Raw genomic sequence first — 72,089 nt, forward strand, 5'->3', positions numbered from 1 at the left:
ATCTCGGGTCCTTCATTGGCAATGTTGATTCAAGCATCCAATAACCTTTGGACTTCAAAAATTGAATTTCTGAGCTTACACAGCTAAGGACCAGACCCCAGGGGTGGACGGTGATTCATCCTCCAAGGTCAATGTCCTCTGGTGGTGGGGAGGTCTCTGCATGGCCAGTGCCCAACCCCCACTAGGGCAGTGGGGTCTTCCCATGGGCAGCCTCAGTCACCTCAACAAGACACCAGTCCTGGAGCAGAGGGAAGGATACAGCATAGCTGCCACAGAAAGTCAGGTTTTAAGTTCCTCGCAAGGCAGCAGCAAATTATGTTTTTGAGCAGGACTTATGGCCTTTCCTAATACTGCTGGAGAGGAAGGGGGAAAGTTCTTCCCCACATTAGCCTGAAAATCTAATTGAGGCAAATTTTGTTGCCTAGACAATGGCATATTAAATTGTTCAGCAAAAGCAAGAATTTCTAAAAAATCGTCCCTGATCTATAGAACTAAGGAACGTAATAAATCTCCCAGGATTTGTAGCAACGCTTAGGATAGATCATGCTCAGAAATTGCATTAGCATGTAGATGAGATGGGCAGAGGGCTGCAGGCTCCTGAAGCAAGAGGACAGGGAACCAGAGAAGTCTGGCCTCGTGCGGTAATGAGTGTCTCCAGAGCACATCCAAGAGAAGAAAAGGGCTGAAGGGAGAGCGTCCTGATGGCCTACCTGATGCAGGCACAGAGCTGGTAACCTGGAATGTGTATCATCTCTTTGAATCGTCACCATGTGCCCATAGAGTGCTTCGTTTGCCGTCTTGCTGGCTTTTTAAATCCCCATTACGTTAAGTTGCTTAGGGAGACAAGCAAGAGAGAAGCTTAAATAAAAAGCAGGTGTTACTAGATAAATCCTGCTGGATCCAACAGAGAGAAAAGAGAAAGCTAACCCAAGGCTAGAGAAAGAGCAGAAGCTGACAGCACCAGGGCTGTGGACTCGGCAGTGGGTTTGCTGACTGCCTCTTTGCTGTTCTGACTCAGCAACTGAAGATCTCGGGCCTTCAGTTCAAGAACAGAGAGTGTGGAGGTTGGAGCAAGATTGGGCTTCCTCCTGGATCTGTCGGGGACAGCCAAGGGGGCGGGGACAGCCAAGGGGGCGGGGACATGCAGTGCAGACAAAACTGATGGGACTTATCCATGATCCCAGAGGTGCAATGATGGCAAAGTTCCCCCAGGACCCAACAGAGGGTGCATCCCTGCTCTCTTAGTTTTCCTGGGCATCTCTCCCAGGGCCCCGAGTGTTCATCAGGCCCTCGATTAGGGGCAGCGGAGAATGTAGCTTCTGAAATTTAACAAAGCATGATTATTTGACCCCCCATGGTCTCGGAGCACCAGCAGCAAGTGTCTCTGTTCTGTTGTTATCACTTGGTTTTCAGGTGGTCAGTCCAGCTTGTCTGGAGCTTCTCTTTTTTCTGGAGGCATGAACTGTAGATGATCTCCAACTGTTGAAATATTCTGATATTTTGCTGGTCTGCCCCCAAGTGCTTTGCCATGCGCCACATGGTCTGGCCCCAAGTCAACGAAAAGAGGTAGTTTGTCCCTGCCATTCCCAAAACCCATTTCTGTAGCAAAAAGAATGAGAGAGGCCAACTTGTGCAGATTCAAAACTACACCAAATCCTTTGTGTGCATAATCTCACTTAATGCTCACGGCAACTGGGTGATAAGGGGCTATTTCTCAATTTCTCTTCTCATTTGATAAACGAGAAAATTCAAGTGTAGAGAAATGTCACAGCTAGCCCAAAAGTCATGCCTAGCAAATGACAAAGCAGGATTGGGACCCAGACAACCCGAGTCCAGATCTAAGTGCTTCATCTCTATGGTACTCCTTCTGAAAAGAAAGAAAGGAAAACAAAAAAAGTTGTGGTTATGGGGGCGCCTGGGTGGCTCAGTGGTTAAAGCCTCTGCCTTCAGCTCAGGTCATGATCCCAGGGTCCTGGGATCGAGCCTCACATCGGGCTCTCTGCTTCGCAGGGAGCCTGCCTCCTCCTCCTTTCCCTCTCTGCCTGCCTCTCTGCCTACTTGTGGTCTGTCTGTCAAATAAATAAAAATCTTTAAAAAAAAAAAAGTTGTGGTTATGGTTATGGTTATTCCACTAATTTATGGCTGTATAAGTAGCCAGACAGAGGGACTTACACTTACAACATCATTTACTTTCTCACGAATCTGCAGTTTGGGCTCAGCAGGGATGGCTTGTCTTTGCTCTGCATGGAATCAACTGGGACAGCTAGACTGAGGCAGGAAGATCTAATTCCCAAGTGGTTCAGTCATACTGCACGTAAGGTGGTGCTGGTTGTTGGTTTTTCTCCATATAGGCTTTTCTGTGGGCAGCTTGGGCTTCCTCCTCAACCTGTGGGCTTGGGGAATATCAAAGAATTTGGGGGCCATATTTTAAACCCACCACATTTGCTTAAGCAGAGGGCGATGTTTATTGGAAATAGTCATGGATTCCTGAAGAAGGGCAGGAACCAACAAAAAATGCAAATGCTTTAGCACTAAGAGAGATCGATTTCCTTAGATGTCTCTAGAAATGTGCCATCAGAGTGACTCAGCCCAGCTGTCTTCAACACTGTGCTTCTCATTGCAAGATCCCAAACTCCTAAAAAATGTAATGAAAGTATCACACTGAGGTCAGGGGCCAACCCTGGATTCATCACCTATGGCCAAAGGCCTAAGCCTACACTGCAGACAGTCTTTCAGAGGAGGGAAACATTTAATGCCCTGTTTTATAGCTGAGTAAACTGAAACTCAGTGAGCGTAAGTCATTTACCCAAAGTCACACAACTGGTAAGTTGCAAAGCAGAGCTTGTGCTCAGGATCTTTTTGCCTCCCATACAGGGGCTTGGAGTGAATAAAATTCAGGGCTAGGCAGCTGTGGGATTTGTCAAGTTCCTTTGGTGAAAGTGGTTGGTGGGCAGCTGAGCCATGTTACATAAGATTTCCCTCTGTAATGTAAACTTCTTCCACCTGTATTAAAGTCAAAGAATCAGAATGTTCTCTGTGTGTATGAGTACCCCACCCTCAGAGTATCTGATCTAGCAGGTTGAGGGTGGGGTCTAAGAGTCTACCTTTTAACCAGTTCCTAGGTGCTCTTGTTGCTGGACGAGATACCACACTATGAGAACTACTAGTCTGAAAGAACAGACATCTGGATTATAGAATTTATTTTTCTCAGAGCTTCAGGGGTACATGGGTCAAGGATGACTGTTTAGCAAATACTTAAACACTTCTCACCACACCTCCATGGGAGGAGTATATTGCCCTGTCCCTCTGATGCTGGACTAGGTCATGTGACTTATTTTGGCTTCATGGTTGGTGTGTACATTTCTTTCCTTAAACTTTGTGTTTAACCACATTATTACTTTGGCCAATGGGATGTTGGCAGATGTGACATGGACAGAGTGAAATATGCTTCTGTGGTTGGGCTTGCCTTTCTGTGCTGCTGTCATGGAAAGAGCTCCCAACGGTAGGTCAGTGGTGGCAGAAAAATGAAGAATTAATGCAGCAGACTTGAACCCAACCATGAGCTGTAGTGAAGTCCTGCTGAGCCCTGCTGAGCCCTGCAGAACTTAAATTGGGTGACCCCTGAAGATTTGCAGACATAAGAGAGAAAGAAAAACACCTACTGTTGGAGCCCAGTTGACATCTGGATAGTTTTTAAACAGCAGTTTGGTGGCAAGAGGTAACTGATACAGTGATCAATGTTGGACCTTCTCAGTTCTTTAAACTTGACCATCTTTTTAAATGCCTACTTCAAGACCTAGATAAAATCATGAATTTGTATTTGTCAGATTTCAGTATTTCAATCTACATGAATTTGTTTAAAGAAAGCTTTTTTTTTAATGAGTTAACTAAGCCAAGAGATTATTTAAGAATTTCATTTAATGGCTAACAGACACATGAAAAAATGTTCATCATCACTAGCCATCAGGGAGATTCAAATCAAAACCACACTGAGACATACAAATGGCTATCAGACACATGAAAAAATGTTCATCATCACTAGCCATCAGGGAGATTCAAATTAAAACTACATTGAGATACCACCTTACACCAGTCAGAATGCCTAAAATTAGCAAGACAGGAAACAACATGTGTTGGAGGGGATGTGGAGAAAGGGGAACCCTCTTACACTGTTGGTGGGAATGCAAGTTGGTGCAGCCTCTTTGGAGAACAGTGTGGAGATTCCTCAAGAAATTAAAAACAGAGCTTCCCTATGACCCTGCAATTGCACTCCTGGGTATTTACCCAAAAGATACAGATGTAGGGAAAAGAAGGGCCATCTGTACCCCAATGTTTATAGCAGCAATGGCCACGGTCGCCAATCTGTGGAAAGAACCAAGATGCCCTTCAACAGACAAATGGATAAGGAAGATGTGGTCCATATACACTATGGAGTATTATGCCTCCATCAGAAAGGATGAATACCCAACTTTTGTAGCAACATGGACGGGACTGGAAGAGATTATGCTGAGTAAAATAAGTCAAGCAGAGAGAGTCAATTATCATATGGTTTCACTTATTTGTGGAGCATAAGGAATAACACGGAGGACAAGGGAAGATGTAGAGGAGAAGGGAGTTGGGGGAAGTTGGAGGGGGAGATGAACCTTGAAAGACTATGGACTCTGGGAAATAATCTAAGGGTTTTGAAGGGGTGGGGGATAGGAGGTTGTGTGAGCCTGGTGGTGGGTATTATGGAGGGCACGCATTGCATGGAGCACTGGGTGTGGTACATAAACAATAAATACTGGTACACTGAAAAGAAATTTAAAAAATAAATAATAATTTAAAAAAGAATTTCATTTAAAAATAATGAGAAAAGGATGAGCTGAACCTTTTTTTTTCTTTTTTTGCTGGCCATATAGAGTGATCAAAGCAACTGCCTTAAAGTTGGCATATGATTCCGAATTTTTAAAGAAGCTGGAAAAAATGAAAGCCAACATTGAAATGGCAGTGCATCTGGAAGAAGCAGAATTTATTGCTACGATAATAAATTAGGAATTTCTAGAATGAAAATCTATGTGAAATGACAAAAAGTGACCCCAAATCACAAGTACTTCAAAGGCCAGAGCTCACGGGAAAGCTTAGGCGATTTACTGACTTCTTTGCCAGTTCCCATTTCATTTTGCAGAGATCACTGTAATAGATAAGATTCTACAGAAATAAATCTGCCTTTGCCAAAAGAAATAGTCATACGAATTGTTATTTACATTTGTCCTTCAAAACACCTCGGAAGGTTGAATGTGGTCACTGGCTTTCATTAGAATCCAAATGGAATACAGGCAGACTTGTGCTTCTTATTCTAAAACACATAAAGCTAGAATTTGGGGCTTTCTTCCAGGGAAAAGAAACATCCTCTTCATCACACTGTAGTCTAACAAGCCCTTAAAAAGTTTTAAAAATGTCAGTTGTAGCAAAACAGAGCTGGCCAGTTACATTTCAGGAAGCAGAAGGAACAGGAAAACAGATTAAACTCAGAGAGCACATATGGATCACTCATTCTGTGCCAGGAATTGTGCTCAATGTTGCATTTACAAAGTCTTTTACTAATAGCAATAACCAACATTATTGATTGGGTCTACGGATCAGGCTGTTCAATGGCCCAGTCACTGATCTATTTCTCTATTTAGTTGTTCAACAAGTTTTAGAAAGATATTCCTTCATTATTGAATGTACTAAATTAGCCCACAGCAGATAATATAGAAATTGGGGCGGGGGGGGGGAGGTGTAAACTTTATAGACAATTTTAGTGCCATGGAAGAGATAGTCTTAGACAAATCATCCAGGCTTTCACTCTACTCAAAATTGTATGTCATATAGACCCCAATTATGATGTTAACTTCCCAACTTCCCTATAGATTTCCCAGTTTTGGAGGGGGGCACTGAGGCTTGGAAAGGTGATCACTGTTTAGGATTTCCATGGCACATGGCACATGGCACATGGTAAGTCAGGGGGCTGGAACTAGAATGCAGATCTAATGAACTCCCAGGTCCCTGCTCTAAACCACCATCTTCCTAAATTGCCCCAATTTTAGCTGAAGGGAATTTTTAAAATACATAAACTGCTCAGGCCAAGCAGAAGAGATAACTTGACAGGATATTAGAAGTGAGAAAACAGATGGTTATGTGGCAACTGACTTCCAGTGTTCCCAGAAAGCTGACCTTCAGCCATCAGCCAAGCAAATGCAGGCTGGGTTGACCCTCAGAATCCTTGAGGCCAGGAATGCCAGCCACTGATTGCTCTGGGAGTGTGGAGGAAGGGAGGGCTACATGGCCCAAATTCTGCTTAAGAATCAGTGAAAGCCCATCTCTCCTTTTCCACTCCTTGCAGCTGATGCCAGCCCCTACATTTTATGGAAAACCATCATTCTGTTATCTGGGAAGGGCACGGCGTGGTTTTTCGACTGAGGACATCAGGCACAATTCTGGGTGGGAGTACCATACTTCTATCAGGGGGTTTCAATAAACACTTATATACTTGACAACTAGGCCATAGCCCACTCTTTGACTTTCTTCCCAGGTTAGCTCCAAGAATGGGCAGTCAGGTCTATAGATAGTCAAAACCTATCTATCTGATAGGTTCTGTCAGCCTTCTCTGGGAACTGTGATCAGCCTAAGAAGGCAGACTCTAAAGAAGGCAGACTTTAAGACCTGACACCAGTAATGCCCATGAAACAGCCCAGCCAGACTATCCTGTGGTGAAGCCCACCTTCTCCAAGAAGAGTCCACCCACAGCCTTTAAGCTCCCAATCAGCTCTTTGCTTTCCCACTCTTAAACATGAAACCTCAAGCAGGTATCAATAGAGATTTGAGGAAAAAACTTTAAATAAATAACTAAAAAAAAAATTATGGAGAAGATAAGCTGCTGCAAATAGTAACAAAATCTGTCATAAAAAAAGGACATATATTACATCTTCAAAACAAGAAGAGGGAACCAGAAGGAAAGAAAAAGAGGAAGGAAAAGAGAAAGAAATAAGAAAGAAAGAAAGAAAATGAATATTCAGAGAACAATAAAGCCTTAGAAGTTAAAAAGCACAATAGAAATGAAAAATCAATAGAAGTTCTGGACAAGAAGGTGAGGAGATTTTCCAGAAAGTAGAGGAAGAAAATCAAAGATAAAAAAACGGAGAGAAACTATTAAATGAATGAATAACAAACACAGGGTGCACAGGATCCATATACCAGGAAAACCAGAAAAAAAAAAACAAAAACAGAGAAATCAGAAAAGAAGAAATGATCTACAAAATAATCCGAGACAATTGCCCAGAACTCAAGAACATAGATTGTCAGAAAGGTTCCATTATATTGGATCTTTAAGTACTTGAGGCATGTCATCATGAAATTTCAGAATACTAGGGACCATCCTACAACCTTCAAGAAAGAAAATACAGGTTATATACAAAGAACCAGAATAATCAAAAGAAATGTAATCAATATTCTAAAGGAAAATTATTTTTGATCTAGACTTGTACACCCAACCAAAATATCAACCAAGCATCAGAGTGGAACAAAGACATTTTTAGACATACAAAATCTCAAAAAACTTAAGAAAAGTTCTATGTTTTCTTTTTAAGAAAGCTTATGGAGGATGCACTCCAATAAAACAAGGGAATAAACCAAGAAAGAGGTAGACATGGGCTTTAGGAAACACAGGAGCTAACCCAGAAAGAAGCAAAAGTGATGGTGGTAAAAGAATATTCCAGAACAATAGGTGTGCCAGATACAAAATACCAGTAAAGACTGAAGCAATCAGAAGGCGCCAGGAGAGAGAGTTCTTTAAGAAGACAAATGGAAAGAAAATCTAGTGAATCTGCCCACTCTGAGAGAAGAATTGGACAACTGGGGGAATGTTGGGGGCTGAATGAGTGAGAAGTAGTTAGGCAACTAAGCCAACAATGAAGGAAACACAGACAATTCACTAAAGACGAGAGCACGTTGTTTAGGAAAGAGAAATAATCATAGACTTGACATCTTGACTCAGCTGTGAAAAACATTTTCACAGCCATGATGGAGACCAAATGTTGAAAGAATCCAAATTATAATTGAACCATACTGGAAGGATGGGTGTCTTGCAAGCTCCATGTGTGTGGTGAGGACAAAGCAGAGAAAGAGAATTGAACCTCCATCTCCCTAGTTGTAAGAAGACCCCTGATTTCACACTAACCAAGGAGCAAGATAAAAGTATATCCTTCAGAGAATTGGATGTAAATACCAAAGCATCAGCTGAAAGAGTTTAACGTGTTTGGGGCTTTTTTCCCCGAGGAAGGTGAGAAAAATGAGAGAAGACTGATTTTCGCAGCCAAACCTATTTTGTTCTTTAAATCATGAGCTTATATAACTTGATATAGAAATGAATAATTAAAAGAAGCAATTAAACTTCACTCACTTAAATGTTTTTCACTGCAGTAAGTACTTAACAAATTTACCCAATTAAGTTAGATCTCTCTTAGGATTTGTACAGTCCTTTTTGTCTCTTTTCAAGGAAATGTATGTCTTACCAAGGAAGAGAGAGTGTGAGGAGCAGGATACCCCTTCCATGTTCTGCCCTGGGTTGCAGGAGGCAAGGATCTGGGAGGTACCTCTACCAATGGGATGTGGATCAGTGTAGGTTTCACCGCTGAGCTACACTCACAGAGATCTAGAAAGGACGAAACAGACTCTCCTTCAACTGGAACTGTGCATGTTGAGACTCGGCAGGTCAGAGATCCTGCAGCAGGCTACACCTTCCCCTGCCAGCCACCTGCCTCAAGGCTGCAGAGCTGCTAGGAAGTTGGCAGCAAGCAGCTTCCTGCAAGTTCCAGACTTGCTAGTGGAAGCCTCAACTTTCTACCTCCTTGTATCCCAACTGCAGTGGTGAACCTGGAGGTGGCTGGCTTTGCTCCATTAGTTCTTCCAGCAACTAATTCACTGGAGCCTCTGGAAAGCCCTGAGAGCATCACAGCTCAGTGCCCTAGGGCTTCAAAGCAAAGCTGTGCTCTCTTCCCGAAGTAACTGCTTTCTTTCCCTTTGAGAAATAGCTCCTCTGTCAATACTAGGGCTGACTATAGGAGACCAAGTGACCATGCGATCTCAACTGCTCATTGTGAACTAGATGCTCTCTGTCCAAGGCACAAAGGTGCCTTATGTGCTCAGCAGCACGCCATCATCGAGGAAAAGTGACAGACCTGTTACTGGGCTTGGTCAGGTCCTGAAGGCCCAAGAACACTGCTTCAGCAGGTGCTCACTCCCAGATTCCTATAGTTCCTCTGCTCCCTCCAGCCTCACCTGTGGGAGTCCCTTACACTTAGGTGCTTGAGGAAGACAAACCTAGGCCCTAGTGTTTACGGATGGATCTATACAGGGTGCTTCTGTACCATGAGATGTAGACTACTATAGCATCATACAGAGAGGGATTTTTTCCCTGTGGGCAGAATTTTAAGCAATACACTGAGTCGTCTAATGGAAAGAAGGAAGGATGGCCAGAGATAGAGCTCTCTGGTGATTCATGGGAAGTACTAAGGGTTTGGCTGGATGATCAGAGATTCAGGAGGAACAAAAATGGAGAGCTGGTAACAAAGAGGTCTGAGAAAGAAATTTGCAGATAGACCTCTTGGAATGGGTACAGAGTGTAAAGATATCTGTGTCCTGTGTGAATGCTCATCACAGGACACCCATGGTAGAGGAAACTTTCAATAATCTGGTTAACAGAAAAGGTTGTGAAGGTCAGCAGCCTCTTTTCTAGCCACACCTGATGAGCAAATGAAGTGGCTATTGCATCAGGGATGGAGTTCATGCATGTCCTCAACGACATGGATTTCTCCCTACCAAGACTGATCTGCCCAACCTACTCAGACCAGAGACCATTGCTTATGCTTGTGATAGAATACCATTCCCCGGAGCAACCAGCTGGGCACTTGGTGGGAGGTTGACTATACTAGACCTCTTTCGTCATGGTGGGGGCAGCAACTTATAGACCCACTGGGATATTTTCCTGTCCTACCTGCAGTGTTTCTGTCAGTTCCCCCATCCATAGGGTTAGAAAGCCTTTCCAGTTGTGCAATTTGCATAACACAGGTTAATCCCAAATTATCTAGATTGTATACCTGTCTCTAGACAAAGAGCCCTTTGCCCAGTGATACAAGATGTATTAACTAAAGACAAGTGATTCACTCTGGAAGAAGACGAATCAGCCTCCCAGCATTATTTAGTAAAATAATTAGATTGGTGGTTTGTACCTACTTCGGATAGCAATGCAGATTTGAATGGTTAGGGCTGATCACATAGCTACAGCATGCTTACCAGACCAGCTTACTGTAATATACCCCACCATCAGCAGGCTTCCTGGGACTGAGGGGTTCTACACACCCCTGGAATCATGTATGTCCTATGTGACCCAGAAATATGAGGATAAAGAAGTCTGTGCCTGAGATCTCAGGGTTTCTTTATGTTTATATTCATTTTCTACTGCTGCTGTGATGTGCAAATGTCTATTAGGTGATCAAGTGGAGATGTAGAAGAGGTATTTTTATATATGAATTTGAAGTCTTGAAGGACACACCAGGAGGAAATATACATATTTGGAAGTCATAAGCATACTGATGAATACTGATGTTATTTAACATGGGAGTAGAGGGAAACAGAGAAAAGGCCCGAAAACTGAGCCTGAGTCCCTCCAACACAAACCAGGAGGAGGAGAGATACCAACAAAAGAGGTGAAGAAGAAGTGACCGGTGAGATGGGAGAAGCACCAGCAGTGCATGGTGACCCAATGACAGTGAACTTAGTGTTTTAAGAAGGAGTAATCAACAATGTCTAATGCTGCTGAGAGCAATATGTGGTCTGAGAATTGATCTTATGATTTGGCAATATGGAGATCATCGACAACCACAACAGATGTGTTTCTAAGGAGTTGGATTGAGAAGAGAATGGGCAGTAAGGCAGAGAAGAGAAGGAACTTGGACAATTCTTCTGAGGAGTGTTTAAGGAAATGGCAGGAAATGAGAGGTTATGAGAGGGATTTTTTTTTTTAAATGGGAGAGATTACAGTATGTTTTTATGGGGATGAAAGCAATCAAGTAGGGAAGAAAAAAACATGATAGTACAGTATCACTTGCCTCTTGTACCGTTGGAGAGTAAGCGAGAGGGGGTGGTATCCAGGACCCAAGTGGAGAGGGTGGCCTTAACTGGGAGCATCAGCAGTTCATCCATGAGCACAGACGGGAGGGAGGATCATGTGGGGGCAGGTGTGGTGGGAGCCTGCAGATGGTCTTATCTGAAGGCTTCTATTTCCTCCATGGAATAGGAAGCATCATCATCCGTTAAGAGGGTGGATTAGGGAGGAGATGTTGGAGATTTAACGAGACAGGGGAAAGTGTGAAGTAGATTGGCAATGCAAAGGCCCACTTGATAATGGTTGGCATGAGTTTAAAGTGAGACCAGTCAGCATGGTGTTGTGGGGTTGTTGTTTTTTTTTCTTTCTTTCTTTCCTTCTTCTCCAAATACATAGAGCTACGTGGGTGCAAACATGGAGCAGGTGGAGAGTCAGGTTTACCCGAGGGTGAGTAGCCAAGTGAGTATGTGAGAGAGAGGAAAGCTGAGCCAGAGAGAAGTGGATTCATGCTGACATCACAATGGCAGCCGTGGAATCGAAGCCAGGGCAGGAGACAAGTGAGGACGAGGGGAAGGTGAGGGGCAGAGCAAGGTGGAGAGAGTTGAACCTTCGAGATTCCAGCGGAATCAGGGAACTTTCAGAGTTAGAGACCTATGGGAGGGAAAGCCATGGAAAGTTATGAGGCAGTGTTCAGAGAGTGTGGTGTTAAGATGGAAGCTCTGGGGGTGGTGGAGTAACCAGGAAAGACAAGGCTCAGGCATGCATGACCATGGTGATGGCTGAATTGAGGTCGAGAACAAGGTCTTTGCAAGCAATGGCCGAGAGAAACTGTGATGTCAGGGTGTGTTTGTGGCTTGTCTACAAAAAGACCAAGGCCACTGAGTATGACAATTTCGGCACTGGTGGACAACAGCTGAGGCAGGAGTGAAAAACTTCAGGGCAGGAGACAGAATGGAGGAGCAGACTTGCTTCAAAAAAGCTAGAAGTCTGGGAAAGAAGGAAGAAACTGTGATGAGCAGCAGGAGCCATCTGACCTCTAACCCCAGATATAGGTAGAATTTGAGATTCAAAATGAAATCCAGCCACAGCTTAATGGGAATTCTAGAAAGCAGTGTCTTGTGAGCAAGATAAAAGCTTCTCAACTCCAGTAACTGACTTGGTCAAGCCATGCTGTGGGATACCTACACCACCAGATGGCAGGGCCCCACCACACACACACACACACACACACACAGCACCCTGACCCTCCTGATGGCAGATCTTCAACAATATCTTTGCTCTTTCTTGTCAATATGGCGCTGGGAAGAGGGTCGAGCACCCAGGAATAGGATGACCCATCACTTCATTGCCATCCCTCAGCATTGCCACCTGCCACCATGTGACCAGCCCAGCCAAGGTCACTCACTTCAGCCTACAGTTTGGAAAAATGAGGCTCAGAGAGTGAAGTGACTCAAAAGTCAGTGCAGAGCTGGGAATGATCCTATGTCTTCTGAGTCTTCCCAATCCATGTTCTTGCCACTAACCAGCTTCTCCTGTGTCCCAAAGATCAGATATATCTGGAGACTTAAAAAATAAATAAATAAATAAATAAAATAAAATAAAATAAAATACATGTTCCAGGATATCTGGAGCTAGGGCTCAGTAGATATGGGTCATGGCCCAGGAATCAGCATTTTAACAGAAGCCCCAGGTGATTTGCATTATGACAGAAGTTTGGAAACATGGCAGGTCACCGCACATGGCAGGTCACCGCACTGCCTTCTCTACTGATTTATTTCATGTAGCTGAGAGAGTTACTTTGTTTCTTAGGACCTAGATTTCCCAGCCTGTGAATTGTGCACTGTGACAATGACCCATTGTTCTGTGCTAATTGTGCCTAAAACCCCTTCAGGGCAAAGTCTTTTTTTTTTTTTTAAGATTTTATTTATTTATTTGACAGAGATCACAAGTAGGCAGAGAGGCAGGCAGAGAGAGAGGAGGAAACAGGCTCCCTGCTGAGCAGAGACGGAGATGCAGGGCTCCATCCCAGGTCCCTGAGACCATGACCTGAGCCCAAGGCAGAGGCTTTAACCCACTGAGCCACCCAGGCGCCCCTCAGGGCAAAGTCTTAATTGAAAAGCTGGAGACCAATTTTCCAGCTAAAGGATAGAGTGGAGAATTCACATCAGTACAGAACTAGGGTGTAGAGTGGGCTGGGTGGGGGGAGCCACAGGTTTTGGGGAGATACCCATTCCATCTCCAGCCCTAAGCAGGCCAAACTAAAGCCAAGTTGTTTAGCCCCTCCGAGCCTCAGTTTTTCCACCCATGTTATGGTTGTAATTCATACCTACCTTGGAAGGTTTCGTAAGGTTTGAAAATATTGTATGTAAAGGCCTATGTATAACATATGTCAGGTTGGGGTTCGTATGGTAGCTGCTGGTGCTAGAAGTAATGGGAGTCACCATTGAGATTTTTAAAATGAAGCATTCGTCATTCATTCCCTATACCAGACAGGGAGATCTGGGCCCCGAGGGGGTGTCTTCACAATGCCCACTGTCAGTGCGTTTGAGAGTGCCAAGCCAGGAGTTGATGGTGGGAAAACCCGGAGACCGGTCCAATCGATCCACTAACATTTGCTTTGTCCTCGAGTCTCACGCCCATGTTGACAGAAAGGCCATTAGAGGCCAATGGTGAGCCGTGGCCAAGTAATGGGCTGGAAGGAGGCGGCAGCACGCTGGATTTGGCACTTGAGGAGATACCGTTTTAATCAATTGCACATTGTCATTAATGTCTGGGTGAAGGCTGGGTTGAGGTTAGGTGCATTATCACACTTGGGCCCACCCACGGAAAGAGCGTGGGGTTCCCAGCTCCATAAGGAAGAGGCTCTCAGGGTCTCAGAATCTTCTCTTTGCCTCAACAGCAGGTGTAGCCAACTTCAGGGATTTTATTGTAGGATTCCTGCCCTGTGCTTGGGAACAGCAGAATACCCCTTTCTCTACACGGGCTGGGGGTAGGGGAATGCCGCGCTAAAATAATTCATTATGTAACTTCAGAGTTCTACCCCTGATTTTCTAACTTATAGCTATTTCCCCTCCCCTCGGAAAGCAACCAAGAAGCAGACAAAAAGAAAGGTTGATTTGCTTTCTGTCCTGCCTGCCTCTTGGTGGCTAGGATTCCCCGAGGTCGATTACTTTATGTCTGGATGAACAGAGTAAGTAACAAGGAAAGGTTATATTCACTACATTTTGTTCACATCCAAGAATGCCCGGAGGTGGTTTAAAACAGTGCCGGGTTTCCTATCATAAGCTTGGAAATATCAGGCCACAGAATGTTACATGAAAAAGGCAGGATACGGGCTGTATATACAGCGGTGGTCCATTTTGTAAGGTAAAACGATGTGCACTTACGCACACTGAAGTAGGGAAGGGTACACGTACAAAGACTGATACCATCACTACATCAGGGTTCTCAACTGTGGCTACAGAGCAATGATGCAAACTTCTGTTTTCAGGGGGGAGTGATGGGTATTTTTAATTTCCTTCTTTAGGACTATCTGTACTCTCCAGGTTTTCTTCATTAAATATATAGGGCTCATGTAATTTTAAAAGTGTAAAAAATGCAAGAGGGACAGCCACACGTGGACACGACCAGCATTCTTTGTCATGGTTTAAAAAATGGCAATATCAAAAAATCTAATGGTAGGGGGGAAGTTAAATCAAATATGGTGCATTCATCCAGGGAATATTAACCAGGACTAAGATTTCATTTGGAAGAAACTCTTGACACCCATGGTGAAGCCCGTGCTGCCAACAGGCTCTCTCCGTGGCACTCCAGTTCCTTGCCTGGAAGGTTAGGGACTGTGCTCTCCACATTTGGGTTCTGGCAGGTGACCTGGAAGCCTGGAAGGTTAGGGAATGTGCTCTCCACGTTTGGGTTCTGGCTGGTGACCTGCCTTCCCAGGAACAGGTTCCTTTGCTGCTGCTTCTGCTCCCATGGTTTGTGCAGGGGTGCTATGGAAGCCCATGCTGGCCCCTGCTGCTCCACCCCCTGCAAGGATTTTATAAGCCTCTAAGCCTCAGAAATAAACCCCTTTTCTGTTTAAAATCACAATCCATAAGGGGAAAAAGGGGAATAAGGGGAAAAAGATACCAAACTCTATCTAGAACATTATCAGAGCATTGTTGATAAAGAAGAGGGGCGCCTGGGTGGCTCAGTCGGTTGAGAATCTGCCTTTGGCTGGGGTCATGATCCCAGGGTCCTGGGATCGAGCCCCAGGTTGGGCTCCCTGCTCAGCAGGGACCCTGTTTCTCTTTCTCCCTCTGTCTTCCTCTTCCGCTGCTTGTGCTCTCTTTCTCAGTCTCAAATAAATAATAAAATCTTTTAAAAAAAGTAAAAAGAAAATTCCCTCCATAGGAAGAAAAACCCAAAGGGAATGCAACCAAAGCATGACAGCAACTGCCTTTGGGAACTAAGATCATGGGAGCATTTTTTTTAAAACTTTTATTTTTCAGTTTCTCTAAAGCAAGTATGTGTTATTGGTAATTTTTTAAAACTTGACTTTTTATTAAAAAGAAGAGCAACTGCCACTTGATTCTCTCCATAGAAGTACAAGTATTCTGTAGTGTCACTTCCAACCTGCGTGTCCCAGTGGGGGCACTGCCTAGGACTGGTGGCCCTGCTTGCCTTTGACCCCTCTTTTCTTCCACTGTATCTTTTCTTCCCTTCCCTAGTTAATATTGGCAATCATGGACACATCTTGTTTTCCAGGTAGTTCCCTTCCTTCAGATCCTCCATTGTTATGCTAGTAACCATCCCAGCTTAGTAAGACAAATGAAAACCTTAGGTCCAAGTTGCATAAGTAGCTGGTTTATTCTGCATTTTTCATCCCCGGATGAAGCAAATGTTTGTCCTTTTCCATCTGGAGCTGTCCAGCGGTGAGATAATCAACAGGGTTGAGTGAAGGCAGCAAACAGGAAAGCATCTTCATTTGAAAGGTGCCCCTGGAGAGTGTGAGGGTCGCCTCTGCAGCTAGAACCTGCACCCATCCAACCACCTCTCCAGATTGTCCGCTAACCGGCAGTTCAGGGACCAAGAGGGCCTGCAGACAGGAAAGCAGGGAGAGTGAACAGGATGTGGCTCCCGGTGTCTGAGCTCAGGATCAGCAGGGTTCCACAACCTCTCTCCCAACCATAGCCGCCCCGGCTGAGCTACATCCCGGCCTTGAAACATTTGAACTCACCACCCTGACTGCTGCAGGCATGTTTCTGAAGACTTTTGTGCATCTTGAGTGTGACCCTCTTGCTGACTCCAGCACATCCGAGCATGAATGCTGAGGTCCCCTAGATCCTCATGCTCCCATCACCCCCCATTTCTTTCCATAAATCCCATACTAGAGTGAACGGGGAGGCTGTCCCTCAGACTGGCAAGACAAGTACTCTTAATTTCTCTGCAGTGAGCACCAGAGAAGTTCCATGACTTGCTCAGGCTCAGATGGTGAGTCCTAGGCAGATCCTTGATCAGAAATGGAAGTCCTTGACCTTATACCCACGCCCCTTCCACCTTTCCATGCATGTGTTTCACTCCTAGCTCCTCAACCCTGCCTAGCCCAGCTAGACTGAGTTTCTCAAACCTTTTCTCTTCCTGCCCCTAAATGTGATCCCTCTAGTCCCAGCCCCTGTGCCAGAGCCAGACTCCAGTTCCTCCTCTCCCAACCTAGAAGCTGTGGGATTCATCAGCTCAGCTACAGGCCATTAGGAATCCTGCTGGGGTGCCTGGGTGGCTCAGTGGGTTAAGCCTCTGCCTTCGGCTCAGGTCATGATCTCAGGGTCCAGGGATCAAGCCCCGCATCGGGCTCTCTGCTCAGCAGGAAGCCTGCTTCTCCTTCTCCTTTCTCTGCCTGCCTCTCTGCCTACTTGTGATCTCTCTCTCTATATCTATCTATCTATCTCCCTGTCAAATAAATAAATATTTAAAAAAAAAAAAAAAGAAAACAAAACAAAACCTCTTTGGGTAGGCCATCCCTCAGCCAGACAGGGTCCTGGGATCAAGCCTGTCAAATAAATAAATATTTAAAAAAAAAAAAAAAGAAAACAAAACAAAACCTCTTTGGGTAGGCCATCCCTCAGCCAGACAGGGTCCTGGGATCAAGCCTGTCAAATAAATAAATATTTTTTTAAAAAAAAAGAAAACAAAACAAAACCTCTTTGGGTAGGCCATCCCTCAGTCAGACAGGGTCCTGGGATCAAGCCCCGCATCGGGCTCTCTGCTCAGCAGGAAGCCTGCTTCTCCTTCTCCTTTCTCTGCCTGCCTCTCTGCCTACTTGTGATCTCTCTCTCTCTCTCTCTCTATCTCCCTGTCAAATAAATAAATATTAAAAAAACAAAACAAAACAAAAAAAATCCTCTTTGGGTAGGCCATCCCTCAGCCAGACAGGCCTCCATGAGTCTTCCAGGGTAAGGGGTCCCACAGTTAAAGATGAGGCTGTGACCCTCTGGCCCCTCACAGCTATAAAGCAGCAGGGAACACACACACATATTTTCAGAAATTGCAGGGCTCTCTGCAGCCTGGAGCAGGCACTGCAGAAGGGAATCCTGTGGGCATGCAGGCCCCTGGTCTTCTCCTTTCCTGTCTGCCTCAACTCTGCAGACCTGCTTGATCTAAGCTTTGAAAAGACATGGGTGCTTATTAGTTTAATAAGAGCTCACTTTGCTGGGAGTCCTGAACAAGTGAGAAGGCTTTAATCAGCCTGGGCCAGCATATCTCTACTTAATGCTATACAATAAAGATGATTTTAGCTCATTAGTGCTCACCTAGAGAGCCAGCCATGCTTCCAATTAATTGGAGAGTAGAGACTGTATGAAATCTATTTTAAACACTGGGAAGACACATTAGTAAGGGGACTCCCACTTTAAAATGCAATCTACTAAATGAGTGAGGAAAATGGATGAATGAATAAGTGGTATGAGAACACTGGTTAACCATTGAGAAATATAAAGCTGAATCCCTACCTCACTTTTTATACTAAAATAAACTCTAGGAAGACCATAATTTAAGTATAAAAACATAAAATTGTGAATTCCATTTCCTAATTTATTAACAAAAACTTAACATGGATTTATTTTGTGCCAGGTCCTATCTTAATGTGGAAGAAAACATGGCTTCATTTCTTTGCAAACTTGGAATGTAGTTTCATATAAATTCAGGAGCCACAAAACAAAATATTGAGGGATCTGATTGTGTGAAAATGTAAAATTCCTATAGGATGAAAATACTATAAACAAAGTCAAAATACAAATAGCAAACCTGAAAAAAGTAGATCACATAGATAACATAGACAAAGGTCTAATAACCTTAATTAATAAATTGCAACTGAAATCAATAAAACAAAAGAAAATGTTATCATCTGAATAGAAAATGGGCTAAGAATATGAATAATCACTTCAGAGAAAAATGGCCAACAAACACATGAAAAAATGCTTAACTTCTTTCTAGTTTGAAAATGCAAAGCTGGGGACACCTGGGAGGCTCAGTTGGTTAAGCAGCTGCCTTCCGCTCAGGTCATGACCTGGGATCCCGAGTCCCACATCGGGCTCCTTGCTCAACAGGGAGCCTGCTTCTCCCTCTGCCTCTGCCTGCCATTCTGTCTACCTGTGTGCGCTCTCTCTCTCTCTCTCTCTCTCTCTGACAAATAAATTAAAAATCTTTAAAAATGCAAAACTGGGATGCCTGGGTGGCATCCTCTCACTTCTCTCAAACAAATGAAATCTAAAAAAAAAAAAAAAAATGCAAAGCAAAATAGAATAGCATCATTATGTAAGTCTCAATTTCCAAAAACTGTACAAATTTGATTATTTTAGATAAACAATCTAGAACACAGACCCCATCATGTAATGTATCTGGAGATGCTCCCTCTCTGAATGCCAGTTTAGCAATCTCTCTGCCAACACTTAAATGTACCCAATAGTCTCAGCAAATGAAAACAATCTAAATGTTCATCAATAAGGGACAAGCAGATAATTACCTGTAGCATCCAGAGGGCAGAGACCTCTAGGTATGATATGCCAAGATTTGTAAGCTTTTTAGTAAGTGAAAAAAAGTTAGGTTCAGGTCAGTATGTGTGTTGAGATTTCATATGTATTTTATTTTAAAGATTTTATTTCTTTATTTGAAAGAAAGAGAGTGCACAAGCAGGGGTGGACCAGAGGGGGAGGGACAAGCTGACCCCCCGCTGAACAGACAGCCTGACTTGGGGCTTGATCCAAGGACCCGGAGACCATGACTGGAGCCGAGGGCAGACCCTTAACCAACTGAGCCAACCAGGCACCTCTTACATATGTTTTAAATTTTTTTCTCATTCTCAATATATATATTTTTCTCTGATTTACAAGACATATTAATAGTGGTTACCTTCAGGAGGCTGCTGACAAGAGCAAGAAGTTTATTTTTTTATATTTTCATCTTTAAACACATATGTATTATTTTTATTTTAAAAAATAATAAATACACATACCTGTACCCCGGGGGATCAAAATATATTATATGTTTATAAAAAATTTTAAAAATTAAAAATAAATAATAAATAATAAACTTTTAAAAATTTTAATGGTTTTTAGGTGACAGCCCAAATGCAACCTAGATTTTGCAACAAACATTTAGGGAGTACTTATTATATGCCAGGCACAGAGCAAGATGCTGGCAATACAGAGGAAAGGAAAGAAAAACAGATAAAAATCCCTGACTGAACTTAGCACCAAAAGGCACCGAAAAAGACAAAAAAGCAACAACGAAAGCTGACCTCTGAGACTGACACACTTCCTGTTGCCAGATTTTGAACGAGATCTCCACTGCCTACAGAACCCAGGGGTCCCTGTAAGAAACACCACTCAAGACTTCCACTGGCGGGGCGCCTGGGTGGCTCAGTGGGTCAAGGCCTCTGCCTTCAGGTCGTGATCCCAGGGTCCTGGGATAGAGCCCTGCATCAGGCTCTCTGCTCAGCAGGGAGCCTGCTTCCCTTCCTTTCTCTCTGCCTGCCTCTCTGCCTACTTGTGATCTCTGTCTGTCAAATAAATAAATAAAATCTTTAAAAAGAAAAAAAGACTTCCACTGGCAAAATGAATCCACCTGCAGGGCTGTGCCTCTTGCACTCAATGATTCTGTTTGGAAGGCCTGCGTCGGCTTCCGACAGAAGAACTGTACAGAGTCCTTTGGTTGCCCTTCCAGAACACGACCAGAGCCCAGATTCCCCAGGCCAACCATCCTTGTCTCTTCAAGGAGACTTGGAAAGCTGAGGCCCAGAAGAGCAGAGATCTAGAATTAATTCCAACACTATGGACATGGGTAACTTGCTATACCCCTCCCTGTGCCTCCGCTTCCTCATCTTATACTCATGGCATAAGGATTTGTGGGGATTAAATGATGATGTTTATGTAAACATACAAAGCCTACATACCAAAGTATAAAAAAATGATAGCTATTGTTAAAGGATTTCCTCTATTTAAGATACCTTCTATTTAAAATGTGTTAATGAGGGGCGCCTGGGTGGCTCAGTGGGTTAAGCCGCTGCCTTCGGCTCAGGTCATGATCTCAGGGTCCTGGGATCGAGTCCCACATTGGGCTCTCTGCTCGGCAGGGAGCCTGCTTCCTCCTCCCTCTCTGCCTGCCTCTCTGCCTACTTGTGATCTCTCTCTGTCAAATAAATAAATAAAATTTTAAAAATAAATAAATAAATAAACAGAATGTGTTAATGATTTTTTTTCCTTTTTTTTCCAATTTAATTATTTTCAGAAAAACAGTATTAATTATTTTTTCACCACACCCAGTGCTCCATGCAAGCTGTGCCCTCTATAATACCCACCACCTGGTACCCCAACCTCCCACCCCTCCGCCACTTCAAACCCCTCAGATGTGTTAATGATTTATTAACAACTTTTGTGGGAGGACACACTGGCTATAGGATAAACCCTAATTGCAAAATATTAAGATATATAATCTGAAACTGAGGAAATATGACTTTGTTTCTAGATCTAACTGGTAACAACAATATCTTACAAAATCTAAGCAGTCAGTTATGAAATGTGGAGCAGGGCGGGGGTGGAAGAGGCAAAAGAAGTGGAAATTGGAGGTGATACAGCATCTACTGGATAGTGGAGACCTACCATGACAAATGGTATCAGTGGAGGTGGCAGAAGTGCATTATGGGAATGAAGGGTTTTCATGAACTCCACTGGCTCAGCCTATGAGAGAGAACTAGACACATATCAGGAAAATCTCCAAAGTAGAAATTGGGCCAGGAGACTTGCACAACAATCTATGCCCAGATGGACCTTTGTGAAAGGAGTCTGACCGTTACCAAAGTAACAGTGAGCTGAAACAAGACAATAGATAACCCATCTATTTGCAAATGCTAAATATGGGCAAATCTGTCCTTATTCAACATGGTACTTATGGGAAAATATTAGTAGAAGAAAAGGGACATTGTCATTAAATTCAGAGGAACATTCCTAGAAGAGTAACATACTACAGAATCCAGATGTAAATTTTATAAAATTGACATTGTCAATAAAATGTAACCAGGCATAACCTCTAGAGAAAGCCATGGAAGAGAAGAGAGATGAAAAAGTCAACGACTTGAATTAAAAAAAAAAAAAGATGGATAGGCTAACACTGAATTGCAAAGATACTAAATATATAATAACCAAAACTCAACACCCATTCATGATTTAAAAAACCTTTAGCAAACTAGAAGTGGAAAAGAACACTCAAAACCCAGTGCAATACCACTGCACAGTCACAAGAGAAAACTAGAAAACTAGAAATTACGAAGCACTTAACAATAATTTGGAGCCACTGAAAACTACAACCGCTGATGGAAATGTAAATTGAATCTCTTTAAAAAATGGTTTGGTAGGAGACACCAAATCTGAAAATGCGCATTTCTATGACCAGTGGGTTTTTTTCCTTGGTGTGATCAATGTGAATCCATTTTTTATATTCACTAAAAGAAAAGTACAGAATATTCATGACAACACTAAAAAAGTGCAAACTACCCAAATGTCCACCAACAGAAGAATGGATAAATAAACTGATATATCCATATAATGGAATATTATGCAGCAATAAGAACAAACAAATTAGAACCTATACACAACAATATGAATAAATATTGAAAGAAGTCAAAACAGGCCCAAACACTTGTAAATTTTAGATGGCTTAACAAAGCAAATATCTGCTTAAAGAAGAAATCAGAGTTGCAGTTATTTTTGGTAACAAATATGTAACTGTTGGGGTGCTTGGGTGGCTCAGTTGTTAAACATCTGCCTTTGGCTCAGGTCAAGAACCCCAGGGCCTGGGATTAAGCGGTAGGTTCCCTGCTCAGCAAAGAGTCTGCTTCTCCCCCTCCCTTGGCTCCTTCCCCTACTTGTGCTCTCTCTCTCTCTCAATCTCTGTCAGATAAATAAATAAAATTAAAAAAAAAAAAAGAACCAGGAGGATGTCTCAATATAGTGCCAAATAAGTGACCAAGAATATGTAAATAAGATGGATAATCTAGTTGTGTGTTATTTCAACTTACATGAACATCAATGAAATAAAAAAATACAAATATATAAGTATCTGTTAATACAATTAACATCTAATATATAAAGTGTTCTTTCAAATGAATATGATGATCTGAATTTCAAAAATAAAGAACAAGGGCAGGGGGAAAAAAATCACAATATAAATATATAACAAACATAATAGGAAAACACCCTAATAGACTATCACAAAATACAAAAGAAGATAAAATTGTTAGATACCTTTCAAATGGCAAAGATTTATACCTGATGGGAATGCAGTAAATAAGCATTTATTAAATTATTACTATTAATATAAATTGGTACAGACTTGGAGTAGAGTCATTTCACAACATGCATTAAGAACCTAAGTATTGGTGGGCGCCTGGGTGGCTCAGTGGGTTAAGCCACTGCCTTTGGCTCAGGTCATGATCTCAGGGTCCTGGGATCGAGGCCCGCATCAGGCTCTCTGCTCAGCAGGGAGCCTGCTTCCTCCTCTCTCTCTGCCTGCCTCTCTGCCTGCTTGTGATCTCTCTCTGTCAAATAAATAAATAAAATCTTTAAAAAAAAAAAAGAACCTAAGTATTGGGGCACCTGGGTGGCTCAATGGGTTGAAGCCTCTGCCTTCGGCTCAGGTCATGATCCCAGTGTCCTGGGATCCAGCCCCACATTGGGCTCTCTGCTCAGCGGCGAGCCTGCTTCCCTCTCTCTCTCTCTGCCTGCCTCTCTGCCTACTTGTGATCTCTGTCAAATAAATAAATAAAATCTTTTTTTTAAAAAAAGAACCTAAGTATTTAGATGAGAGAAGTAATCAGAAAGATATACAGAGATTTATATTAAGAATGCTTATCCTTAACGCCCCTTGTCCTCCATGTTATTTGTTATGCTCCACAAATAAGTGAAACCATATGATAATTGAGGACAAGGGGCGTTAGAGAGGAGAAGGGAATTTGGGTAAATTGGAAGGGGAGGTGAACCATGAGAGACTATGGACTCTGAAAAACAATCTGAGGGGTTTGAAGTGGCGGGGGGTTGGGAGGTTGGGGTACCAGGTGGTGGGTATTATAGAGGGCACGGCTTGCATGGAGCACTGGGTGTGGTGGAAAAATGATGAATAATGTTTTTCTGAAAATAAATAAATTGGAAAAAAAAAAAAAAGAATGCTTATCCTAGCCTCCTGAATAACCCCAAACAATACTTGAGAAAGAAAAAATACATTCAACTTAAGGTAATTTGCCTGATAATTATGTCCTTCCTCCTGAGATCTTAAGGTTGCAGATCTGTTCTACTGCCTAGCTTGGTAAGAACCCACTAGTTTGACCCTATAGATGTGCAGAAATCAAGATTAGGCCAAGATTAGGATTAAAGACAATGGGTGAAGGTCATTAACATAGACTATTCAAAAATGTACCACTTACCATGCTCCCATACCGTCTTTTCCTTTTACAATTCTCTTGGCACATTCAATCGTCTTCTTCAAATTTGGATTCAGTAAAGCTGTGGAGAAAATAAAGTGGAAAAATACGACCCCACAACTTGGCAGCTGAGTCAGAGTGACACCAGGGAAGGTACAGGGTGCCTGCATTAGAGAGGGTTCAGTGTGATTCCAAGGATAAATCTATCCCTAGGATTTTTTTTTTTTTCAGACAACACTGGGAGATAGTAGCTTGTGGTCATCTTTTACTAAATCTATTTTTTCTTCAATTCTTATAATAATATTTTCATTAAAAACATGTACAGCGACTATTCTGTGCCAGTGGCAGTAGAATGGTGAACCCAGTAAATCTGTCCCTTTCCTCCTAGAGCTTGCAGTCTGAAAGGGGGAGATAAAGGTCATAGACAATTACAATACAAAGGATACCTGGAATGATGGGGAAATGCAGCTTGATGTGGGAGCGGTGAGTGGGGGCACCCAATTCAGACTTGAAGGATCAGGGAAGGGCTATTGGGCCACATGACATCTAGAAGAGTAGGGAAGGAGAAAGGGTGGAGGAATCACAGAAGGAAAAGTGTTCCAGGTGGAAGAAACAGCATTGGCAATGCCCCAGAGGTGCCTCTGAGAGCCCAACACTCCATTCTTTCCTTTGAATGTGGAAGCCTGGGTTGCTGCAATACCTTCCTTCTTGACACTTGAGTCTCTCCCTTTCCCTAATCCAGTCTGATTGCTTTTCCTTAAAACATTACTTCAGTGCCCCTAGTTCCTATAAAACAGAACACCCAATCTTTGGCTTAGTCCATCCGCCCTTTTCCCAACATTCCTTTCCATTTCTACAACCTTACCTTCCATTGTCTTCCTCCAAGACCCCACCATTAGAGACCTACCAAGGACCAGGAGACAAGGCTTGCCCTGAAGGTGGGTGCTCCACTCCTGGTGCCCAGAGCTTGGGAATTCTATTCTGGACTCTTTCTAGACTTAGTTCATGTTCATCTCCCAACCTGGATCTGCTCATCTAAGCAGGACAGTCCTTAAAACTCTGTCACTGACCTTCTAGCTCACTGCACCCTCTCCCCTCTTCTGAATAAAATGTCACTTCAATTCAGCTCTAACCAAATACATATATACAAACATACATATGTAGATACACATGTGCATACATGTTCACATGCGCACACACACACATCCTAACCCCCGCTACTTTGCAAATTCTCTGAATGAAGCTGTATTCATCACACACCAAGCAGTATACCCAACACCAAGCTCAGGACTTGATATACACTGTAGTATATCAAAAACTCACAAAAGCCTTGTGAGGCAAGTGCTATTATTACCTCCACTTTACAGATAGGAAAACTAAGGCTCAGATCATATAACCAGTAAGAGGTTGAGCCAAGATTGTGTCTGGCCTCAAAGTCTGTGCTCTCTCTGTCCCTCACCCTGCTGGACAAGGACAGTATATAATTTTCCTGAACTGAACTGTCCTCAGGACTTAGCACAGGGCTTAGCTAGTCCTTCTTTTTTTTTTTTTTATTAAATTGATTTATTTATTTTCAGAAAAACAGTATTCATTATTTTTTCACCACACCCAGTGCTCCATGCAATCCGTGCCCTCTATAATACCCACCACCTGGTACCCCAACCTCCCACCCCCCCGCCACTTCAAACCCCTCAGATTGTTTTTCAGAGTCCATAGTCTCTCATGATTCACCTCCCCTTCCAATTTACCCCAACTCCCTTTTCCTCTCTAACACCCCTTGTCCTCCATGATATTTGTTATGCTCCACAAATAAGTGAAACCATATGATAATTGACTCTCTCCGCTTGACTTATTTCACTCAGCATAATCTCTTCCAGTCCCGTCCATGTTGCTACAAAAGTTGGGTATTCATCCTTTCTGATGGAGGCATAATACTCCATAGTGTATATGGACCACATCTTCCTTAGCTAGTCCTTCTTGATGGTGCCTTACTTCCCCGTGAGTCCTATTGGTTTGTGGAGACAAATTCCCAAAGAGCCTGTTTTCCCCTCTCTTTAGAATGTGTTTGCTTTCACGATTTTCTAGCTCATCCTTCAGCTGACAATGCAATTCTCTGGGGTCTTGGGTTTCAGGGGAGTCTCTAATTCACCTCCTGATTTTGCTCAGGCCCTGTCTACACAATGGCCTCAGAACTGTGCCTTATGCCACAAGGAATCAGCTGATGTCCCCAGGGTCAGCATCAGTTTCAGTCTTCAGTTAGTTGTTTGGATTCTTGTTTCTCATTTTAGCCTTTAGGGATTTCACCTTCTTGCCATCTGAACCCAGTATTGTGGAAGATTTTATTTATTTATTTATTTATTTTAAAGTAGGCTCTGTGCCCAGCATGGCCCTTCAACTCCCAACCTGAGATCAAGAGTTGCATGCTCTACTGGCTGAGCCAGGCAGGTGCTCCAGATATTTTTTTCACATTTTATCTAGTGGGAGGGTTTTTTAGGATATCTAACTTAACCTATTTCATCACAGCACTTAGTACCGCCTCCATTACAGGTTATTGTTTGTTTCTTCTGTCAGATTCTGGCAGTCAATCAATCAATCTTCTTATGAGATATAAATTATGGGCCTAGTAGGTTTCTTTTTGCCTTGGCTGCCAGGAACTCAGGACAACATTGAATGTTCTGTCATAGTAATTAAATTATGTTCTTAATGTGTAGGTCTCCACTAGACTTTGATACATGATTCCTATGGGCCCTGCACAGTGTTTTACATATATTAGCCCATTTAAGGCTCACAGCAACCTTAAGAAGTAGCTAATGTCATCCCCACTTGACAGAGGAGGAAGCTCTGGGAAGGGACCTACCCAAGCTCATATAGCTCACTTATAAGGGCAAGGGCTGTGATTCTCACTGGGTTCCTGTGTTGTTTTTGGCACCCTTCCCTCCTACTTCAAAATCCTGCTTCTCCTTTAATCTGGAAACCGTCTTTCCCCTTTCTGGAGTCCCCACACCGAGCATGGGGCCCAACACTAAGCAGCTTTCTCCTGGATCACATAAGCTTACAAGTTTTACCATGACCTCTCCACTCTGTCTCCTAAAGAACCAGCTCAGAAGCCATTTCTCACTCATCATGGGGAAGGGAGCTTCACTCATCAGGGAGACCCTGAGAGTGCCAGGCGATCAGACCCTCCTGCAGTAGCTTCTGGGGGTCAGGGAGAGCTCTGGTGTCATTGTGCAGCCTGTCACTTTGGCCCTGATTCAGAAGTCGCCCTGTGTGGGTTTGACCCTCAACAACACCACCTACAGCTGTGTGGCTTTGGGCATGTACTTACCCTCTCTGGGCCTCAGTTTTCCCATTCATAGAATGGGATAATAACAGTGCCCATGTCTTGGGAGTCTTTGTGACGATTAGATGCATTCAGACCTATGAAGAGCTTTGAGGAGTACCCTGCGCTTAGCAAGCACTAGACTGTCAGCTCCAGGAGACCGGCACATTGTGGATGCTCAGTGAGTTCTGGGAAGCGGGAAGCCCGGGCCAGTGCATCCTCTAGAACACAGGTACTTGGGACCCCTGAGAGCAGCAGAGAAACCTCCCCTTGGAATGGCCTGCTCTTGTCTCTTCCCAGTGACCCCTTGTGCCTGTCCAAGTGGTCACTGTTCTTGAAGAAGAGTATGTGTGGGTGAAAGGAGACCCAGGCAGAGCCCTCTGCTCTAATCCTTCAGACTCAGGTGGGCTCTGATCTGACAGCCTCCTCCCTGCCACCTCTCAACCTGCCCATCTGGATGGGGGTCTCCATGACTCTGTTCCCGGCGGCCACCCACAGCCTAGACCCTCCGGTGCGAAGCACTCAGCCTCCCTGGTCCCACGCCTGCCAGGCCCTCTGCCTCCCTGCTCCAAACCTGGAAACTCTGGCCACCCAGAAGACTGGCCTCTGCGCTCTGTGCAGCCCCCAGTGCCCCAGTGCACAGCCCCCAGTGCTCCAGTGTGGGAGAGCAGTGGGCGGGACCTACCAGAGCAGGACACGTGGCAGCGGTTCTTGCCCCTGTCGCACCAGTCATGGCTGCGGATCTGAAAGAGGCCGTAGCCAGTGTAGCCACCAGGCAAGTTCTCGTAGATGGCCGTGGGGTTGAACTTGCTCTCAAAATAAGCCAGGCACACCCCTAAGATGGAACAGGAGGTGGGTGGCTTGAAGGAGGGCAGAGTTGAGGATACCAGGGCAGAGGCCAGAGGAAAAGGAGGTAAGGGAAGAGGGGGCTTAGAGCGGCCTACTCACAATTTTCAAGGCTGTAGCCCTCAAAATTATCCAGGCCACCTTCATAAAGCTTCTTCGCCACCCTGCAGCGTGCCATGACGGCAGCACCACTTGGAACCACAAGGTAGCCAATGAGAGACAGAATCACGGATGCCTTCATCTTCTTAGGCTCCTGGCAGCTCAGGGCAGTAATGGCCAGGGGAGCTAGCAGAGTCACAGAGAAATCCTGCCAGGATCCCAGGGACACCGGTTTCTCTGAAGGAAAAGAAGGGCACTGTGGGGTGCGGGTGTGCAATTCAGTGTGTTCAGAAAAAGGGGAGTTCTGCCTGACTTGACCGTGATACTTCTTCCCACCCTAACCCTCAGCTTCGTGTCACTGCGAACCCAGAACACCTGAAACCCTGCCTCTCCTCCTCTTCTGGGCCCCCCTCCCACCATTTTCTAAGAAAACTGCTCCTGTGACAGTCAATCCCCAACACAGACATTCTCTCCCTCCAGCAAAACCCAATGGCTTCTGCTTCATTTTCTTCTCACTCATTTCTCTTTCATATTAGATACAGAAGTTCAAATCCTCTCTTCCTCTTTATTGTGAAAGTACAACTTGTCCTTTAGGTACATGTTGGAAAACAGAATGAGAAGAAGAAATATCCCTGTGGTCCCACTAATCAAGCACAAGCACTATTCTTCTGTTGAATTTTTTCCACCATTGCCTTTTATCCTAGAATATATTTGGAGCTGTGGTCTCACCCGGGCTACGATCTTCTCTCCAGATTGTCTAGAAACCAAACTCCACTGAGCTTTTCTCTGGCTGTGCACACAAGGAAACAAACCCCAGTCCAGCCCAGACCTGCCATGTAGTAGGGGGTCACCATTGGCCACAGCAGACGAGGCCCTTAGCCTCATGGTGCCTCTGCTTTCTCATCTGTGAAAAGGGGCAGGGGTGTAATATGCTCAGAGAATTCATTCCTGAGTTTCTCCTCCATTTCTGTTGTTACCACCTAAACTCTGCTCATCGTCACTCCAATAAAACTGCCTCACTGTCATCCCCTAAACCCTCATCGTCCTCATCCTCTAAACTCCCCTCACCTTTATCCCCTAAACCCCCTTCATCACTGCAAGCTGAGTCACAGTCCAGCCTATTGTTCTCCACTCCTCCAAGCCAACTCCTCTAGGTGGTATTTTCAATGTCCCCAAAGCATGTATACAATGTCACTTTGGGAATGCTTTTAGTTCCCTATTCCTGATAGCAAACCCAGACTTGGCTTTCTGAGCCCTCCATAACCTGGCCTTACCCTGCCCTCCCTCCATCAGGAGCAATCCATTCAGGTAACTCTGAATTCCCATGTTGTTCCTTCTCTATTCTTCTCTGCACCTCCCTACTCCACACCCCACTGCCCATGCGTCTGATAATTCTTACCTTAGTATCTCCAAACATAGCTTTTTCCAATCCACAGGGCCCAACCATGACTTTCCCCACCCAAATGTTGTTCCATCTTCAGGTGTCCACTCCAGGTGCCACCTCTTTGAAGCCTGATGCAATCCTGCATGAACCCTTGAACCCCTACTGCCCTCAGAATCACTTCCAAAACACCTAGCAGGTGATCGTCCTGTTCTACGCCATGTTATCTCTCAGACTAGAATGTGCAATTGGAAATTATAACATATCTTCTTCCCAGCATGTCCTACAGCCCCTAACACTGCATAAATATATATTAATTAGACAGTTACACCCTCCTGTTTGTCATCAAACACAGGCGTATGCTTGTCCACCAACCTGCATTCACTTGCAAAAGGGGCCCTTGACCTTGGCCCTTGGGCTGGAAAATTCTTTGTCCTGTGGGCTCTTCTGTGCACTGGAATTTATTTAGGAACACACCTGACCTCTAGATGCCAGGAGCGTCTCCCTCTCAGTTGTGACAGACAAAAATGTCTCCACATGTTGCCAAACATCTCAGGGCAGACTAAACTGTCCTCTGTTGAGAACCAATGACCTAAATGTCTAACTTGGGGAAAAGTTAGAAATATTAAGTATATTCTTGAATTAGAAGAATTTAACTTTTAAACATTTGTCTAAACTCCTAAGTCACATGACTACTTATCCCAAATACATTGTCAAGACATCACCATTATCCCAAATACATTGTCAAGAAGTGCCTAGCCTTTAAGTGCTCAGACTTGGGAGTCAGATTGCCTGGGTCCAAATTCTGACTTTATCCCATAATAGCTGGGATTTTAGGGATCCCAGGAGTGATTGAAGACAGTTACTCCGCCTCTTGGCTTCCTCATCTAAATAATGATTAAAATAATACTCACCTAATCATGTTGATTTGAAAAGTAAATGAGTTAAATATGCGAAGTATTCAATCCCCAGCAGACCTGTCTTTGAGCCATGGTCACACATCCTTGCCCTTAGCTTAATAACTGAATTCCAATGCATATTGGAAGAGAAGTCCGTGTTTACATTTTTCAGCAGAGCAAAGGATATTTTCAGATGACGTCTGTCTTCCAGACATACTCATAAAACACATGCTGAGTCCTCTCTCTTCCCCTGCAATGAATTCGCCAGGAGCCCTGTCCCCTGTCCTTCCAAAACCAATCCACCCCTTGCTCTCCTCTGCCGTCATCCCAGTCCAGATCACCATCATCTCTGACTTCTGTAGAAATTCCTAGATATACTCTGATATTCCACAATCCTCTCCTGTCCCCCGTCCCTATTATCTATACAGTAACTAAAAAGTTCTCTTCAAAAACATATATCCAGTCACATCAATCATCTCCAATACATCTCCTAGCACTTCAAATAAGATCCCAACTCCTCAACCTAGCTGACAAGACCCTTCCTGCTCTAGCCCCTGAGCACCTCTCTAGTCTGATTTCACCTCTCTCTCCCCCTTGTTCACATTCACACCATCACACTCACCTTGCACATTTCTTTTCCTTGAACATTTCTTATTTCCACCACAGGTTCTTTGGACCTGCTGTTTCTTCTGCCTAGAACATGATGCCCCCAACCACCACAGAGCTTGCTCTTTCTGGCTGTGGTCAGAGCTCAAAAATCAGCTCAGTGTCTCTAAGAGGACTTTCTGATCACTGCTCCATTCCAGAAAATCATTTCTATTTTCTTCATAATATAAGTCAACTTCAGAAATTACCTTGTTCATTTGATTGCCTATCTCTCACACCAGAGTGTAAATACCAGGCATGCCGAACCCCGGTCTATTTTGTTCTCTGCTTTATCCCCAGACCTTAGAACAGAACCCGGTGTATAGTAGGCACTCTGTGACTCTCTGTTGAATGAATGAATGAGTGGGAAGAAGTAAACTCTTCCCAACAGAATTGTCATTGTATAAGCACTAAAAAGATTTGCTAAGTGTCTCTTGCACCTGGGTATCATCATATCTGTCCGGTTGCTGCCCATTCATACCAGCTTACCGTTCACCAGTCCCTCCGCAGGCTTTGGTGCCTCCTTGGGGGAGGGGAAGAGCAGCCAATGCAGCAGTTCTGACCTTTTGCAGGAAAGTTCCTCTACCTGCACTCAGTTCCCTGGACTTTTCAGATTCCTCTTCCTTGATAACCCACTTACTTTCACCCAAGAGCTTCTAAACCACAAGTGTTTCTCCATAACCTGCTCTTCTAGAATCTTTTCTATGACATCAGTTGCTATGAAGCAGAATATTCTGAAGCATAGAGGGGTCTGTCACCAATGCACTGTATTAGTTTTCTATTGCTGCTGTACCAAGTTACATCAAACTTTGCAGCTTAAGCTACACAAAATTGTTATCTTAAAGTTCTATAGATCAGGGGCGCCTGGGTGGTTCAGTGGGTTAAGTAAGCCTCTGCCTTCAGCTCAGGTCATGATCTCAGGGTCCTGGGATGGAGCCCCACATTGGGATCCTCGCTCATCGGGGAGCCTGCTTCCCCCTCTCTCTGTCTCTACCCGCCTCTCTGTCTACTTGGGATCTCTGTCTGTCAAATAAATAAATAAAATCTTTAATTAAAGTTCTATAGATCAGAATTCTGACATGAGTCTCACCTGGCTAAAATCAAGGTGTTGGCAGGGCTGGGCTCCTTTCTGAAAGCTCTAGAGGAGAACCCATTCCCTTGCTCATTCAGGCTGTTAGCAGAATGAAGTTCCTTGTAGCTGTAGGTTGGAGATCCCGTTTCCTTGCTAGCTATCACTAAAGGCCATTCCCAGCTTCTAGGGGCTGTCTTCATTTCTTGACTCCACCTCCCCTCCCCTACCTTCAAAACGAGCAATGATAGATCAAAACCCTCTCATGTTTTGACTCCCTCCTGCCTCTTCTTAACACTGTTGTATCTCTGATTCACTCTTCTGCCTCCTCTCTCACTTATAAAGACTCATGGGATTAGATTGGCTCACTTACACAATCCACGATAATCTCTCCATTTCAAGGTCCTTTACCTTTCATTACATCTGTAAAGTCCTTCTTGCAATGTAAATGATATGTTCAAAGGTTTCAGAAGTAAGGGCATGGACCTTTATTGGAGGACCATTATTCTGCCTATCACAGCATTCTTCTGCCTCCCCCCATAGAACTGTCTTCTATTAGAGAGCAGTGGGAGGAGCCATTATTATGCTCTTCTACTCCTGAGGGGGCTGTGGTCAAGGACATCCTCTCTGGAGTCTGGGCAACGTCATTTGTCACATGGATTATTTTAAAAATCCTTTCCAGCTCCAAAGAGTTAAAAGATGTTGACGTGACTGAGGATAACACTAGCCTTTGGAAACACTGAAGTTCTTCTGGCTCACTCAATTATGACTGGTAATTAGTTGATTAATTAAAAGTGGTAAGATAGAGAATCATAAAAGAAATGGGCCATGAGCACTGAAACTTAAACCCATAAATCCACATTGGCTCAACAATCTTTAGTGATGGCCTTTTCTTAGATATGAGTTATAGACTGGAGCACTGCTTAAGGTTTTTGTGTAAATCACACTGTGCCATATTCCCATATTCCTTTTCTAGTTTCCATAACTGTAAAGCAAAGCAAGAACTTAAAGACATAGAAGTCAAGCAAGAACTTACAGACATAAAGCAGAGCGATGTCTCCTAGATTTCCTTTCTAGATTTTCAAGGTCTTTCTAAACTTTCTTAGTTAAATTACCCACAATTATCCCTTCGGTAAAATGCTTTTTAATAATTTACCTTTCTCAAGTCTTTCATAAGGCTCATCTTAAAGTTTTGATTATTAACTTAGCTGGAATGACCAGCTTGTCCTGGTTTGGCTGGACAAAGCCTTATACTCACATAGTTGACAGAACAGTACTAATGGCACATATGTACTTCCTGTTAACTCTTCAACTGTATTTGTAAAAGTCACCATTACTACTCATCACTGCAGAGTATTTTGTAACTTTATGTACTTTTAAGTAGTGTTTCAAAGGTAATCCTGAACTCTTATGCTTTCCAGAAAACCCCTAGTCAAGAAGGACAATGTCTCTTCTCCTAGAGTTGGTCTTTTACAGAAAGTTTATTAGCCCTCCTCTGTCCACCCCCCCACACCTCCACTGCTGTTTATTCAGGTTTCCTTTCCTGTACAAGACTTCAGTGAGTTCCTACTGACTATTTACCCCCAAAATACAGATGCAGTGAAAAGAAGGGTCATCTGTACCCCAATGCCCATAGCAGCAATGACCACGGTCGCCAAACTGTGGAAAGAACCAAAATGCCCTTCAATGGACGAATGGATAAGGAAGATGTGGTCCATATACACTATGGAGTATTATGCCTCCATAAAAAAGGATGAATACCCAACTTTTGTAGCAACATGGACAGGACTGGATGAGATTATGATGAGTGAAATAGTCAAAAAGAGAGAGTCAATTATCATATGGTTTCACTTATTTGTGGAGCATAAGAAATAACACAGAGGACATGGGGAGATGGAGAGGAGAAGGGAGTTGAGGGAAATTGAAGGGGGAGATGAACCATGAATGACTATGGACTCTGAAAACAATCTGAGGGTTTTGAAGGGGCGGGGGGTGGGAAGTTGTGTGAGCCTGGCGGTGGTATTATGGAGGGCATGTATTGCATGGAGCACTGGGTGTGGTGCCTAAACAATGAATTCTGGTACACTGAAAAGAAATTTTAAAAATTTAAAAATTAAAAAAAAAAGGATGAATACCAAACTTTTGTATCAATATGGATGGGACTGGAGGAGATTATGCCAAGTGAAATAAGTTAGGCAGAGAGAGTCAATTATCATATGGTTTCACTTACTGATGGTTTTGGAAGGGAGGGGGTGGGGGATGGGTGAGCCTGGGGGTGGGTATTATGCAGGGCACGTACTGCATGGAGCACTGCGTGTGGTGCATAAACAAGGAATGTTGGAACACTAAAAAAATTAAATTAAAAATAAAAGACTTCACTGCATTCACTAGAATGCCCTGGAATGCACAAAGCACGCCGTTATTATTATTATTATTATTATTATTAATTATTGGGGCTGAGCAGAGATGTTTTACTGGAACAGAGCCACCCCCTTTCATTAGTATATTAGGTTAAAATAGGAAATGATTAGAAACAACTTACATTTCCATCAAAAGAGGTTGGTTACATAAGTTTCTTGTTGTTGTTGTTGTTGTTTTTCTGCATTGCTGTTGTCCCCTGGGGAAGCAAGGTGAATCTAGGTGGACTAAACACTAATATGAAAAATAAAACTTTGAAGTTTGTGGAAGACTATGTAGGAGACTCTCTTGGTCATGCTGTTTGGGTCCCACATCTGGCTCCCTGCTCAGCAAGGGGTCTGCTTCTCCCTCCGACCTTCCCCCTCTCATGCTCACTCTCATTCTCTCTCTCTCAAATGAATGGATAAAATCTTTTTAAAAAATGAAGATAGATTTCTTTTTTCTTAATTTTTTATTTTTTATAAACATATAATATATTTTTATCCCCAGGGGTACAGGTCTGTGAATCGCCAGGTTTACACACTTCACAGCACTCACCATAGCACATACCCTCCCCAATGTCCATAACCCCACCCCCCTTCTCCCAACCCCCCTCCCCTCAGCAAACCTCAGTTTGCTTTTTTTTCTTTTTTCTTCACAAAACGTTTTATTCCCTGAGTACCCACTTCCCAGTGATCATTCTGCTGTCTGGGGTCCCCCCGTCCCCACGTCCCAAGCACTACTCCAATGCCTCGGAAGCCCAGGCCCCAGACATCCACCCAGAGCCAGCAGGGTTTTGGGGGGGGTGGTAACCATTTTGCTTGGATCTCCCCAATCTGAAGGGCATACTGAGGTAAGGGCTGGTCCTGGGTCCCTAGAGCTCAGAGACACCCAAGGACAAGAATCTCTCCCTTCTCTGGGCACTGGGGTGAGTGTGTGTGCTGACCTTGGGCCCAGTGAAGACCCTTTGGCCCCACAACATTCCCTGAATTCTTGGGGAGCATAAGTGGGGGGGCAGGGCCCTGTTAGGGACTCCCAGAAACTTGGAGCTGGTTTTGCTTGAGTCAGACAGCTTCTTCCCTCCTCTACCCAATGTGTCAGCCATCAGAGCACAGGATATCACAGGCAGGGATGGGGCGGTCCCACTCATGGCTTCTCTGACCGCTTCCGCCATCTCAGGTGGATGGAGACCATGGAGAGGCTGAGAACAAAACTCCTTTCCTAGGCTCACTTCAACAAGGAGTTCTGCCACTGACCTTGAACCATGGCTGGTTCAAAAGAGGTTGATTACATAAGTTATGAAGTGATTCAGTGGAATTCCTTTTTTTTTTTTTTGCAGAACATTAAGTAGGTTTTTTAATGCATGAGCCAGAAGAAAGAGAAATAAAGGAATCAATCTCACTTATAATTGTACCCAAAACCATAAGATACCTAGGAACAAACCTAACCAAAGAGGTAAAGGAGCTGTACTCTGAAAATTCTAGAACACTTATGAAAGAAATTGAGGAAGACACAAAGAAATGGAAAAACATACCATGCTCATGGATTAGAAGAACAAATATTGTTAAACAGTCTATGCTACCCAAAACAATCTGTGCATTAAATGCAATCCCTATCAAAATGCCACTGACATCTTTCACAGAGCTGGAACAAATAATTCTAAAATTTATAGGAACCAGAAAAGACCCTGAATAGACAAAGGAATGTTGAAAAGGAAAACCAAAGCTGGGCAGCAACCTCTTTGACCTCAGCTGCAGCAACTTCTAGCTAGATATGTCTTCAAAGGCAAGAGAAACAAAAACAAAAATGAACTATTGGGGCTTCATCAAGATAAAAAACTTTTGCACAGGATGGAAACAGTTGACATAACCAAAGACAACTGACAGAATGGAAAAAAAGATATTTGCAAATCCCTTATCAGATGAAGAACTAGTATCCAAAATCTAGGAAAAAATAATCAAACTTAACCCCCCAAAACCAAAAAATCCAGTCAAGAAATGGGCAGAAGACTTGAACAGATATTTCTCCAAAGAAGACTTACATATGGCCAACAGACACATGAAAAAATGTTCAACATCATTTGGCATCAGGGAAGTACAAATCAAAACCACAATGAGATACCACCTCACACCAGTCAGAATGGCTAAAGTGAGTAAGCCAGGCAACAGATGTTGGCGAGGATACAGAGAAAAGGGAATCCTCTTACACTGTTGGTGGGAATGCAAGCTGGTGCAGCCAGTCTGGAAAAGAGTATGGAGGTTCCTCAAAAGGTTAAAAATAGAACTACCCTGTGACCTAGGAATTGTACAACTAGTATTTATCTGAAAGATACAAATATAGTGATTCAAAGAGGCATATACACCCCAATGTTTATAGCAGCAATGTCCACAATAGCCAAACTATGCAAAGAGCCCAGATGTCCATCAAGTGATGAATAGACAGAGAATATGTGGCATACAGTATTTTTAGAATAAGTTAAAAAGCCAAATAAGGTGAAATAAGCCAAACACAAAGGGTAAGTATTATATGCTTCATCTTATATGAAATACCTACAATAAGCAAATTCTCAGAGACAGGAAGATGGAAAGTTACCCGTGGCAGGAAGGAGGCAGGAATGGAGAATTATTGTTTACTACAGCCATCAAAAAGAATGAAATCCTTCCATTTGCAGCAACACAGATGGAACTAGAGAGTATTATGCTAAGCACAGTAAGTCAGTCAGAGAAAGACAAATACCATCACTCCTATGTGGAACTTAAGAAACAAAAAAGATGAACATAGAGGAAGGGGAGGAAAAATAAAATAAGATAAAAACAAAGAGGGAGGCAAACCATAAGAGACTCTTAACTATAGAGAACAAACTGAGGGTCACTGGAGGGGAGGTTGTGGGGGAGGGATAATTGGGTGATGGGCATTAAAGAGGGCCCTGGGTATCGTATGCAAACAGATGAAACACTAAAATCCCCCCCCTGAAATTAATAATACAGTATATGTAATTGAATTTAAATTAAAAATTTTAAAATAAATAAATAAAAATAAAAATGAGAACAACAACAACAAAAAAAGCAACTTCATTGAAATATAATTCATTCTATACAATTAACCCGTTTAGAATATATAATATATAGAATATATCATTTGGGAATATTACATCAATTTTCTAAGCTGTGGTAAAATACATGTAATATAACTTTTGTGATTTTAACCATTTTGCAGTGTACAGTTCAGTAGCATTTATTATATTCACAGGGTTGTGCAACCATCACCACTATTTCCAAAACTTTTTCATCACTGAAACAGAAACTCTGTACCCATTAAACAATAACTCTCCATTCCTGCCTCCTTCCTACCACTGGTAACCTTTCATCTTCCTGTCTCTGAGAATTTGCTTATTGTAGGTATCTCATATAAGAGGAAGAATACAATATTTACCCTTTGTGTTTGGCTTATTTCACCTTGTTTGGCTTTTTAACTTACTCTAAAAATAGAAAGTAATTGGATCACTATTGATTTACCTGATGCTTCTCACACACAGAAACCATCCCAAGGCCAAATTGACATTTATATCCTTCAGAGTTACCCCCAAACAAGCTTCTCCCAGAGCACCTGGATTGGTGAAGTAAGGGTATATTCATTCTTCTTATGGGACAGCCACCTTCCTGCTGCTAGGAGGTCTCTGGTTTTCCTGGGCTGTGGCTCTGGTAGGTTCCTATTATCCGGGAAGTTCTGATGTCCTATGCCCCTGGCAGGAATGATGTGTTAGCACACATTCCTCATTGGCATGACCTAAATGAAATGTTTATGAGGAGAGAAATTGGTGGCCTTGGGAACTGGCATTCTATGCACTTCCTGTTATCTGGACCTTCTATGTGTCCTGGGGTTAGAAGCGAATATGCTGGTTCTGAAGAATGTGCACTGCTGAGAGACCTTCTCCCCTACTATGTCCCATTCCCAGGCTCTCCAGTCTCCCAGGCTCCTCTCCCTCAAACTGGTCTTTTAGAGGCCATACTACACACCACTTGTCTTTTCAGCTCTCTGGGCACCCAGAGAAGATGCTGCTGTGGCTCCAGCCTACACCTCCTAGCAAGGCAACTGTCAGTCAATGCTGACACGGTGAGGGTCATCTCCTTGGCTTATTGTGAAAAAGTCCCTCCCCCACCCCTTTTTCAGAAGCCAGCAAGAGCCTGTGCTGGGGCTCATATCTGACAAGATCTGGCACCCCCGGTCTTGGAGTACTTTCAGATAACTCAGATGTAAGTGAAATACAAGAGAAGGGGCAGCTCAAGGATGGCTCCAGAGCCTGGAGACTGGTTGGCCAAGAACCAAAGTGTTTTTCACAACTATATGCTAATCAATAAATATCCCATCCGCAAAATTTACCATCTCTGAAAAGGCATATTATCAGAAAAGAAACTCCCCCCTCATCTACTGTAGTAGATCATTTGCCAAAAGAATAAGGTCACAACTCTAGTCTTCTCTGTATCCATGCCTCTTTGTTATGTCAGTTTTAGCTCCTCCCATCAAGGAGGGATCTCGTTCGCCTCCCCTCCAGTCTCAGTTGGCTTGTGTCTTGCTTTGACCAACAAAAGGCAGTGGAAGTGATACAGTGCCAGTGTTGATCCCAGGTCTGAAGAAGTTTTGCAGTTTCTGCTCACACTGAACCCTACCACCACCGTATAAATAAGCCTGACCTCGTCTTCTGACAGATGGGTGGCACCCATCACCCCTGTTGCCCCAGTGGACAGCCAGTTAACTGCTAGGAATGTGAGTAAGGTCACCTAGACTAGACAAACTCTAATTAAACAAAGATGCATGAACAAGGATGGCCAAAATCAACCAAGTCCTTTCAAGGTAGGCAGAACAGTCCAGTTGACCCATAGAGCAGTGAGCAATAATGAATGACTCTTGTTTTAAGCTACTAAGTGGGGAGGGGGGTTGTTACACAGCAATAGATAACTGACCCATCCCCTCCACTCTGTGCTCTTGACCTGGTTCAAGTCTCTAGGCAACCATCTGTCTGAGCCCTTAGCACAATGGCCATCTGCTCTGGCCCCCTATTGACAAGCCACCCTATTGACTGAGCAGGATACTGCAATCACACAACCTCCAGCAAAGGTATAATTTCCACAGGAAAAAGGATTTCCTTTTCTTCTTTATATGACCACATTTACCTTTGCCAGAAAAATTGACCAAGAAGCCAGCTTGATGAGGGGCCACTCAGGTAAAGACACCAGACTTTGCTGTCCCATTATTTGTCCTTATTGAATTATGGGCATAATTGGATAGAATGGGTTTGGTGTTACCAATGGGATTTAATACACTGGGTAAACTGGTGGGATCAACAGCTTATGGTTCTGAGTAATGTTTATTCACCTAAAATATTTATTAGACCGTAATATGAGATAAAAACTGTGCCAAGGGCTGGGGATGCCAAGATGAGCTCATAGCATAGAGGGGTACCTAAGCAGGTTAAAAAAAAATTACAGCACCATTTTAATAAATGCCATAACATTCATGGTTCTGTGGGAGCAAAGAGAAGAGAGCCCTAACATGCCTGGGGTAGGGCAGGATGGGGGCAAGGAAGGCTGTATTGAGGAAGAGATGTGGAAACTGAGTCTCAGACAATAGGCAAGAAGGTCACCAGCAAGATGACAAAGAGTGTGCATGAGCTCTGCCTCTGCTCCTCTTTTGTTGTCTTCATCCCCTACCCACCAGCACCATCAAGTTCAAGTGCCTTTGGAAAGATTGAGACCTCCAGCTCCCCTAAAACAGTAGCTGGACTTTCTTGGGTCCTACTAATATATTGGGCACTCAGCTAAGGTGATAATATGAATTAGGTCACTTAATCATTACAACCTCCCCAACAGTTCAATATTAATATGATTATTAATGCCCGTATTATGCCAAAGCTTAGGAATGACTTGTCCATGGTCACCAGCAGGTAAGTGACTGGGTAAGAGCTCCATTCTAGAGTGATGTCCTGCCACTCCATGCAGTACTCTGAGCATGCTACTTCTCTCTTTTTGTCCTTCAAGTTCTCCAGTTTAACTCCACTAGGTCCAAACATAGATTTCTTTTAACTTATTTATCCCACTTAATCTGAGGGGTTTGAAGTGGTGGAGGGGTGGGAGGTTGGGGGTACCAGGTGGTGGGTATTATAGAGGGCACGGATTGCATGGAGCACTGGGTGTGGTGAAAAAATAATGAATACTGTTATGCTGAAAATAAAAAAGAAAGAAAGAAAGAAAGAAAGAAAGAAAAAAATCTGTTGAGCTTCTTGAATCTGTTGACAATGAACAACTTTCATTATTTCCAAAGAGTTTTCAGGTACTATCACTTCATCCCATCCTTATGTTCCTTAATCTCTCCTTTTTTCCATGTCTGTATCTATTTTGGATAACTTCTTTGGGTCCATCTTCCAGCTCACTACACCTCTCTTCAGATATGTTGAATTTGCTTTTAAATCCAAGATCTGGGTTTTTCATTTCACTAATTTGATTTTCTGTCTTTAGAAGTTCTATTTGATTTTTTTCAAATCTGCTTTTCTTTACTCATTTTTTTAACCTCACCTTTATTTTCTTTAAAACTTATTAAGCATATGTATTTTATATCTGGTAAAATCCTGGGACTTATTATTCAAAAGAGATCTGGGAAGTTATGATCCTATTATTTTTGCTTTCCAGCTGGCTAGTGGTGAAGAGTTCTTAGAGAAAATAAAAGCTCTTCCTCCCCACTTCACTCTATGTCCAACTTTAAGACAAGCAATTTCCCTTGCAGTCTGCCAGACAGGATGGCTAGTTCACTGTGCTGGATGTGGAGGTCTTTGGAGCTCCAGCATTATAGTGGCTCTTCTGTGAGACTCTGCTCCTCCTCCCCACCAAAGGGCCCCAAGGCTATGCCCTCGGGGCAAAAGCTGTCTGTGTGGAATGAGGTTATCACAGACCTGAAACACCTTTACATTTGTTATGTTTACCAAATGTTACATGTCCACAATCTCTGGATGCTTACAACAGAGGGCCTGAAGAAAAGTACAAGCAGGTGTGTCATTCCCTTTGCAGATGAGGAAACAGGGCACAAGCAGAGGCCTCTGATTATAGGGCCAGATAACTGAGGAGACAGGACTTGAACATCCCAGTTCCAAGCCTTGCCTTCTACAGTTGTAGGATCCATCTCCTCTGTTGTAAAGCCCACCACCTTTGCTGTCACTACACACACATACACCCCATGGGGCCTGGTGCCCTAAGCTCCAGGTCAGCAGGTGCCTGTGCCAGCACTACCCATGGCAAGGATGACTCAGAGGCAGGGGCCCTCCCTGAGGCTTCTCACATCAAGATGTCAAGCCATAAAGGCAAATATCTTTATTTATACTCCTACTTTCTTCAAGATAGGACACAGAGAAGATAGAGGAATGAGGCTAGAGGCTAACTCTGGCTCCAAGGGTGAGAGAAGATGCAGGCTTAGCCAATCAATAACTGATATGGGATAGGACTCCAGCCAGGCCAGTGAGGGTCAGCTCAGGACCTTCAGCTGGAACCATTTGTGAAGGCAGCTCTCTTCTCTCTCTTCCTGGCATGGCCAGCAAAAAAGGTTTATGAGCCTCTAGCTATGACCACTTTTCCCACCATGGGGGAAGGGCCTGCCCATGGATGAAGTCAAACAAGGAAGAGCAAGAGATGGAAGAAGGAGGTTGACCCCTAAGGACATGACCCCAGCAAACCTAAAGCAAGAAAACCCTGGACTTACTACATGCTGGAGACCATTAATTCCTGTTACATGCTTAAACCAGTGTGAATTGCTTTTCTGTCACTTACAACCAAAGACTCCTGACTGACCATTTCCTTCCCTCCCTGGCCTGTTTTTGTTGCAAAGGGGGAAATGGGCTTTATATGGAAAAATCCAGAGGACACCACTCTCACCAAGGTGTTGGGCTTGGCACTGACAGTAGTGGGAAGGCTTGACATTTTGTTCCCCTGATGCCACACTGGGGAAGCCACACAACATTGCCTTGGAAGGTTCTTACCAGACAAGTTAACATGAAGGATCATGAAGAAACAGACAAATTCCTGAACCTGAATGTTCCGAAGACTAATGGTTCTAAAAATCTACAAAAGATCTAGGCTTATGAAGAACAGAAGGAAGGAGGCTATTGTCCTTCACTGGGGGACACTAAAGTTTCATTATCACCAAAGGCAGTTTATAAACCCTGACTGCATTCTGGATTGAAAAACAGTAACTATAGAGGCCATGTGTGGGACTGTAGGGACCATTCGAGCATGGACTATGTGTTAGACGGTGTAACTGAAATAAAATTGATTTCCTTAAGGTGCAAATGCTGTTGAGCTTAGGAAGGCTGCTGTCCTCGTTCTTAGGAGACTCAAACTGAAATATTTAGGGGTAAAATGTCATTATATTTGCAGTCAACTTCTAGATGATTTGGCATGAGAGAGAGAGAGGGAGTGTGTGTGTGTGTATGTATGCGGGTGTGTTCTGAGAGAGACATGCAGTGGGAGCAGCAAGGCATTCATAGCCAGAAAACCTGGCAGGGGATACACTAGTGTTTATCACACCTCCCTTCTAACTAGAAAAATAAGTTAATTTTTTAAGAGGCCAAAAAAAAGAACTGCAGCTCTAAAGTCAGACAGTCCTGGCTCTGTGGCTTCCTAGCTATATGACCTTGAACATGTAATGTATTTTCTTTAGTTTCGATTCTTCATCTGTAAAATGGGGATAATATAAAATCTGCCTCATAGGCTTGTTAGAGAATTAAATGTGATAAATACATGTGAAATGCTTAACACAGCACCGGACACATAGTAGGTGACCAATAAGTAGTCTTTTTAATATCAAAATAAGAAGCTGAAGGAGAAGGAGAGGAGGGGGAAATGAAGGGAGAGAAGGAGAAGGAGGAAAAGGTGAGGGGAACAAAGAGTGCTTCCCTTGCCCTTCTCTGAGCAGAGGTATTCCAACACAGCCATACACAGGACACAGTCTGACCAGGAAGGAACGAAAGAAGAGCAGGCTCATCACCCAGAGAGGTAGACAGAGTTTCTCCTAGGTAGGACAATCTAGATTAGGGAAAAGGTTTTGCCTCAAAGCTCTTTGGGTAAGTTGGCTGATATCCTAAGTTGTAAAAGCAAAGCATTTAAGAAAGCCATAAATGAATGCTAACTTCCCAACTCAAAGCTCTCCTTTCCTTCTTTCTTTCTTTCTTTCTTTCTTTCTTTCTTTCTTTCTTTCTTTCTTTCTTTCTAGATTTATTTATTTATTTGAGAGAGAGAGACCATGAGTGCATTTGCTGGCAGGGCAGGAGGGAGAGGCAGAAACAGAGGGAGAATCTCAAGCAGACTCCCCGTCGAGCATGGAGCCCAACACAGGGCTCGATCCCATGATCCTGAGATCACGATCTGAGCTGAAATCAAGAATTGGACATTCAGTAACTGAGTTCCCCAGGCACCCTCCAACTCCAAACTTTTCTGAAGAATATCAGAGACCAGTATCAGCTGCTCATCTGCCCCCAGGCCTGGTGACCCAGGGAAAGATATCAGTCATTAACCTCCTTGTTCCTTGTTCTCAAGTCTTCCAGAAAAGCTGCTGAGATCACTTCTTCCACAAGTGGGGAACACTGCCTTTAGCTCCAAAATACAGAGATGTGTGTGCATGGGTTTTTTAAAGGATCATTGGTCAACTATAATCCAACAGTGAAATCAATTTGGTTGGTTCAAGTCCCAAGTGTCTCATACCAGCTAGGAGCCCTGAATTGGGCGCCTGGCTCAGCCACTTCTCATTGGGAGACGGGGAGCCAGCCCTGAATCCCTGAGTCTCACTTGCTTTCTTGGGACTGAGGCCCCTGAGTTTGCCCCAACCCTTGGCCCTGGCCAGACTTCTGAGCCTTCCCCGACAGATGGGTATCCATCTGCTCTGCAGACACCACCAGATAACACAATCTATAATTATATTTGTATCTGTCAATATCTGCATCTACATCTGCAAAAAAAAAAAAAAAAAAAAAGTGCCTGGAGACAAGAAAAGATGTTGGCAAGCCAATCCTGCAGACACACAAAAACATCCGAGGAAGAAGTTCCTTTTGAGATGATCTAGTTTACCTGTTTTCAAGACGGTTTCTTGCCACAGAGCCACAGATGAAAAGCAATCTCCCCCAGAAAACCCCACTGTTATCTTGCCTTCCCTGCCTCCTTTGCAAGTGCTAACAGAACTGCATTGAATCTTGAAATAGGAGCACCCAGTTCACCACGTTATTCGCATCTAAACCAGACAGAAACAAAATAAGGGTCAGAGCCCAAAGCTTCAGAATACCCAAGAAAGAAGGCTAGGAATACAGTTTTGCTCATCCAGCCAAAGCCACTTCTCCCTAAGAGAACTGCAATAGTGTTTCATGCATTGGACAGAGACCTCTGAACCACAAAGAGGATGGAAGCTGCCCCTGTGGACAGGTGGATGTGAGGGGAAATGTACAGGGGAGAGGGGCTTCTGGGAATGATTTTCCTTCAGGAGACAGAGGTAAGAAAGGAGGGAGTCCCTGTTCTAAGCTACCCCACTTCCTCTTTGAACTCAGCTGCCAGGGCGAGACATTGGGAGTTGCTGCTCTCATTTTTTTTTTTCCAATTTATTTATTTTTAGAAAAACAGTATTCATTATTTTTTCACCACACCCAGTGCTCCATGCAAGCCGTGCCCTCTATAATACCCACCACCTGGTACCCCAACCCCCCACCCCCCACCCCCCGCCACTTCAAACCCCTCAGATTGTTTTTCAGAGTCCATTTTTTGACAGGAGCGGACCAAGACAACGGCATTGACGCTAAATCAGAACCCGGCATCACTGATCCCTAAATCCACATTGGCAGCTTCCAGACTTTAGTCTTCGTCCACAGGAAAATAAGGCTCTGTTCATGAGCCCCCTTTAATCACCTAGTGAGCTTGTTGCTGCAAGTGTCTCTGATTCAAGGGTTGGGTGTAAATCTGTCACACGTTTATTTTCAAATCCAAGCATTTTTAGCTGTGGTGTTGCTTGCCTAGTTTAAAAATATTCAGCTTCATCTGAAATGGCATCAGAAAGAAAACAGCCCCGATTCTGTGTACTCACTGAGCACTTGCCTGAGGAAAGTGTGCTCGCAGCCTTGAGAAAGGGGGAGGGAAGTGGAGGTGTTTTCTTTTATAAACATTCTTCTTGTGGCTGGGACAGGACAAAGACTCCCTGGCTTTGCACAATGCCCTGACATGGAAGGAGGAGGATGTCAGGCTGTGCAGAGAAACCTGCTGAGCAGGGAGCAAGCAGGGAACTCATCATGACCATGAGTCCAGGCATGGTGAGAGGCAGCGCGGTACTGGTCCAGACTCCGGGGCTCGTGAACTCACAGCACAAAAGGAATGAGAAAAGCCAGGAAGAACCACTTTGCACCAAAGAGCCCTCCCTGAAGCAGAAAGGCTGAAAGGCACAAGCTGTCAGGTTTGCAAAGGGCAAGGACATGGCCCCCAACTGTCCTGTGGTGGGGGGGTGACCGGCCATATCTGTTTGTCTGGGACGGCAGGGTTTCCTGGAATGTGAAACTTTCAGTGTTAAAACTAGGAAAAGTCCTAGGTGTGAATCCTCTAAAAAGTAGGTTCTTGAATGCAGGAGATACGCATGAGAAAGTGTCCCCACCTCTTCAACCCTCCCACCTGCACCCTGGGGGACAGAGCAGCAGACCCAGCCCAGTTTGGCGGAGCTGTCTTTAGTCACTCCATAGGGTCTGGGTAAACTTAGAAGACAATGAATGAGTGGATGGATGGATGAATGAATGACTCCAAAAAAATGTGATTATCTGTATGATAATCATGTATGATAAGATGGCTCTGTTTCCAATACGATTATTTTCTGTTGACTAACATATAAATTCCATCAACTGAAAAACACTGGGAAATTCACTGGCTCCCACTGCTAGGAGGCATGGGGCAAAGGAAACCCATTTGAGGCCTTGAATCAAAAAAAAGTCACATTCACACACATTTTATACTTGTAATTTTTCTGCCTTGAAGGAAATTGATTTCCATTTGAAGAGTTCATGTGAACACAGAAGAGTTATAATCTGGAAGTCCAAGCCTCCACGCCAAAGAAGAGGGGCTCATGGCAAGTGTTATGGGGACAGCATGTGGCACTGTAATGGCGGTGACCTTGGCCCAGGCTCTAGAGGCATAACTTACATGTTCCCCATAGCCCTGAGAAGTGGGTATTCTTATCACCCCCATTTTACAAAGGAGGAACCTAATGCTTCCTGGATCTAAGCAACTTGCCCAAGGTCACACTGACAATAAGTGGTGGGTCACACATGTGTCTGACTCCAGAGGCCATCCTCTTAAACCACACTCAGCTACTTTTGTGCTTCAGAGACAGAAGATCTGTGTGGGCCCTGACATTGTTCCTTAATGACTGTGTTACCTGGGACAAGATACTTCACTCTCTAAACCTCTGTTTCTCTGCCTGCAAAATGGGGAGAGAAACAGTACTGACCTAACTGGGCTGTATAGAAAAGTTCTAGTCCACAGTAAGCTCTTCATGAATGTCAAGGACAAGGGAGAAGGGTATCCAGGAGCACAGAGCAGAGGTCGTATGAGCAGGCCAGACCAGTGGTGAGGAGGAGCTAGCAGGCAGAGGCTGAAGGCTGAGGGGTCCACCAGCTGTTCTCAAGCTGGGCTGCACATCAGAATCACCTGGATAGTCATGCACGAACCAAATAAATCCAAACACCTGAGAGTAGGACTGGGCATTAGAATTTCCACGACTCCCCAGATGACTCCATTGTGCAGCCGAGGTTGAAAGCCATTAGTCTAGTCCTTTGCCCTTCGATGTGTGGACCTTGAAGGAACACAGGCATCTCTGAGAGCTTGTTAGGAACGCAGAATCTAGGGCCCCACCCCAGATCTGCTAATGGGACTCTGCACTGGAACAAGATCCCTGGGTGATTCAAAGGCTCATTAAAGTCAAAGCATCCCTGGACTAGCCTGTGGGTCATACAGATGAAGAAAATAAGCCAAATGCCAGGAAGGCTTTGAACCTGATTAAAATCCAAAGTGCAAGTTGGAGGGGGAAATGAGGGGTGACTATTTACAACAATCACCCACGGATAACCTCATCTCCTGGCAAACGCAAAGGGCAAGGGTGATAGGTCTCTGTGTGTTTAAACTTCAATGAATTTGTGATTGTGGACGCTCAGGAAGTCGGGGATTCTGCCAGCCGTCCGATGTTTGCTTATCCGCCACAGTATCAGCCAGAGGACTAACATTATCTGGTGTCAACAATGCACACGCTGGGCTCTAGGTTGGGATTAGCAGAAAAATACCACCCTGCGTGAGATCTTGGAATCATTGCCGGGAAATAATTCCCAAAGAGCTTTTCCTCACCCGGAATGAGCAGCTCTCCAACCCTGGGCAAACCTGAGGCCTGCAGATGGTATGGGTCTGGGACTCCAGCAAGGCTGTGAGCTTAGCCCCTGTGACACAGTCGGGGGCAACTTCTGCCATGACCCCAGACATAGGGCTGTGTTGGGAAGGAAAAGGGGTTATAACATCTAGAACCTGAAGAAATGATATAAACTAAATTCTGGTCAGTATTTCCTATCTCTGATCATCCTCAATAAAAGGTGGCTAAAAAGCAGACTCGACACATTATAATTGAAAATATTCAAGAAGACAATACAAATATGAAGCCAGGGTTTTAAAAAAGCAATTCAGTCTGGTTCAATATCTAACAATATCTCAGAATAGCCATCCCTTTGGACTGGCCTTTGATAACCTAATCAAAGCTGCAGACCATCTCCCTGAAAAATGAGCCTAGACATGAACTTGTAGGCACAATTGCACCTACAATCTATCCTATTTCCCTGGCTACAGTGATTGACTCAGGGATAGGCACATGGACCCACTCAGAACCAATAAGACTCAATGAAAATGAAAGGAAGGCCCTTTCCTCTTTCCTACTGATGTACAATAGGAAGGCTGTAGCCACAGGAACAAGAGGCTGGCAGTTACCATCTTGGGACAATAGGGAGGAGTCTCTGTGAGAATGAACTCAACACAAAGGAAGCAGAGCACAGAAAGGAAGAGAAACTTGGTTCTGAATACAGCATCTAAGCCCTGAAGCCTGGTCAGATCTATCTCTGGATGGTTTAGGAAATAAATCCTGTAAGCCCATGCTTAAACCAGTTTGAGCCCCATGCAGCAGAACGCACTCTGACAGATAATCTTCATTAATTCACAGGTTATTTTGATGGTTCTCCATATAACTTCCAATTAAACAAACAATGTCACTGCACAAATGCTATTTATGACCCAAAGTTGGCCTTAAGTTTCAATAAATCTCTTTATTCCTACATTTAATCCTCAGCTTTTCCGAAACTCCTTTATAAATAAACCCCTTCCAACATAGGTTTCCTTCACTTCCATGTACAGTGATGTTTGTCACTGAACACAGAACTGCAAATCATGATATCATATCCTATCACAATAAATGTATAAATCCGATTAAAGCAGCCTAGCTTAGGGTTCAACCTTTGGGAAACTGCTTAACAACACAAGTATTCTGAAATCAAACAATTCATTGCTATAATTGTGGTTAAATGCAACTTGAAGAAAGGTTATTCTTAGATCTTATGGATACATGTCATTTTTCAGTCTGCAGAATGTTGATTTCTAGCAAGCCAGAACAGAAAGAGACTTCTGCCAGCTCAATTCCAGGTTTGGGTGAATTCCCCACAGTCCTATAAAAAGGACTGTGCCACGCAGTAAGGAGTTTGGTCTCTGCAAACGAGCAGACCCGGGATAAAATCCCAGATCCTCCACTCACTAGCTTGGACCACTGCTGAGTCTCCTTTTCTGGATCTGTAAAAATGAGTATATTAACATCCCTTCTTCAAAGCTACTAAGAGAATTAAAAGTCTCCAGGCTCCCCCTGCAGAGGTCAGGTTCAACTATTTGCCATCCACAAAAATAAACTCCCAAGTACCAGGGCCCCTGCTTTCTTTTTTGAAAATTAATAAAGAGAAAGAATCAAGCGTGTATCAGGCTTCTTCTGCACACACTGTAACTCAGAGAAACCGAAAGTTGAGCAGGAATTTCTGTTTATAGAAGAATTTTAGCTAATAAATGAAGAAGGGATGATGGAATTAGAATATTACTAGTTTGCAAGTCCTAACTAACTAATGGATGTGGGCATTGGGCATCAGTGACTGCTCACACCCGAAAAACAGCACCATATAGTATGGGTCTCTTGAAAGAAAAATCACCATCCATGAAGTGGTCTTGCCAAAAACATGGCACCAGAATCCAGTCAAGCCTCTATCACACCACCAAATTTCAAGAAATATAGGAGACCGGGGAATCTGTTATATGTCACACTGGGGAAGCAATAAACAAAATCTAGGCCATGAGAAGGTCTACAAGTGAACAACTTAGTCTCTTCAACAAAGGAGTTCTAAGGAAGAGTAGAGGTTGAAGAGGAACCTACTGATTAGAAGACATATAACAACTAATTGAAACACATGGACCTTATTTGGATTTGACTGAAATGAACCAACTCTAAAATAAATTGCAGGCAATCAAGAAATCTGAATGCTAAGTGTAGGTAATGAGGAATTGTTAACTTCAAGATAAAACAATGGCATTGGGGTTATGTTTTTAAAAAGAAATCTCTAATATCTTTAGATAAACTGTGAAATATTTATGGGTAAAAAATTTACATTTCTGGGATTTGCCCCCCAAAAATACCTGGGGTGGGGGTGGAGGTGGGAAATATTGATATTAACTGTTGCTGAATACAGTCAACATGTGGTACGTGTGGGTTCATAATGTGTTTTCTCCTGCTTCTGTATGTTTGAAATATCCTATAACTAAAAGTTGAAAAATCTCCCAAGCATTGGTGAGTAATATAGATTTTGTTGAAGATTTAGGTGCAGGGTGGAAAGTTGGATTGTGAGAGCAAAACTTATTCGGACGCTCCCAGTAGATAACCCTGCTTCACTCAAGTCTTCCTCCCAGTTGTTTTGACTGCATCTGTCCTCCATTTACGACTGCCTCAAACCCACCTCCTCGCCTTCCTCTGTGGCTTAGGATACTCCACTCTAAAAATTAAAAACTGGAGAGGGAAACAAGCACAAATTCCCAAGAGAAAGAACAAATTGAGAGGAGACTGGTGAAAAAGACAGATGTCAGGGCGCCTGGGTGGCTATCTCAGTTAAGCCTCTGCCTTTGGCTCATGTCATGATCTCAAGGTCCCGGGACTGAGCCCACTTCTGCCCCTCCATCTGCCCCTCCCCCGTGCTCATGTTTTCTCTCTCTAATAAATAAATTAAATCTTAAAAAAAAAAAAAAGACCGGCATCAAACCTAGGGGGGAAGTGGGGGAGGAGGGCAAATCACAGTAAGTTTTGGATTCCTCAAGAAAAGTTTGAGGCAGCAATTAAAACAAGCAGGAGCGAGTTGGAATAACAGTCTTGACAGCTAGAACTAAAGTAGAAATTGGGGGTGGGGTGGGAAACAGAAAAGAAACCATCTGAGACCCAAAAGATAAAATAAAATGTGTTTGATCCAAAAGAAGAGCACAAAAAATATTTTTCAATAAGTTGGGAAGATTCTGAATTTGGTAAGATGGGTGGGGGTAGGATTTTCAGGCTGTATCCCACCATCTAGAATGCTCAAGAGTGGAGGAAAATCTTCTTAAACAATTCTGATCACAGTCCCCCACCCCCCCGCCAACCCTGTAGAGCATGCAGCGGAGGTCTGCTGATAGATTCAGGCCACCCTCCTGGATGCGTCAGCAAAATCTGCACGGGGCTAGTCTCATTTGGCCCCCTCATATTGGCCCCCTCATAGAACTCTTGTGCACCCTGTGGAGAAACATGGCCCGTGTTGCACCCAGTCCTTCATTCTGAAGCCCAGGACCTTGTCATGTACTCCAATTCACTCTCCTCTGTATTGAATCATAGGGTGATCAAATGGGAGACTGGGGGAGGATGGGTGTCTTCTAGAAGCCATCTTTAGTGGACACAAACTCCCTGGGGAACCTTGCCAAAATGCAGGTTTGGGATCACATGTCTCAAGTGGGACCTGAAAATCTGTATTTCTGCCTCAGTCTCCGAGGTGATGCTGGTACCACTGTTTCCAGACCATACTTTGAGAACGAGCAAGACTTTAGGCCTCACAGTCCGGTGCAGTAGCCACCAACCAAATCAAATGCAATTCAAAATTCACTTTCTTGGTCACACCAGCCATATTTCAATAGCCACCATATTTCACAGAGCAGAATAGAACATTGTCATCATCAAAGAAAGCTCTATGGAGCAGCACCAATAGACCAATGACCTCCTCAGAAGAAATCCTTTTTCTTCCTTGCTGGACACAGATCCCCAGTGCTTCTGTCTATGGGATCTGAGAGCTCATTCCACAATATGTTGCTGGCTGGATTCAGCTGATCTGACTCTCACATCCAGCTTATTTTCTGTCCTGGCTGCCCATAGCCAGTGTCCCCATTTTGAAGATGTAAAGGGGTCCAAGACACGGCATATTTTCTAGTTCTAAATAGCCACCAGCATCAGATCAACATCTCACAACTTGGGACAACTTGGCAAAGGGCTCATGTACTACAGAAGGCAGCTGTCGAAGGCTCCACCCTTTCCCTGTCCGATTTGTGGCGCTTGAAAAACCCATAAGTAAGGATTCCTTGTTTTAAGATTCTCTCTAGCCTTTCAGTGGGGTACACAAAATAAGAACAACCTCTGGTTTGCACGTGACATGTGGCAATGTTCAGGCAAACAGCTCCTTGGATCCTAGCTTTATGTTCTTGTCTGTGGGGCAAGAAGATGAGGGACTTTCCCTCTTTCTAAAAGGCACATAGAAGACCATCTATCTTATATCAGAGTAACACATCATATGGCCCTTGATCTTAAAATTATGGAATTCACATGTTGGGGACACAAGTCACACAAACTCAGATGGCAAGGAATGTAGTTTTCTTGATCACTGTATAAATCATGATCATTTCTATGGTAAGTTCTGTAATGGTTGCTGGGATATGCCTCCCAGATATCCCTTCAGGAAAGAAGAAAGCATTTTTCCAGCTGTTGGCAGTGCTGCTGGTAGATGGTCTCAGCCCTCTGCTCCTTTAGGGACTGACCCAGCAGAAGGCAGCTGCCTCATCCAAGGTTATACTCCCTTCCCCTGTGGCTGCATCCAATGCCCCATCAGTGCAGGTGTGTACAGGTCCAGCCCCCTTATCCCAACTCAGAATAACTCTAAAGGTCCATCCCAACTCCAGAGCTGCCTATGGAGTTGGCTGAAATCTCCAATGGGACTGCTTCTCCCTTTGTCCAGCCCTGCTTCCATCTCTTCCCCTCCACAGGAGTTGATCTGAAGGACAAACCATAAAAAACACCCAACCTGTGAAAGACCCCATTGTGCTATCTTCAGGCTATACCTGACTTCCAGGAGTCATCATAAATCCGAGGCATCAGGTGATGGTAGGGGAAATAGTGACCCATTTTTTCATTATCATCTACCTACGTGGCATCACGAAGATGCGTGACATCCCATCTGGTCCTCAGATGTCTTTTCACTCTAGTCCCTATAGAGTCAAGCCCCAAGGGTCTCTGCCAGTCTTTGGGAGCCAACTCTTTTAATGAGTGTCCTTCCATGCTCCTGGGACATAAAGAGGTCCACTCTTCTGCTCTCACATGATGCTGGGACCCGAGGGACTCTATCTAAAGCCCCATCTTTATGTGTACACCACACAGTCATCTCTTTCCTGGGTCTTGCTAGTTCCTCAGGCTCAACCTCAGTAGTGGTACCAATCAGCTTTCAGATCTTTCAAACCTATTTAGAAGTTTCTGGATCCCTATGTTTGGCCTGAGAAAGGCCCTTCAATGGCAAATTGCAGATAGTTATCAAATTTTTTGATGTTCCTCTCCTTAAAAGTAAGATTTGTGTACCCTGTTCTTGAATGTTGGTGGGCTCTGCAATTGCCTTCAACAATCCCTCACAGCAAAGGTAACATGATGACTACTCATTGCTGGGCCCAGGCCTTACGAATCTAGCAGTGTCCTGCCTCTTGAAACACTCTTTCTGGAAGCTCTAGGCCACCAAGTAAAAAGTACAACCGCCTCAAGTCCCCCATACTGGAGAGGCCCCTATAGAGGTGCACCAGTCATCAGTCCCAGCGAGCCCAGTCTGCCAGACACATCACCACGTGAATGAAGCAATCTGGAACCCTCCAGACCAGCCAGCTACTGTCTTAATACTGCTGAGTGACCCCCAGTTAATACCACATAGAACAAAAGAATTGCCCAGCAGAGCCCTGCCTGAATTCCTAGCCTACGTAGTTGAGATAGGATTAAATGGCTGTTTTAAGCTGCTACCACCTTTCTCAGCAACATCACTGATTTATTTATGGCTTTCTAACTCTTTTCATACCCCCTTCAGCAAATCTGTGCTGGTGGAGGGGTGAGGCAGTACAGAGCAGGGAACTAGAATCTCTACTATGCATCATGTAGTCTCTCAGATTACTCAGGCCTAAACTCATCCCTCTCCCTGCCAAGGGTTTGGCTTTTGGATCTCAAAAGCCAGGAGTCTTACCTACTTTCTTACCTATTTTCTGCTGTGCCTTCCTTTCCCTGAAGGCAAGGGAAGATGAAGGGCCTTGTTGGCCACATTGGCATAGTGGTAGGAGATCTGGGGGGGGGGAGGACAGAGAGAAACATGAGAAAACATTTAAATATTATACTGCCACCCCCAGAATTCTAATGACTTTGGAGATCAACATCCAAACCACTTGTGTTACAGACAAAGAAATGAAGACATAGCAGCAGCAGCAATGCCCACAATAGCCAAACTGTGGAAGGAGTCGCGATGTCCTTCAGGAGATGAGTGGATAAAGAAGATGTGGTCCCTATATATGATAGAATATTACTCAGCTTCAGAAAGGATGAATACCCAACTTTTGTATCAACATGGTTGGAATTGGAAGGTATTATGCTGAGTGAAGTAAGTCAAGCAGAGAAAGTCAATTATATCGTTTCACTTATTTGAGGAACATAAGGAATAGCACAGAGGACATTAGGAGAAGAAGGGAAAAATGAAGGAGGGGGAGATGAACCATGAGAGACTGTGGACTCCAGGAATCAAACCAAAGGTTTCAGAGGGGATGGGGGTGGGTATTAAGGAGGACATGTATTGCAATGAGCACTGGGTGTTATAAATAAACAATGAATCATGGAACACTACATCAAAAACTAATGAAGTACTGTATGGTGACATACATAATTTTTTAAAAAAGAAATGAAAAGAAGACACAGGATAATGAGGTGATCATGTGGGTGGCAGAGTGAGAACTTCAGACCCAGGACGCTGACTTTCAGGCTTATGGTCCTTTAGCAAGTCTTCCAAACTATAAGTGTACAGGCATACTTATTTGAAGCTGAATTATCCATCTTAAAAATATGGTTCACTGTCGTTCAATGCTGATGGAAATGTGAACTGGTGTAACGACTTCAGACTGCCTCTCCACAACTAGGCACACAACTAAAGGAAATGAGTACATGTCCAAAAAACACATACAGAAATGTTTGTAGCGGTGAACCATGAGAGACTATGGACTCTGAAAAACAATCTGAGGGGTTTGAAGTGGCGGGGGGTGGGAGGTTGGGGTACCAGGTGGTGGGTATTATAGAGGGCACAGCTTGCATGGAGCACTGGGTGTGGTGAAAAAATAATGAATACTGTTTTTCTGAAAATAAATAAATTCGAAAAAAAAAGTTAAAAATAGAGCTAAAAAAAAAAAAAGAAATGTTTGTAGCATGTTTATTCACAACAACCCAAAACTGGAAACAACCCAGATGTCCATCAATAGGAGAATGGATAACCAGACTTGTGTACTCATACAATGGAATACTACCCAGCAGTAAAAAAGAATAAACCACCAAGATTCCAGCAAGATCATGGAGCCTCACGAGCATTGTGTTGAGCCAAAAAAACAAGACACAAAAAAGCACATATGGTATAATTCTCTTTATGTGAAGTTCAAAGACAAAAGTACTCTGTGGGGTAAGGGCTCTCTGGACTGGGGAGATTGGCTAGGAAGTGTCATGAGGGAACATTCTCATGTGATGGAAATCTTCTGTCTCTTGGTGTAAACATATGTAAGAGTGCATCAGGTTTAAGATTTTTAAATTGTACTGCGTGTAACTTATACCTTAATTTTAAAAAAAATGTATATGTACATGGCATATATATATACATATATATACACACCCACACACAACCCTTACACTTACTATAAATACAAATATATACTATATATGTATGCATTTTATATATATAATATATATGCACATCTGTATGTATTTTATAACTATCTGTTATACAGCACATGCATATTATCACTTCCAAATCTAATTCAAGAACTTATTCTTCTGGCTACTGTTCCTTTACCTCCTGGCATGGTTTTGATTTTCATTTTCCTCAACATCAGTCTCCTTTTCCTCACTTTAGATTTTTATTTTATTGCTATGATTATATTATTGGCAAAAATATATTTTAAGCTTTTGATATTTTCTAAATGGCTGACGTACCAGGGGTCCTATAGTTCTACTCTCAGAAACACCAGGGAACAAGACCCTTCTGTCTGAACACACTACATAAACCTCCTCCTTAGATCTTACTGCCTCCCTGGATCCACCAGAAGTGGGTAAGATCCTCTCAGCTCCCAGACCTCCATGCTTTCATACATGCTGCTCCCTATGCCTGGAAAACCCTTCCTTCTGTATCTGTCTGACTTCTATACATGCTTCAAAACCCAACCATCCTTGGTATCTGCTCCCTAACCTTCATCTGCTTTTCATGGCCTCTGTGTCAGCTTTCTTCCCACTGGATTCTAATTATCTATTTCAGCTCTGTGAATTTTTTTCAGCTCCTGTCCAGGGACACGTCCGCGTGGGCTTTACAGCCCCTTCCTGGCACAGTTCCCAGCATACACTGGGGGTGCAATTTGTCTGGAGGTGACTCCAAGGTGGATAGATAAATCAGGTTCTACTGGAGCACAGCTGTTTTGGTTTTCATAAATAAAAAAATCTCCAACATTGCAAAAATTCATCTGGAGATTGGGGAAATGAAATGTTCATAAAAATAAAAGTGCTGTGAGTGCAACTGTGTAAATGGGAAGCCTCTCCTTTCTATGGAGACTAATTGCCCCCAACAGGCTAACAGCAAATAATGAGTAATGAAGGATGCCAGAATTATTTATAAAGCTTTGGCTCCTGTGGCTTTGATAAATTTATTATGAAATGCCCTACAGAACCTCAACCCCAGGGGGAGCCCACTGTCTCCATGATCACAACTTGAGATGTGTTTAAGGTTCTGCCTCTGGTTGGGTTTCAGAAACATCAAATGCCAGTGTGTGTGTGTGTGTGTGTGTGTGTGTGTGTAGACAGAAGTCACAAAAGCTTTGAAAAACTAGAAAACTTTTAGGACATACATCTTATCAGGGATGGCAGGCCTTTGACACCTCTGTTCCAAACCCCCACTTGTTTTCTTCCCTATAACTCCTGGGTAGGAAGACAGAGGAAGACCTGCTTTTGTGAATTTATTTATTTTTTAAGATTTTTTAAAAAATTTATTTGAGGAGTGGCAGGGCAGGGCAGAAGGAAAGAAGAGAGAATCTTAAGCACACGCCACAGTGAGTGTGGAGCCCAACATAGGACTTGATTCCATAACCCTGAGACGGTGACCTGAGCCAAAATCAAAAGTCAGCAGCTTAACCGACTGAGCCATCGAGGTGTCCCTGCTTTTGTGAGTTTAAATACAGGCTTCCAAACTAGAAATCAGGTGGACCTGAGTGATTCCTGGAGATAAACAGTTAAAATATCTGAGTAAAAACCTCAGTTCTACCCAAGATATGTGACTCCAGAGCTCTCTCCAACGTGTCTGCCCTCCACCATCTTGCCACTGCCTCCAGCCTTCTGGGGCTTTCCCACAATGTAATAAGTATTTTTAGTAAAAATGTTGAAGGAAGAGGATGAAGGAGGCTGGGTGGAGCTAATTGTCCCTCTCTAGCTCTGGCTCTGGCCCTTTCTAGAAAGCTCTGGGCAGACAAAATTGTTCACAGGACCTGAAAGTAACATCTCTCCATACATTCATGGAAAACAGCATCTTGCTACTTGTGATTTTATTCCTCTCTAGAAAAGTGGAACTTGGCTCTACAAACCTTGAAGCTTTACTATCTGGACAGGAGGCAAAAAGGAAAGGAAGCCTGAGCAGTAGCAGGATTGTGATACCTCTTCAGTGGGATGTGAAGACAGGGCTCCTCTGGCCTCAGGTTCAGAGATGCCAACCAAAGAGGCAGGGAAATCTGAATGAGTCTCCCCATACAGAGATGTACCAAGAAAGTGGGAGCCCTCAACTATACCACAGATGTGAAAACAAGGTCTGAGTGTGTGAGAAAATAGGATTTGAGGGGTAATTCTCTGCAGGAAACTGTGCTGGGACCTTGAGGGGTTGGATGGATTGGTGCCTCCATTGCTTCCAATCTGTAGAAAGTGGGCTTCAATGGGAACATCTGGAGGCCTTCTTCTGGGTTCTCTGCCATGGGGGTAACACGGCCTAGGGTTGTACTCCTGCCCAGGCAATCAAGGCCATGTGTACCAGATTTGTACCAGATGTGAGCCATGTTAAGTCTTGCTCAAGGGTTCAGCTGGGTGGACAAAGCCCTCCCAGGATGAGAGCTGTGAAAAGGGGCACACTGATGGTGGCACTTGGAATCAACTTTGCTATCCTAGCTCCATGCACTACACCTTGGTGGGGTCTCAAACAGCAGCTTGCATGTGGGAGAGAGGGGGGTAAGAGAAGAACAGAAGTCACTTCTCCTTCCCAGTGGGAGACAGCTGCCAACCACAGGTCTCAGCATGGAGAGAAGTCTTACCTTTAAGTGATGTGTTAGTCATCTCTTCGTAGTCTGTGTTTTTTGGTGTTTTGACATTTGGGGGCTTTGCTGACCCTGGAGGGACAGCCAGGGCTAGCCAATTCTTAGAGATAGTTAAAAAAAATGTTTATCTTTGTGTACAGTGTAATAGAATGGTCAAGTTCCATTCTTCTACATATAGCTGCCCAGATTTCCCAGCACAATTTATTGAAGAGACTGTCTTTTTTCCACTGTATATTTTTTCCTGCTCTGTCGGAAGATTATTTGCCCATAGAGTTGAGGGTCCATATCTGAGCTCTCTACTCTGTTCCACTGGTCTATGTGTCTGTTTTTATGCCAGTACTATGTAGTCTTGGTGATCACAGCTTTGTAGTAAAGCTTGAAATCAGGTAACGTGATGCCACCAGTTTTATTTTTGTTTTTCAACATTTCCTTAGCGATTTGGGGTCTCTTCTGATTCCATACAAATTTTTGGATTATTTGCTCCAGCTCTTTGAAGAATACCGGTGGAATTTTGATTGGAATGGCACTAAAAGTATAGATTGCTCTAGGCAGTACAGACATTTTAACAATGTTTATTCTTCCGATCCAAGAGCATGGAATGGTCTTCCATCTTTTTGTGTCTTCTTCAATTTCTTTCATGAGTGTTCTGTAGTTCCTCAAGTACAGATCCTTCACCTCTTTTGTTAGGTTTATTCCCAGGTATCTTATGGTTCTTGGTGCTATAGTAAATGGAATCGATTCTCTAATTTCCCTTTCTGTATTTTCATTGTTAGTGTATAAGAAAGCCACTGATTTCTGTACATTGACTTTGTATCTTGCCACATTGCTGAATTACTGTATGAGTTCTAGTAGTTTGGGGGTGGAGTCTTTTGGGTTTTCCATATAAAGAATCATGTCATCTGCGAAGAGAGAGAGTTTGACTTCTTCATTGCCAATTTTAATACCTTTTATTTCTCTTTGTTGTCTAATTGCTGTTGCTAGGACTTCTAATACTATGTTGAACAAGAGTGGTAAGAGTGGGCATCCTTGTCGTGTTCCTGATCTCAACAAGAAGGCTGCAAGATTTTTCCCATTGAGGATGATATTTGCTGTGGGTCTTTCAGGAATCCATCAGAATCCTAGAGGAGAACATAGGCAGTAATCTCTTCGATATCAGTCACAGCAACTTCTTTCAAGATATGTCTTCAAAGGCAAAGGAAACAAAAGCAAAAATAATCTTTTGGGACTTCCTCAAAATCAAAAGCTTCTGCACAGCAAAGGAAACAGTCAAAAAAACAAAGAGGCAACCCATGGAATGGGAGAAGATATTTGCAAATGACAGTACAGACAAAAGGTTAATATCCAGGATCTATAATGAACTCCTCAAACTCAACACACACAAAACAGACAATCATATCAAAAAATGGGCAGAAGATATGAACAGAGACTTCTCCAATGAAGACATACAAATGGCTATCAGACACATGAAAAAAACGTTCATCATCACTAGCCATCAGGGAGATTCAAATAAAAACCACATTGAGATACCACCTTACACCAGTTAGAATGCCCAAAATTAACAAGACAGGAAACAACATGTGTTGGAGGGGATGTGGAGAAAGGGGAACCCTCTTACACTGTTGGTGAGAATGCAAGTTGGTGCAGCCTCTTTGGAGAACAGTGTGGAGATTCCTCAAGAAATTAAAAATAGAACTTCCCTATGACCCTTCAATTGCACTCCTGGGTATTTACCCCAAAGATACAGATGTCGTGAAAAGAAGGGCCATCTGCACCCCAATATTTATAGCAGCAATGGCCACGGTCGCCAAACTGTGGAAGGAACCAAGATGCCCTTCAACGGACAAATGGATAAGGAAGATGTGGTCCATATACACTATGGAGTATTATGCCTCCATCAGAAAGGATGAATACCCAACTTTTGTAGCAACATGGACGGGACTGGAAGAGATTATGCTGAGTGAAATAAGTCAAGCAGAGAGAGTCAATTATCATATGGTTTCACTTATTTGTGGAGCATAACAAATAGCATGGAGGACAAGGGGAGTTCGAGAGGAGAAGGGAGTTGAGGGAAATTGGAAGGGGAGGTGAACCATGAGAGACTATGGACTCTAAAAAACAATGTGAGGGGTCTGAAGTGGCGGAAGTGGTGGGAGGTTGGGGAACCAGGTGGTGGGTATTATAGAGGGCACTGATTGCATGGAGCACTGGGTGTGGTGAAAAAATAATGAATACTGTTATGCCGAAAATAAATAAAAAATAAATTAAAAATTTTTTTTTAAAAATTTAAAACTTAAAAAAAAAAGTCTTGACTTTGAAAGAATACCTTTCCTATGCAAACCCACCAATCCAGAGCCCATACCCCAACAACAACTTCCTCAGTCAGACTCTCACATTGGACCACTATCCACCAAGCTAATCACCCCAGGGCCAAGTGCCAGGCAACTAGGGACAGCTCTTGTGCCCCAGAGCCTACTGAAATTATCCAAACCAGCCAATTCTAAACCTGCTTACCCAGCCTCACAGAAAATACAGTAAAGGCTCTTGCTCATGCTTCTCCTCACTCCCTCACCCTACATGTGGCTCCCTGCGGCATGGTGTGTCCCCTTTACTTGGGATCTGTCAGCATCACAACTATCTTTTCAATGACAGCCTCTCAATCTGTTGGCCTCACCACGTCTGAATGATAACAAAACCTACACGTTAGAACAAGTGAAGACTGAGGATTTGATTAATATCCTTTACTGGATACATCCTCATTATTAATGAAAAGTGACTGAAAGACCATCTAGGACATAGGACTGAGTAGGAAACAAGTTGTCCTCATGTTCAGAGGCTGGGGAAAGTCACTCTCTTGAGAAATTGTAAAAGGACCATCTGAGACAAAAAATTAAGTTACATTTTGATTATGACATGAGTTGTATTTACTCAGACAAGTTTCAGCTATATTTAATTCATTATTATTGTTTGCAGCCAGGAATGTTACTGCACCATGAGGGAGAAAAGGGATTCCACAGATTAGAGCCCTCTGTGGGCTTTGAATAAGGGACCCTGCATCTGTCATCACACCCATCACACTCTCACTGTTCTGTGCTCACTTGAATGTGCAGGTATTGATAGAAGAGGAATATGAGGGTTGGGTCTGAGGAAAGAGGTCAACCTATTCAACCTGCGTATTTTGAGAAAAATAAAAGCAATCAAAGTCAAGGGCAGACATTAATTCATGCTTGGTATTCTCAGTAGGGGTATGAGGAAGGGTCCCAAGGAGATGGAAACTCTGATGGATGGAGAGGCACCCCGATGAGGGCTGTGACCATCTCCTGTCTTCCCCTTGAAATCAACTGAGAAATGTGAAACTAAGGAAAACTTGCCAGGTGTCGACTAGAGATCAGAAATGTGGAGCAGCATCTACAATAAACATGCAGAGGAAGCCAAACTGAACAAGGCCACCTGGTGGACCTTACTGCTCAGAAAGTACTGGTCTCATGAGAAGAACATCCAGAAGACCTGGGGCTGTATGAGCTCCTCACCTTCCACCACTGGAAACAGGACTAGAAGCAGAACAGACTATGAGCTGAGGTAGGTTCCTGAGGTCCCTTTGATGGTTCTCAAATGTTAGAAGCACAAGAATGAATAAAATGCTGCCTCCCAGGTTCCATGCCAAGTGATGCTGATTCAGCCAGTCTGGGAGGAGGCCCAGGATTGAGCATTTATCAAGCACATTAAGGAACACTCTCAGCTTGGATGACAGGCCTATCACTCACATGTAGACCATCCCTGCGAAACCCCTGATTTCACTCCACACAAACCCTCATGCCTAATTCAACATGGCCTCCTATCCTTACTCTCTGTCACTACACAGACACACATACACCCCAGGAAGAAAACTCCACAAGACTGTGATGGGCAGTGAAGATTTACTTAGGATGTCACAGGAAGGTTGAGAGGGAGGTGATCCTGTACGACACACACCATTTCACTACAGACTTCCCCTTTGGACATCACCTGCCCAGTCTCCCTTCTTGGGTACCAGCCACGCTCAGTCTCTTCCTCCTGATCTTTCCCCAACTGCTCTATGTTCCTGGCTCTCCTTCACGTGCTCCTATTCTTTGCCAAATATAAACCCACACACACCAACTTTGAGTACTCATACTAAGGAAACAAAATGTCCTTCAGCTACTAGGATCCATAGCCCACCATTTAGAAGGAAGCCTTTTTTTCCAGTAGTCACAGCAAGGATGAGGTTCACCTCTGATAAGGACACCACCAGACAAAACTGACAGCCAATGCCAGGAGACCCAAAGTCACGGTGAGTGCTTGGGTTTGAGATGCCAGTGGGCCATGGGAAAATGTATGTCAAAACCACAAGGAGAGACCGCACCACGTCCACTAGGGCAACTGGATTCAAAGTCAGTTAAGAACTAGTGTTGAGCAAGCTGTGGAGAATTTGGAACCCTCATACACTGCTATTGGTAGGAATGGTACAACTACTTTGAAAAACAGTCTGAGTTTGAAAAACAGTCAAAAAGCTAAGTATAGACCTAATATGACCCAGGAATTCCACCTCTAAGTATGTGCCCAAGAGTAAGAAAACAGATTCATGAAAATCTTGTACATGAGGGTTCGTAGTAGCATCGTTATCTTAGCCAAGAGGTGAAAACAACCCCAACGTCCATCAACTGCTGAAGGGATAAACCATATGTGCCCTACCCCCACACACTGGATGGAATGCAATGGAGCATCATTGAGCAAATCAAAGGAGCGAGCAGTGGTTCAGGCTACCACACAGATGATCCTCGAACACAGGCTAAGTGAAAGAAGCTAGACACAAAAAGCCTCATATTGTATGATTCCATTTATATGGAATGTCCAGGAGAGGCAAATCTATACAGACAGAAAGCAGAATTAGTGGTGGCCTCAGGCTGGGAGAACTTGGGGAGGAAATGGAGGATGATTTATGATGGGTATGGTGTTTCTTTCTGGTGTGATGAAAATGTCCTGAAATGGATTGTGTTGATAGCTACACAGCTCTGTGCCTCTACAGAAGCCACTGAGTTGTGTATTTTAAGTAAATGAATAGTATGGCCCATGAATGATAGTTCAATTAAGCTGTGGGGGGGTTGTTTTTCTTTACTTTTGTTTTGTTTTTTTAATAGAGAGAGAGAGAGAGAGAAGGCCAGTGGGGTACTTCAGTCTTCAAGCCACGCAGGCCTGTGTTGGATATCTCCCACTTCCTGGCCATGTGACTTTGGGTAGTTATATCTCACATCTTAAAGCCTCTGTTTCCTTCTCTCTAAAACAGGGACATATATGCATACTGACAGTCTTATTGTGAGGATAGAATGAGATCGTGTGTGCAAACTGCTCAACACTCTGTTGGAACACAGGCTAGCATACACTCAGCGAGTGGATGCTAATAGTACCCTTACGAATGGTAATAAATGATGTGCCTTGCAAAGCCTCCGAGGTCTTGGTGCTCATTTGTTCATTCAGCAACTACATACCCAGAGCTACCCTGAGTCAAAGAGAATGTTCAAAGCACTAGGGTGTAGGTCAGAAGAAAAAACCGGCATGCGTAAAGCTCACATTCCAGTCGGGGGAGAAATAAGACAGACAGACAGACATGACAATACTGGATAGGGACAGATGGGCCTCCGGGCCTCCCCTTCAGAGCTGCTCACTATTAGGTTTGTTTGTTTGTTTGTTTGTTTGTTTGTTTGTTTTGAGAGAGAGAGAGAGAGAGAGAGTGTGTGTGTGTGTGTGTATATGTGTGTGAGCAAAAGGGTGGTAGAGAGAGGGAGAGAGAGAGTGAGCAGAAGGGCTGTAGGGAGAGGGAGAGAGAGAATCCCAAGCCAGCTCCATGCCCATTGAAGGGGTTGGAACCAGTGACCCTGAGATCATGACCTGAGCAGAAATCAAGAGTCCAACAGTCAGCAGACTGAACTGCCTAGGTGCCCCATCACGTTTATGTTTTGATTATTGGCCTTTAAATGATGTTTTATTGGAATGTACAAACCTCAAGGCTAAAGAAGCTACAATCCTCACATGGGCAAAACTTCAGCCCACTTCATTCCCAAGACCCTCGGAGCATCTCGAGGCAAACATGGCATCTCGGGCATAGATAGTCTTTCCAAATTTTATCCCAATGCCATGGCTTGAAACAGGCCCTCTTCCCAAGCTGTACAGAATTCAATTTCTCATCATTTCTCGTGAAAGCTAGACTTCCAAGCAAATGCAATTCTAAGCAGTCATCAAGATTCATGCTGCTAATAGGGCCTCCTGTCTCTCTGATTCAGTTTGGATCTTTCAAAAACGCCTTGATTAAATTTGGCTCTTCTGAAAATGTCAGAGGCTTTGATTCAGGAAGTGTGAATTCTCAGCACGTTTGCCAAGTGTAGGACGCTCTCTCTATCACACATTCACTCTCCTTGGTGACTAAGGCCTGTGTCTTACACAAATGGGTACATTTTTAGTCTGATGGCTGAGGAAGAGCACTGGCCAGAATTAAACCCTCACTCCCCTCACGGGTTTGCTGTGCCATGAAGGTAAGTAACATCATGCACAGGGCCCCTCAGTCTCCTGGACGTGTCTCCAGGCTGGTTCCTCAGCAATGCTCAGGTAGGGGGACAAGAGGACTTTGCACAGTATCTGCCAGAAGGTGTGTTTGGCTGCCATAAAGCACTTTTCAGTCCTCAAAAGACTCGGCAGCTTCCTCCGTCTTCTTTCCTTGGTCCAGAGCACACAGCAGAGAGATGAGCTCTCCTCTCTCATGTGTTGCACCTGACATCAACTGACAGGACAGATACAATGACAGTCCCCTCTGGGAAGCAGCACCAGGAATCAACTGTTGTATTTTCTGACAGATGCCAGGGAGAGGAGGAGGGGAATGCACCAGGTACACCTGTCCTTTAATATCCTGACAGCTGTGACAATGACCATCTCTGTGGCCACGTGAACAAAGAAGAGGATTGGAACGGAAGTAATGACAAGACTGTGGGGACGTTTACATGAGACCCTCCAGGTGTCTCTGGAGAACACCTGGAAATATCAGCTGCCTTTCCTCATGGGTCCGGCTTCTTTCTCAGCTCCAACAGCTACCACCTCTCCCAGGGACAGGAGGGGAGAATAAAGTCAAAGCCACGGCTAGGCTTTTAAGTGTCAAAAGTCAGTCTGAGGGGTTTGAAGTGGCGGGGGGGTGAGAGGTTGGGGTACTAGGTGGTGGGTACTATAGAGGGCACGGATTGCATGGAGCACTGGGTGTGGTGAAAAAATAATGATACTGTTATGCTGAAAATAAATAAATTAAAAAAAAAAAAGAAAAAAATGTCAAGTCAGCTTTGAGTTAGAAACTGAAGGACTCAGAGCATAGTGCACAGATCCTCTAGAAGCTTGGAAGGCCTGTGACAGGTCAGAGCCAGTTTTCCAAGCTCCAGAGGAGAGGAAGTTCCCAGGATGGCAGAAGAGAGAGCATCTGGGAAGTGATGAAGGCAGCAAGGGATGCAGTCACTGGGAGTTTTCCTGGAAAAGGCCCTACTCATCCACCCACCACCAGAACCTGCAGGGGGAGGAAGAATAAGACAGAGACCTCAGGCAGAGGTGAGGGTCCTAGTAGACAGGGTCCCACACTTAAGGTTGTCAGATAAAATGCAATATTGGGACATATTTATAGTAAAAAAAAAAAAAACCTCTTGTGGTTTATCTGAAATTCAAGTTGAACCAGGAAGCCTGTATTTTTAAGTACTAAATCTGGCAGCCCTACTTTTTCCTCACCCCCCGGGGGGACAGCCCCCTCACTGTAAGTATGATGAGAAAGACCAAGGCAAGGACTAGCCCCAAGACACGGTGGGGGTGAGGGGATTGGGACAGCCTTGGGAACGTCGCCGCCTCATGGCCAGTTGCAGAAGGAAAACATTGGCTCTGCACCAAGAAAGGTCCAGAGCCAGCCTCTGGCTAAGGTTCCAGAAGTCAAATAAGGAGGACACAGCTGCCACCTGCAGGAAGCCTTCTCCTCAGACAGCACCAGTGTGGCTTGATAGTGTCACCCAGACCAGCTTTTACACACACACACACACACACAGTGTGTCCCTCTGTGCCAAAACAATAAAAGCCCATGCTCTACAGAGCACTTGCTATGTACTAGGGACTGTTTGCGTAACTTATGCTTAATATTTTCTAAATGCACTATTCTTTATCCACTCCTCCAATCCTTGCAACGATCTTACAAAGTAGGTAGTTTTATCCCCATTTTCCTGTGAGGAAGCAGAGACAAAGAAGTTAGGTGAGCAACCCAGAGTCATCTGGCTGGCAAGGGACAATCCAGGTGTAAGGCCAGCTGTTTTTGGTCCAGAGGCCACACTCTTAACCTCCTCTCAATGGCCTCTACAGTCGTATCACTTGGATTTGGGTGTGACAGCAAGTTATAGAGAATCCCAATTAGCAGTGACTATGACACAAGGTCAGAGGCAGACAGGCCGAGACTGAAGGCCAAGACAGCTCCATAAACCTCCTCCCAGCTCTGCCTTCACTAGGTGACTTTCAAACTTGTGGCCCAAAATGGCTACCAGTGCCCCAGTCATCACATCTGTGTTCCAAGCAGGAGGAAGGAGGGAAAATGGTGGGCTCCCTCCTCCACCCCCACCATTGAAACTCTTCCAGGAAGTCACACATACACTTCTTACTTACGTGGCCTCATCTTGGTGTAAGAGAGGCTAGAGCAAGTAATCTTTTGACTGGTTGACAACATGTCCAGCTACAACCAGGAATAAAGAAGAAAATGACTACTGAGCAGTTCCTGTTACACTATCTCTGAAGTGTTAAAGTCCCCAGAACCTTGGACCTCTACTAGACTTACCTTTCCCCCAGTCCCTCCCCTCAGCTCCACTGTGGATGGAGCCCACAACGCAGTGTGATTGGCTTCTCCAGGAGTCTGTGAAGAGCTCATGAGGCTTGAAGCTGAGGTAAAGAAACATTCCCAGGGATTGTCCCCATCCCCTGCACCCCCCCGCCTTTAAAGCAACCACCATTTTGATGCTTATTGCCATGGGTTAGTTTTGCATCTTCTAGAACTTCATATAAACCAGAATCACAGAGCGTGAATCTCTTGCATCTGGGCTCTTTCACTCAGCCTTGTGTCTGAGATTCATTCCCGTGGTGTTTCTCAGTGTTGTGTGGAGCTCCTTATGTGACGATGTCCCAATTTGTTTATCCGTGCACCTGTTGAGGGACTCCCGGTCTGTCTCCAGTTTTGAGATACTATAAATTAGCTCATGTGAGCATTCTTGCCCAAGGCTTTTTATGGGCATTGCTCTTCATTGTTCTCGGTTAAATACCTAGGATTAGAACGACAGGACAGGGGTGCCTGGGTAGCTCAGTAGGTTAAGTGTCTGCCCTTGGCTCGGGTCATGATCCCAGGGTCATGGGGTTGAGCCCCACACAGGGCTCCCTGCTCAGTGGAGAGCCTGCTTCTCCCTCTCCTTCTGCCTGCTGCTCTGCCTACTTATGCTCTCTGTCTCTCTGTCAAATAAATAAATAAATTTTTTTTAAAAAAAATAGTACAGGACAGATAGGCCTGGGTCATAGGATAGATGGGCATTTAACTTTTTACATAATTGCCAAGCAATTTTCCAAAGTGGTCCAGCATGTTACACACTCCCCCTATCCCCAGACAGTGTGTGAGTGTTCCAGTTGCTCCACATAGAGAGTTCTAGGGAGAAGCCCTAGGAGTGACACGTTGTCCTCACTGGACTTCAGGGGCCTGGCAAGACCCCCAGGTGAAGCTCCAGCCTGGGAAGCCATGGTAGGGGTTCTTCTACCCGAAGGCCACAAGAAGGCTTGGCCTGAGGAAGGCTAGAGCAGGAGGCCACTGCCACCGGCCCTGTAATGTGAGGGCGACGTGGGCGAAGACACTCCTGGGACCTTGCAGGTGGCAAGCCCTTCACAGAGGGTCTCCACCCATCCTTCATGTCAGCCCTGGCCTGTCAGGAATGCAGGGATACAGCGGGATAGATGAAGGGTAAGAGATGAGTTTTAAATACTCAGGATGGGTACCAAGGAGTAATGGCCCCAGAAAAAAGCCAGCAATGCCTCTATCACAAACCCTCCACATACTCTGAAAAGTCTGGATGCCAGGAGACCTCTGACCTAAAGTACAAGGAATGTGTAGGTGGTGGAAGCTGTTTCTCCTAGATGCAAAAGACTCCATTGTCTTGTGGAAGACTCTCCCAACGGAGTCTTAGGTCCACAGTTCAGGAACTCCAGAAAATCAACAAGGATTCTGGGTGACTTGATCAAGAAACATGTGTGTGTGTGTGTGTGTGTGTGTGTGTGTGTGTGTGTGTTTCTTCTGATTTTACTATCTTCTCAACACAGAACGTTAGTTCTGACTCTGAGTAAGGAAACTGAGGCACAAATGCAGCCCCTTCTCCAAGGCCTGGAGTCTCTAAATAGCAAAGCAGTTTCCATTTTATCTGGGTGGCTCCAAAGCTGGGGCTCCATGTCTTACACCCCTACTCCTCTTATTTACATCCTATAAACCCACTGGGCTGAGGTGGGGGGCTGGTGTCCTGAGGACTTAGGAACGTGATGCCACTGCCACCTAGTGGTGATGTGACCACATGGCCTGTGGCTGGGGCTCCCACTGAAGTCAAGGGGACACATCTACTGAATGAAGGACCACCCCAGGGCAGCCTAACCCATGGAATATGACAGGTTTCCAAAGCCTCTCTGGAAGCTTTGTCCCCAGAGGGCTCAGGATTTTCACCATTAGACTCTCTCCTTCTAGAAAAGGCATTTTGAGATAGATGCTTGCCAAAATTTGTATGTGTAATTAACATATCAATGCCTTGGGTGTTTCCCCAGTCAGCTGGGACTTAAGAAGCAGACAGAAGGTTCAAGGCGATGGGGCACAGAACTCACATAAATTTTGATGGGGAAGGTGGAATCCAGAAGTAGGGCTTCAAGCATGGGCCTCAAGGAGAGAGATTGGATTTGGGTGGGGCACTGAACTCAGAGCCCTTTTTATAATTCTGTCCCCATTTGGCTTTTCTCTGTCAACTCCCTCAGCTGGGTGGAAGAAGGTGGGTAAAAATTCGTCATGGGGAATACGAAGCCCTCTGAGCTCTGGATCCTGTGCTGTCTCCAGCCTCCTGTCCCTTGCCCCAGTTCACACCCTTGGGCAGTTCCAGGTAAGTAATTATTCCTTGGTAGGTAGTTAGTTATTCCTTGGGCTGCTCCCTACAAACCCACTTTCTGGGAAATGCCTTTCATCCCTGGAGAAGAGACAAAAATGTCTTTTTATTTTTACCCTTCTTGGCTGGGAGTCTGTAACAAAAGAGAGCTTAACAAGAGAAAAAAACAAGCTGAAGTTTATTAACACACCCACTGTGCAAACAATACACAGGAGCATCCAGAGGTGAGTGACTCAAAGGGGTGTTTAGAGCTTCTGTGCTATCCTAGGCTAAAGGAAAAAGGGTTTGAAGTTTTGGGTGGGGGCATTGGAAGGTGATCAGAAGTATGGTAAACAAGGGTTCTTTAATAATGTTAGTTATGCAGATTTAAGTTGTGCCCACTCCACTGATAAGAGTAGTTAAGAATCTTCCTCTTCCTGGTACAAGAGAGGGGAACTTCTCCACAAATAGAAATTTCCTTTATAATAAATGCAAATTTACTTTACCAAAGGAAAATTTGTTCCCTGCTTTTAGAGCATTTCCTGTACCTGTTGGTTCTCAATGGCCTCAAAACAACCCATATGCCAAAAAGGCACAGTTTGGGGTGGCATGTTCTGGAGCCCCTCAACCCCCCAGCACTAAAGCCCCAATGCTACATACTCCAAGAGTAGCTTCCACACAGTATTCTGTGCGGATGGCATCACTGGGGAGCAACTCCATAGCCTACAAGATGAGGGTGCCCCTGGGGGCTCACGCACCTTGCAGAGGGCCTGCCCTTGCCATTACCATCCATGCAATTGTGGTGGGCAGTCTTCACAACTATGACCTGACCTCCAGGCCTGGTATGGGCTGGTGAGGGCTCCAAAATCAAGTGGAGCTAGTCGGACAGCTCCCAACCCCCACATATGACACTGACATGAGATTTCAAAATCTGATTGGCAGGGATGCCAAATAAAGAAAGTGTGGGTAGTTGCCCTAAACTGCATGTTATGGTGCCCTGACCAGATCTCCTTGCTGGGGGCGGGGGGAAGGTGGTGGTGTACACCCATCTGCTTGGTGCTGTGTGAGCTTCCAACATTTCAAAGTGACCTTTTCTCTTGAAAATCAGCTGCTACCATAGAGTGCTCACCTCTCCCCCAGCCAAGAGCCACAGAAATACAAAAGGCCAGCCTCAAGGCATAAGAACTCTCCAGTAGATTGCATCCCAGACGCCCCTCCACCAACCCTGGTTGGGCCTCTGCTTCCCACTCTTGCTTCCTTCCTGTCTTGTAGGCTTTCCTTGAGAATACTACTCCCAGCATATCTTCCAAATCCATCTCAAGTCTCTGCTTCTAGGGAACCCACCTAAGGCAACCATATTCTACCCCATGGGGTAGAAACCAAGGGAGCCAGTCTGTGGGGAAAGAGTGGCAAAGATTCTCTTCTTGATCAAACTTGAGATAGCTTTTTGACGAGGCGAGGCCTCAGCTTTGGCCTATGAAAACTGCAGACTCAGCACAAATGATTTTGTCCATCCCCACATGAAAAGAACAAACACCAAAGTAGTTTCCAACAGCTCAAGGCTATATATGGCTTCAATGCCCCCCTTAAAGCACCTGCGGGAAGGAGTTCAAGGCTGCCAGGGGAATCACTGCTTGTTTCAGCCAAAACCTGGTAATAGACAGGCAGGTCCCCAAAACCTAGCCCCCCACCACCCTTATCCCAAGGGTACAAGGGAGGGTTGACCTTCCCTTCTGTGGAAAAGCCAGTCTTGCATCCACTTGTACGTTCATTTCAATATTGCCAATCCATCTATAAATGGATCTGTTCTTTGGATTCTCCTTTGATCTGGTTGTGAAATTTTTACCAGTTTTCTCATTAGTAAGCACAATAAAACCCTTAACAGGTGTTCATGTTTATATCTGTGTGAGAGTGATGGTTCTATCAGTTTTGGAAAATGACCCTTTAACAGAACATTGGGGTCTTTTGTTTTTCATTTGTGTAATAATGATTACCATGAACTACACACTGTGTAGTGGGTTTTACTATCAATGTTCTGTTTATAGTGGAGATGTCATCAGTTTTGTTCACTGAATAAAATATACCTCAGCTCCTAGAACAGTCCATAGCATATAGCAAGTGCTCAAAAATTTATTTGTAACTAAATGAAAAAGTCTCAACAATGCCAGGCAAAGTTGCTGTTGCCATCCCCCTTTTTGAAGATGAGGAGGCCGGGGCACCTAGCTGTAGATGAGGGTGTGAAAA

The 72,089-nt window shown here is 44.0% G+C and overlaps 1 protein-coding gene across 1 annotated transcript; it reads right to left on the reverse strand.

The window, feature by feature from the left end:
- Window positions 1–16,132: 16,132 nt before the first annotated feature.
- Window positions 16,133–58,702, reverse strand: LYZL4 (lysozyme like 4). Its single transcript, XM_044255182.1, has 6 exons — window positions 58,681–58,702; window positions 54,354–54,437; window positions 28,339–28,572; window positions 28,076–28,225; window positions 24,075–24,153; window positions 16,133–16,202 (listed from the first exon to the last, which is right to left on the reverse strand). Exons 1-6 carry the CDS (start codon window positions 58,700–58,702, stop codon window positions 16,133–16,135), a joined length of 639 nt encoding a protein of 212 aa, XP_044111117.1.
- Between the last annotated feature and the right edge of the window lie 13,387 nt (window positions 58,703–72,089).

The sequence above is a fragment of the Neovison vison genome, chromosome 6 (genome assembly GCF_020171115.1).
Source record: "Neovison vison isolate M4711 chromosome 6, ASM_NN_V1, whole genome shotgun sequence".
In the NCBI taxonomy this organism is placed as follows: domain Eukaryota; kingdom Metazoa; phylum Chordata; class Mammalia; order Carnivora; family Mustelidae; genus Neogale; species Neogale vison.

Excerpts from the sequence above, each read along its gene's own strand:
- LYZL4 (XM_044255182.1), bottom strand. The coding sequence starts at position 58,702 with ATGACTAACACATCACTTAAAG. Across the intron at positions 24,154-28,075 it reads CTGCCACGTGTCCTGCTCTG|CTTTACTGAATCCAAATTTG; the intron begins GTAGGTCCCGCC and ends TTTTCTCCACAG. Across the intron at positions 16,203-24,074 it reads AAAGACGGTATGGGAGCATG|GCCCTCTTGGTCCCTGAACT; the intron begins GTAAGTGGTACA and ends TCCTGTCTGCAG.